The following is a 72089-nucleotide window of genomic DNA, read 5'->3' as shown; positions in this document are numbered from 1 at the left end:
GTGAAATTGATCGAGAACTTCATGAAAATGAATGAAAATTTCATTAAATTGACTGAGAACTTGAGCAATTTGATTGAGAAATTCATGAGGTTGCTTGAGTTCCGGTGAATCAAGCAAGTATTTCGCCAACTTCTCGATTAGCTTCATGAATTTCTAGGTAGAATTGCCCGAGATCTAGGTAAATTCTTCTTCATATTTTAAACATCCTTACCTCCCACAGCCGTCGTATCAGTAAAATCCATGTTGAAGAAGAAGAAGAAGAGTGCCTTGGAGTGAAACACGATTTATGAAGAAAAGCCTTCAAGATTCCACATTTATCGATGGATCCAATTTGAGGGAATGAATGTAACCCTTAGTGGGATGGAAGATGGCAGATGTACAATAATAGTATATGGAGATTCAACGGAGATTTAATGAAGAAAATGGATGAAAAGAATGAATATTTTGATACAAATGAGTTCTGACATTTCATTGGGTGTAAGTGAGTGAAATGAATGCAAATTATAAAGCAAGGGCATTTTCGTCCGGTAAAAATACACCCATGCAGCAGGGTAATAGTTTGGTATAGTAAAGGTTTGAGAGGCACATAAAGGACGGTGGGTTAAAAGTGAGGCATACAAATGGAAAAATCTCTTTTTCTTGAGACAATTCTCCTGATTTTCATCTCATTTACCAAAGTAAGGGCAGATAGGTCATTTGACATTCATTGCTAGGTTGGAAGCACGTTTCCGTAAATATGAAAGCCGAGAAAATCGATAATTGTAGGGAATTTTCGGGTAAAAATCCCTTATAAAAATCCTGGTTAATGTTTAGAACTTTCGTGCTGTGTGTGATTTAACCTCTATGGAAGTAAAGCTTAAATCATACATAGTAGAGCACTCCATATATGTCAACATATAGTAATCCAACAGCTAACCTGACGCTGGTTGATGGTTTCTTGGGTGTTTGTTTGATTATGGCAGATGCCTGCTTTATGAAGGTATGCTCATCGTGGTGGTCTAGTCTGTGGGGCCTTATTAGTTTGGAGGCTTTTGTAGAAAAGGATGCATTTGTGTGGGTTAGCTATACGTCACTCTCAGTCAATTGGCTAGGGGTAGCTTGGATGCTGGTTATTTTTTGGCTCGATGAATGGATTCAGGCTAGTTGGCTCCTCCAGGATACTGTCGGTTGGACACAATGTACAGGTTATTCTTTCGATGATTGTAGTTCCATTGTCTTCACTATAGTGGATTTTGTTGGACCAGGTCTTGGAATCTTTCAATTTGCGTGGTAGGGTTTTTCATGTAAAAATCTGGGTATCTTGCATCATACACGATTGATGATTTACTTGCTTATGTTGGAAGTGATTATCATCTATTAAATCTTTTATATTATTAATCCCATTGATTTGCAGGTAGAAAGGAAATGTGTGTGGTTTCCAACACTTTGAGTTTGTAAGAGTCTAGCTCACTAGCAATTAAGTTTCACAGTAACTCGGCTCAATTTACTACCTGAGTCCGGTTGAAAGTTTCAGTCCATAGTTCCACCTACTACTGGCCCCAAGCCAGATACAAAATGTTCCCATCATTTGGGGGTTCTCTTTCATGCCAGTTCGGTCAACATCTATCATTATGATTTTGGGCCACCAAACAGACACGGCGAGTCCTGCCCGCTGAATGACTTGGATCTTGCACTTTCTACAGTGCACCTGCCAATTTTCCATTTCCTACTATTATATAGAAAAGGAAAAGAAAAGAAGAAAGAAGAGCCCGAAGGCTCCTCGTGCTCTTCGTTTATACATATAAAGATACGTAAATCAAACCCAGATAAATGTCTCTACGGAGAAATAGTACACTCCCCTCTACATGTATATGTTTTACAACCCAGAACAACCTCAAATGAAGTCTCTAGTAATAATAATAATAATAATAAAGTACAATACAATTGTAGCACTCGTGTATATATATATATATATATATATATCAGCATAGTAATACAAAGGTCAATCCACTGTTCAATGCTCAGAAGCTGGTGAGAGTGGAGGCATATGATGCAATGAAGAGGGAGACGAAGAAGACAGAGAGGGACAATGTGATAGTGGAGCTTGCATCTGATGAATCCCCACCTGTTGATGGAATGGTTTTAGAACCACCTCCTGCACCCATCAAGAAACACTGAATAATTAATATTCCTTCCCTTAAAACAGTAGAAAAATGTAGATAGAAACGTTTCTTGTCAATGAATAGCCCATATCCCAAACAAAATGCTGATATGGCCATCGTATATCCCTGGTGATCTATTTCTTCAACCATCCATTTTCTTTGATCGAGGGTAGACAACCAATCAAGTGGTTACTATTATCCAATAATAGCGATTGTGGACTATGGCCCATCCAACAGAGGCTGCTGGATGATCAGTTAGGATGTCTTGCACATGGGCCATGAGTATGAAGATTGTAAGTGAATGTGACAGCATCCACATTTCTAGGATTAACAAATGCCTAAATACGCCGGACTAGTGTTTCAAGGCTTTCCATGTTAAAAGAAAACTGAAATATATAAGCAGATGTACCTGAGGCTGGTGTTCCCAGTGGAGAATCCACTGGAGAAGTGGTTGGTCCGCCGGCAGCTGCCCGAATACACAAGTCAGTGGAGAGAGAGAGAGAGAGAGAGAGAGAGAGAGAGAGAGAGAGCTATGGCCTATAATCCTAGATCTGCTGGGGTAAACCAGGCCTGACCTCAGAGCTATGGCCCATAATCCTAGATCTGCTGGGGTAAACCAGGCCTGACCTCAGAGCTAGGGCCTATAATCCTAGATCTGCTGGGGTAAACCAGGCCTGACCTCAGAGCTATGGCCTATAATCCTAGATCTGCTGGGGTAAACCAGGCCTGAACCTGTGAGGTCAGGCCTGGTAACTAGTAGGGCTGGGCTCCGAATGGACCATGGTTCAAAACGTGAAAAACTCATGTCTAGTCGACTCAAAGATTCAAATGAATCCTAAATTGACCCGACTCAACATTAGCATATATAACTAAGGAATACATGCAGTGTGAATAAATATATTTTTTAAATCATTCATAATTAAATTTTATGCATTGAAACATAGATTTGCTCATGGAGTGCTGGTAATTAAGATGGTTATGCTTCTTACGAATTGGAGTGGGTTTCATTTTGTTCACTGCATTTTTATTTATTTATTTCTTTCTTTCTTTCTTAAGGCCCCTTATTGGTCTTATTGAATCAGTAAACTTGTCAACCTAACTCGATAAGTCTTGTCAAGTATCGACAGAGTCAAGTACGCAACCGATCTTTCATAGAGTAAGTTCGAAATCTCCTCATCAAGTCCAGTTGATGAGGTCGAGTTTCAAGATGAGTAACTTGGCAAGTTTGGGACTATTGATGGTTCTAGAGATTTGCATATTCAACAAGCCTACCATAGTAAAAAGCTGCACGTTCGTAGGGCTGTCCACGGGTCTATTTCATCTGCAGACTTAAGAGTTACCGGACCTGGTCTAATCAGGTTTGGGTCTTACCAGGCCTTTTGGTGACCATGTATCGCTTTAAGAGGATCTGGACCCGGATCTGATTGAGTTTCAAGTCCTAGTGAGTTGGGTTTTGGTTGGCCCATCTAAAATGAGGGCATTGATATGGTTGGGCCATTTGAATGGATGGATTAGATCAGATGGACACGTGTGAAGTGTTGGGGCTTGGCAAACCTCTCCATCAGTAGAAAAATTAATATACATTTAGAATAATATAATATTACTATTAAAATAATGGGAATGAACTCGATCCACTTTTATTTGGGTCCATGATAGTGGATCTGGGATTGGACCTAGATAGACCCGTTTTGCAAAAGAGTCCAAAATGGTGGACCTAAACCCAACCCGATTTCCAAAACGGTTGTTTCGAGAAATTGAATCTGGATTAGAGTCCATCGGGCGCCCTACTAGTATGGTTGTGATTAGTTTTGATTGGGTTGGGCATTGAACCTAGAAAGCTTTAGGAGTCCATGGGGTGTAAAAGGGTCGAAAGGAAGCTTACATGGGCTTTTACCGTTGCATTGACTCACAGGCGGAGTTTGGACTTTGCAAGCGCCGGGGAGTGCCAATGCCTGCGTTTCGTTGATAGTGATCCCCAATGACGAGCCGCCTCCATTAAGGACCGTGCACAGACACTGCGGCTGAGACTTTACTACACTCGCAAGCTGGGTGCAGCACGAAGTTGATGGGGTCGATGAATTGCCTGTAACGTAGTTCAAACATGGGGACAAGCTAATGACTGTTGTCGTGCAACTCGACTGACCTGCGGCATGGGACCATAAGAAAATAGTCACAAGGACCATGGCTAGGCCTACCTCCATCCCCTTGAGAGCCATTTGGGTGTGGCTGAAAGTTAACCAAAAAAATGAGAAGATGGTAATGGTAGGGCTTGGATGTGTGCAAGATTGAGAGGATGTGTTATTGGGTTGTATGGTAAGGAGAATGGGATGCATGAAATGCTCTATTTATGTACACACATAGCAAAGAAGAATACCTGATAAAAATAAAAATAAAAAGTCAAGAGGGGTGTACGTTGGGTGGCCAACTTTTCCTACTCTGTAAATTGCAACGGGATTTTGGTCAGCGAAACCCTATTTTTTAAAAGTTGGTAAACTGAGAATGACCGAGAAACATTGAAAGAAGACCATGCATGCATGGTACCGTGTCAGACAGAGAAGCGGATTGCGTCCTGCCCGGTCCAGGTAGGGACTCCGTGGGGCCTACTGTGATGTATGGGCTTTATCCACGTTGTTCATCCATCTCTCTGGATCATGTTAGTTTACTAGCCAAAAAATGAGGCAGATATAAGGCTCAAGTGGTCCATACGGTGGGCGTTCAACGCCCACGGCTAAAAACTTCTTGGGTGCCACATAAGTTTTGGATGTTTTTTTTTTTTTTTTTTCACTTTCACTCAGGTCCTTATGACCTTGTGAAAAAGTTTGGATGGAAAATAAATATCGTGTTGGACATTATGAGGTTTCAATGATAAGAGTCATTATCACCGCTTGAGCCTTGGACTGCATGGTTTTTGGGCTCATAAACTAGAATAATCTATAAAAATGGATGGAGGGCGTGGTGGCCCCATAGAGCCCCTGCCTAGATTGATGTTCATCTAGGCAGGACAACACCTAATCGACTTCCGTCACATGGGATTGTTTGGGGGCGGATTGGCTACTACCCCCACAATGACCCAGTTAGAGATGGATGGGCCTGTCGGGGGCTTTATGGGGGCCACCGTGATGTATATGTTTTATCTACACCATCCATCCATCCATTTTCTGGTAGAATTTCTTCTAATTGCATAGTTAAATTCAATTTTCTCCAAATTCAAAATTGAAATCCTAGTCTCAATATCTCTCGAATACGATCATGTATAATTTTTATAATTAAATTACTAATTTGAGAAAGTTAGATTATACCTCAAATTTAATGATATTGTTGATCCAATGTCGATGATGGTCCTCCAGCTCAACAGGTTTCTCTTCAATGTATCCCAGTACCGGAGAGATGAGAGGATATAAATAACCCAAGAAATTTTCTCTAATACGCGTCAAGGAATCCCATAATCATCCACAAGGATAGATCACAGAGATAGAGAAGAGGATGAAAAATTTACTCTCTTTACACGCTTTTCTCTCTTTTCTCTAATTCACACAAGGGAAAATGTGTATAGGGCTTTTTATATTAACTCCTCCGTAATATGATCAAATAAATGATGAAGTTATGATTTTAGGGGAATACCAATATAGTACTCTATCACCCTATGTACAACTTTATAACCTACTGTGAGATAAGTATATTAATCTACCCCATCTATGCATATACTTATAATCTAATCACTCCACTACCATGGTCACTAATGATCATATCCCATGTCAATCAAAAGTGGACCATCAAGTAATCATCAGGTGCGATTAAAATAAAACTTCAATGGTTAAAAACCTTTAAAAAATCAATTAAAACAATCAAAGTGTTGAGCCCAATGGAAAATCCACTTGATGAGTTCCTAATTTATCTAGATCAAAGTCATAAATATGTTCCTAAGCAAACCAGTATAACCCTTGTTAGGCCATGCAAGAATTAACAACTCTCAATGAAAGTACCCAGCTATAAACACCCCGCCTCGGGCCGATAAGCTTGATTGAATAAGAACTTTGATCCATACCCTTAACCCTGATCCATACATTTAACCCTGATCCAAACCCAAAACCCCAATCCATACCCTCAACCCAAAATCCAAACCTTAGAAACTCTAAAACCCTAAGAATCAACCCTAAAACCCAGTTAACCCAGTCGTCACAACCCGGCGGAACCCTAACCTGGTCCCAAACCCCGACCCTAGGAAAAATCTATTCTAAAGAGTCAACTCACCTAGTCAGCGCACATAGCCTACTTAGTCAACTCACCTTGTCAAACCAAGCCCATTACCCATTTTGGCCCAAGCCCATTCCAAAGCCCAATTCAGAGACGAGGAGAGACAGAAAGGAAGCTTCGGAGAGCCAAACCTGTCCACATGTACAGGTGGAGCCTTCCTCCAAACTCAGGCAAAAAGAAAGGATAAGCGGCACCCAGGGTGTCGCTCGCGATGTGGCACTAGTCATACTTTGGCCATTTTCTACTCGCGTGTTGTTGTCCTCCTTGCTTATTCCATGCATGTGCAAAATCTAAAAATTACTCTAATGCCCCTCCCTTGAGCCAAAATTACACCTTATGTCATCCAAACTAACACACAAGATCTTGCCACGTGAAAATCTCAAATCTCAACCATCCAAACCATTTAAACCTCAAGGTTTACAGGAATTACCAAAAAATCGAGTTGAAAGGTTATAAATACCCCAATTCCTTTCACATTTGAAGCATCTCTTAATCCACATTCATACACACTAATCCCTACCCATCCATAATCAAGCATCTACCTCACAAAGAAGAGTGGGGGTGGGAAAAGAGAGCTTAGCCTAGGTCTAGCCTGATGCTAGCCTCTTGAGCCAACCTAAGTTCAATCCAAACCACTCGTTATGATCCTTGTGACATTACCATTAATCTAACTGTTTTTCAATCAAGCTTCATATGCCTATCGCATTTGCATAGCATAAATCTCACCACTCAACATACTTTGCACCAAATCGGCTCAGAAGTATGCTTTGAAGCTTGCCGATTAATCGGATCCTGCCCAATAGAAAACCTACGAATTATTTCACATTTTGTCACAAGCATTGTGTACATTCTTATAAGAGAATTGAATCATAACCCTCAAGAACAAGTAGATCATGTAAAATAAAGATCATACAATTGTACAAGCAGAGTGGGTGCCTGACACCTTCCCTCTTTATAACAATGGTCCCTTAGAATCTCTTATCGCAAAACTAATGAGTCATCTTATGACAAAATCCTTGGTTCCCTACCCTAACATTTTCCATAAGGTCTAGCCGATTCTAGAGATGAAAAAATTAACTAGTGGTGACTTTGGTCAAACATAATCAATGAACCACGGTGCAAAACCATCAAAAGAGGCAACCAGTGAAGAAAACGGCCTTGATTCGATTCCGGCCCGGGATCTCACCATCCACAAAATGGCAACTCTACTAGAGATGTACTAACCACAACAATTGAGATCCAACTCGAAAAATAAGATCTTTTTAATCCTTGAGGGTTAGCAATTCTCAAGCATTTGCATCTGCATAAAAAAATAAAAAATAAAAATCCAAAACCATTGGACCTTTGCAAGCTAAGCGCTCCTGAAAAATCCTCTCATTCCTTAATTTCATTCGAACCACATCATAAACTGTCATGGTCAACCATGAGGAAGAAGTCCAACCCTTCCAAGCACTTGATCTCAAAGAAGCTCAGCCTGCACAACCACAATAGGTAGAAGTCATACCAAATCATCCAAGAATTGGTGTAAGGAGTCAAAGCAATGCAGGAGATGTTCCTTCAATTCATGCAAGCACAAGCCACCGCAGTCAATGACCAAGCTAGCCCATCTCAACAACCACTAGCTTCAAGGTTCTTTCCAGCTTCCAATTAAAAACAGGCACAACCGTCGAAACCCACACAGGATCACCAAAACCAGTCAGCACAACCCTAGACCATATGGTACTTTTTCAATACACTTCCGCAATAAGGACTTAATCTCAAAACAATCTTGCAACAAGGATTCTCAGTCAATTTCCATCCAACCTTGTAGTTGGGGTTTCAAATCAATTCTCAGCAGATCCCGTAACCAGGATCCCCAGTCAATTTTCAGCACATCCCATAGCTGAGATTTAATTTCAAGCAGCAATGGTTTTCCCGACCGGAATCCTAGGACCAGCACTGGCAAATACCCACAATGGGGGTCAGTGTCAAGTCCTCTACAACCGACAAGCAGTGGTGAATAGTCATCAAGGAGGTCACTTTCCAGCTTCTCAGCCTCTCCCGATCAGGAGTGCTTTTCAATTCCAGCAATTTCCTACAACCGGGAATACAGTTACAGTCAAGAAAGTTCCCCCTAATGGGAATCATAGGTCGAAGAAATTGAACACTATGTCAAAGAAGCAGAATCAGCTCAGTCGCGAGAGACATCGGTTTTTTAAATAAGTCGAACTGAAATGGAGGAGTTGCGAGAGCATCTTCAAGCCATACAAAACCAGCTTCAACGACAACAGGGGGTTGACCTCCCCTTAACAAAGTTCAGGGACCTATGTCCCTTCCCATATACACAAGTACCTCAAAAATTTGAGGTTTCTAAGTTTAAGAGATACGATGGCAGTGGTTGTCCTACGGCCTATCTCAAAGCTTTCTATTGAGAGCTGAATGTCGTGGTAGGGAATGTCGGATCCTTATCCGCCTATTCCAAAAATCTTTGAATGGCGATGCTCTAGATTGGTATACATCATTGGATTTCCACCATATCAAGACGTGGGAACAACTTTCCCAGGCCTTCCTCGATCGATTCACGTACAATCTCAACATGGCACCAAGGAGGGTAGATTTGACAGTGTTGAGGCAGAGAAGCAACGAAACATTGTCAACCTATATCGGACGATGGTGAGTTTGGCTGCCCAAACCCCCATTGAGAAGGAGGAGAAAATCTCCATGATCGTCCACTCAGTAAACCCGAGTATTTCAGAGTACCTGATCTCATACATGTATGCAAACTTCACCCAGTTCATTCGTGCATGGGAGAAAATCGAGGTCGGAACAATTTCCCCCTAGCCATATCAAACTACTCTAGAAAAATAGAGCAAGCTTGAGGGAAAATATCCAAGATATGGGAATGGAAATGGGTTGATCTAACATCTGAAAGAGGTCAATAACATCGTCGCAACTGCTCAAGGCACTGAATACGCTCCCCAACAAGGATGCTAGTATCATCGTCAATACCAACCTCAACAATACCAATAAAGATATCAACCCCATCCATTGCAGCAAATTCTACAACCACCACCACAGCCACAACCTCAACACCAGCATCAGTTCAGGGGTAACGCCCAATACCCCTATCAAAATTGGCATATAGCAACGGAACCTAGGAAATTCACCATGCTCACACAAACATACAATTAGATCATGGTTACATTAGTGCAGAAGCAACACTTATCTCCCCTACAACCTAGGCCATCTCTAAATCCTCTACCATCCAATTACAATGATCACGAGTATTGTGCTTACCACTAAGGTCGAGGTCACACCACAGACCGATGCTTCTCATTAAGGCATGTGTTTTAAGATTTAATTAATAATAGGACAATTATAATCTTAACTCTTAGAACAAATCCTACAGATGCACCGACCAACATCCTCCAAAATCCTCTGCCACAGCATTAATTGAGCCCAGCACATCAAGTAGGGGGCAATTGTTATGGGGAACATTGAGCTAACTTAGCATATGAGACACATTGTAAAAGAACATTATAGTAGACTACGTGAACTAGCGAAACACTTACAGCAAGGGAAGTTGAGCTAAGTAAGGAAACTCAATGACTAAACTCATATAGTCAGCCCCACTATAAGATAAGGGTTCATCGACAGACCCCGACCTTAGATGCCGACCTCAACCTCAAATGCTGCCCTCAACATTAGATACCGACCTCGATCTCAAATACCGACCTCAAGCTCGGGATAAAAATATCTGAGAGAATCTCGCGCCGTATACGAGTAGAACTACCCAGCAAGATCCTAATAAAGATCACGTCAATCGAGGCATAAACAGAAAATACTCCATAATAGATTCCAACTCCAATATGTGTCACTCTGGCATATCTCACAGATCTACTCAGATACATAAAGTTGTTTGGGAAACCCATATATACATCACCATGCCTGAGGGAAAGGTATGCACAATGATTCCGACTCTAGCCACACCAACTTTGGGTTAATTTACCTGATTTAGGCATCAGACGGTCCCCTGCCACAACCGATGCTCCCGATGTCATTCCTCTTCCCATTGAAGTACAGGTACCCTTCAGAGGTGTTGCGGGATTGACTAGATTTGAGCGATAACAAGATGTATACTAATATAGTGTATAAGTAGCTACATGGGTACACTAGTGTAATCTTTACACAAAACACAAATCAGTCCTTATGTTAAAAAGGTCTAGTATCGTGTAATGACTTCTTGAAGAGGACTTAAGTATACGGATATGGATATTCATAAACTTTTGAATTATGATAGTGTGAATTGTGAGTGGACTTGTATCATAGACTCTGAATATATTATACCTTGACTTTCATAAATGTTAGTTTTAATACTATATGCAGACTTGCCATAAAATGAATGTATTTCAACCATTACATCATGATGACGCATAAACGTACATTATGTTGTTGTTAATGATGGTGGACTTAGAGTTAGACTTTTGGACCTTATGATAGATCATGGTTATTTTTGTCCCAGCACTTTGGAACTTTACCGGTGGGCTGAGTGCATAAGTATAAAGGTACCGAATTGACAAGTTCAGGTAGCAGTGAAATTGGTCAGTCGGGTGGGTGAGTACATAGGTACTCCACCAATGAGGTCAAGTAGTGGCAGTACTACCGAACTGAGTCGATGAGTACAAAAGCACACCACTACCGAGGTTGGGTAATATTAGTATCCTCGTGCTAAGTGGGTGAGTACAGAGGTACCCCATTATCGAGGTTGGCTAGTATCATATCGTCAGTCTGAGTGGATGAGTATAGAAGCATCCCACTATTAAGGTTGGGTAGTATCAGTACCAGCGGGCTGAGTGGGTGAGTATAGAGGCACCCCACTAACAAGGTTGGGTAGTATCAGTATTGGCAGGTTTGGTGGGTGATATATAGGTACCCTATTGATGGGGTTGAGTTGTATCAGTAACGGTGAGTTGGGTGGGTGAGTACAAAGGTACCCTACTAATAAAGTTGAGTATTATAAGTACTTTTAGACCGGGTGGGTGAGTACAGATATACCCCACTGACGAGGTCAGGTAGTATCAATCATGGTACCCCCCCTCCCGGTGAGGGTAGGTACTGTTGATGACTAAATCTGGATGGCTCTCCACTCCGATCCACGAACTCCGAACCGCTTCAGCATCTTGAACCTGCACACTCATAATGAGCAAAGGAGACCCTGGTCTAGGTAAGGGACCCTCCGATGCCTAAGTCAGGTTAAGCGAATCTAGGTCTAAGTTCGAGTGTAGTGAGAGAGTGCAAGATATTGCGTACCTGTGGCAATGGAGTCCCATTATATTTATACCTACCTATCAGATGATCTGGGTCTGTTAATCTCAGCACGATTCGCTCAATTAGTGGGATACTATGATTGTGGAGATATTATCCATAATCTAGGGATTGTGTAGTGTATCGTGCGAATCTGCAAGCAAGATAATCGGCCATGTTCGCTTAAGGTAGTTTCTTAGTTTAGCACATGGGACTGTTCGCATTCGGCTTTAGTATCGGCTTAGGATCTCTGACTAAAGAGGTCCTGACACTGAGCCTCTGACTTAAACTAATATGCAGAGGATAGCGTCCAGAGGTCGGGACGAGCCTCGGTCTGGGCTCGTGGCGGTCTGGGAATCACTCGTCTGTCAGGTACTCTCGAGGTCTCCCCTCCGAGCTCCAAGGTGGGTGGCGGACTTAACCTGTTGAGTTAGATTTCTTCATAACGGGTGACGCATAGACATGGGTAATCGAATATTCTGTCACTGGCCGAGCAGTGGTGGGGCGACCGAAGATCTCACGAGTAGGCTTCGATCTAAGCTTCGCATTGACTGCCCCGACCTCAGAATACTCCGAACTAAATGCCTTGGAGTAGGAGCATGACTAGGGTCGGGCCGAGAATCTTCCTTCCCTTCGGTTGTTTTCACCATTTGTAATTAACCTTAATGTGTCCGATTGGATTAAGATGGCATCAGACCTCAAAATTTAAGGGGCTTGGACCTTCCCATAACAGAAGCCCCCCTACTCTCCAAGTTTGGGCACTAATTACTTGGAGAGTAAACATATGCGGAAGATCAACAGCTTCCCGTCATATCTTCCATGCGTGCAGCTACAATTATGATTTCCTCATTCAAAATTTCATGTCTTTGGGGCTTTTTCATCCGCGAGTTAACTTCCAGCGGATGCGTGGCGACGGTTAAAATCTCGAATCGTCGTTAAACCTATGGCCGACCGCCACGTATGCCCTGGGAGACATTTGAGTGACGTTTCCCCTACCTGAGCGCCGCTTCTGCTACCCAGAGTTCGTCACCTAATGTCAGACGCACGCCGCCTAGCAGACCTTGAGCCAGTACCCTATGGCCACGTGTGCTCTAGAATCAGCTCACGATGATTTGGCTAAGGCCATCATGCCTTGTCATTAATACGAGGATCCCTCACAGGCTATATAAACCCTGGTGCTTCAGAAATGCTTCTTATTTTCGCGTTCAGAATTCTTGTGGTTGCTAGTTCCTTAAGAAGGCGATTTTCGGCGAAGGCGATTCCGACCGTCTTAAAGTTTTCGGCAAGGCGATTCCGACCAATCCGGGGCTTTCGACAAAGCGATTCCCGGCAACTGCCCTATGAGTCATCCCTTTCCTTTAGAACTTTTCTCTCTTATATCCTACAAGATGTCAGCCGATCTGAGTATGGTCCGAGAAGACTATGATTTGGATGATGACTCCGGGCCGGGGAACTCGAATGACAGGAGGGGGCATCCGAAGGTCCCTTAAAAGCAGTACTTCTCTTCCCTCCACTCCGAAGAAACAAAGAAGCGGGGGTTCGGACCCACCGGACCGGCGAGAAGAAAACCGCTCAAGCCCCCCAAGACTTGATGGTAGGCAGCGCCGAGATGCCTGCCAGCGGCCGAGCCTTGTAGATCATCCTGAGAGGCTCTGTACTGGTATAGTCTCAAATGGGATAGATTCGTTCGAAGTTTAAAATTCAAGACTCCATGCAGATAAGGGCGCAAGAGCCCCTTAACACCGTCGGTGCTCCTACTGAAGGGAAAGTCGCCATTTTCCTTTGCGCTCTATAATGTGGGCTCCAACTTCCTATGCACCCCTTCATCCGAGCCCTGACGGCCTTCGTGGGACTAGCTCCTGGCCAATTTACCCCTAATGCTTGGAGGGTTTTAATCTCTTCTTACATCATCTGGCTTCAAGTCAGGAACCCGAAGCTGACACCAGAGGAGTTGATAAGCTTGTATATAGTCAAGCATGACAGCCAAGAGCCGTGGTATTACTTTGCGACTCGCGATAGTAAGGGGTCGAGGTTGGTCATGAATCTTTCATCCTTTAAAAAGGACTAGAAGAACAAGTGGTTCTGGGCTTCGGGCAAATGGGAAGCATCGGCAACGGAGCTCGGGAACTTGAGGGCTCGAGTCCTCACCCGATTTGGCCACTCCAGGTCAAACCTCACACACTTCTTATTCTTTACATCCTTTCCTCATCTATTGTGATTTGACTAAAGTTTTCCTTTCGTTTTTGTAGACTTTTCGAGAGGTTCGCTACTCCTCTCCTCGGACCAGAAGAATAGGATTTCCAGGGCCAGGGCGCACTTAGGAGACCTCCGCTCTTAGTCAGACCTGATCACGGCCAACAATCTTCATTGGTCCAGACTCTGCAAGTCCAAACCACTCCCCACTTCCTTCAGTAAGTCTTTCTTTCGCTCCTTACTTTGGAAGGACTGAATCTCTTAACTTGGTTGCTGATTCGTTACTTTTTACACAAGCATGGCCAAGGCTTTTGGGTTCCAGAGGAGAAAGGCTGCCCCGACGATGGAGGAAATGTTGAGGGTCGAGCCCCAAACAAAGACAACTATTCGGAGGAGGTCAGCAGCTCCTCACGGCGAGGGCCCCTAGGCCCCAATTTCTATCGCTACAGCTTCAATTTCTGTTGCTGCAGCTCTGACTACAACGCCTGTTGCGACTGAGGTCGCTATTAACAATGCTCTTACTGCAGTGCCTCCCATAACCCCCGAGCCCTACATAGTCATCCCATCTTCATCTGAATGGGAGGAGGCCGTTCGGATGGCTGACACCATGCTCTCCCCTCCCAAAGTCAGGAATGATCTCAGGGCTGAGGCTTAGGCCTTAACAAGCAGAAAGACTAGGGTCGAGGAGGCGGCGGGGTTGGCTCAGGTGGGAACGAGTGGAGAGAGGTTCCAACCAGGCTATCATATGTCTTACTTAGTCTGCTGGGCTGCCAAGCACGCCTCGAAGGAGGAGATAGTCAGCCTTCTCGCCAATTCGGACGAGTCTTTCGTCAACAACATTGCTTTCGTCTTCTACCGGGTACTTTTATTTACTTTTCTTACCTTTAGTTTTTACTGCATTCGAATGCTCATTCTTTTATTTCTGTTAAGTCCGTCTCGAAGCTCCTTCTAACTCGGGAGAGATTGAGGGAACTTGCAAAGAAAGATACTGAGGTGGAAGCCCTCAGGGGCGAGGCTGGGATCCTACGAGATGAGGCTACCTTCTTCCAGATGGAGCAGGCGGAACTACGTCAGCAACTTGATGACGGGAGGGCTCATGAGCTCTAGCTAAAGGGGGTCGTGAGTGATCTCGAAGCCCGATGCGGTGTTGCTGCAGTCGAGCTGTCTCGAGCTAGGGCCCATGCAGACTCACACGCTAAGGAGAACGCTCGATTGGGGGATGTGTTGGAGCAAACCAGAGCCGAGGAGGCGGAAGAGCTGCACAGAGCAGTCTCCCAGGCGTAGGAGGCCCAACGAGCTGAAGACGAGGCCTCCCTTGCCTCGGCGATGGCTGCTGCAATAGATGCCTTTAAGGCTTCAGAGGAGAGGGCAGCCGAAGCTACTAAGTTTTATAACTGTGGCTTCGATGCTTACATTAATGTGGTCCAGGGGACCTCAACCTTGAGCCTCTTCTACCCAAAGACATAGGAGAAAAACCCTCTAGAGACACTCGCCCAGATCAGGCTCCTGCCTCCCAAGCTCCTCCACCTCCAACTCTAACTGAATAGCTTCCAGCATCCCTTTTTTATAACTTTTTAAACTTTTAATGAGTGGTATGATGGATAATACATTTTTTTACCCTCTGGAGAGGGCGTGTGGATGATGATTTTTTTTATATGTTAACCCGTAGTTAACTTTTTGGATGTTGATTGTTAATTGTTGATTGCCGATCCGATTTATTGACTAGTCAGCTCCTTTTAAGGCATTGATGAGCTGACTCCTTAACAGGTCTGCTCATCTCAATGTCGTTTTGTAGGACTTTATGGGGTTACATTTGTTAGGACTGGGCCTCTGGGGGATTGGCTCCTCCCACGATTGGCAAGCAACCTTTAATAGACTCGTCAGTCGAACGATGAACCAACTCCTCGAGTCGTTGTATGGGCTTTTTCCCTGATCATGATGGGATGCCTTGGAGAATTTTCATGGGATAACCTACTAACCCCTTCTTTAAGGAATCAGTTCGTTAAGTCTGCCCCTGCTTATGAGAGGTAACTTTTTATTAGTAGATAATCCACTCGTGTAGATATAAAGAGGTGTGAATTTTATTGAGAACCTTAAAGGCTAGTCGTTCAGAGGCGTGCATTTATTGGGGGCCCGCAACGGCCATTACATCAAGGGTGGTAGACTTTCAGGTGCTCGGTGTTCCAGGGGTGGGGGAGCTGACGGCCCTCGAGATCTTCTAAGTGGTAAGAGTCAGGTTTGGTGGATCGGACCACACGGTACGGCCCTTCCTAATTAGGCCCAAGTGTCCCAACCCCCAACTCTGTGGTGTTCTGGAAGACTCGACGAAGAACTAGGTCCCTTGGACGGAACCGCCTGGTCCTGACTTTAGAATTGTAGAATCGTGCTACCTGTTGATGTCGAGCAGCGACCCGTAGCCTAAAGATGTCTCTGGCTTCTTCAAGTAAATCCTGGTTGGCTGCGATCTACTCATCATTTTGGTTCTCCTGATAATTTCTAACCCAAGCTATAAGAAGGCCAATTTCAACTGGCACCATTGCTTTTAAACCGTAGGAAAGTGAGAACGGGGTCTCCCCAGTAGATGACTAAGCCGTAGTCCTATAAGCCCAGAGGATGAATGGGAGCTCATCGGCCCAGTTACCTTTTTCTTTCTCTAATTTTATTTTGAGATGGTGCTTGATTACCTTGTTAACTGCTTCCACCTGTCCATTGGATTGCAGGTGCCGAGGTGAAGAATATGCGTTTGTGATGCCGAGCCCTTGACACATGCCTCGGAACTTGTCATTATCAAACTATCCGTCATTATCAGACACAATGGTGCGTAGAATCCCAAACAGGCAGATAATATTTTTTCAGACAAAATTGATCACCTTCTGTTCTGTGATCTTTGTGACGGGTTCAGCCTCAGCCCACTTAGTGAAGTAGTCAACTACGACAATGGCAAACTTGACTTGTCCTTTCTCCATGGGCAGAGGTCCGATGATGTCGATCCCCCACTAAGCGAACGGCCACGGACCGCTCATGGGAGGCATTTCTTCCGCAAGTTGCCTCGGCACAACTGTGTATCATTGACACTTATCACATCTTTAAATATAGTTCTTCGAGTCCTCCCTAATGATCGGCCAAAAATATCCTTAGCAGAGTATTTTCAAAGCCAGGGCTCGACCACCAGAGTGATTTCCGTAGATGCCTTCATGAATTTTTCGAATCACATAATCTACCTCATCGGGTCAGAGACACCTAAGTTAGGGCTATAAATGTCCTTTCTTGGGTAGGATCCCATCCAGGATTACATACTGTGCTGCTCTGACTCTCAGGTGCCTAGTTTCCAACCTATCCAGGGGGACCTCACCAGATGTGAGGTAGCTATAAATCGGGTCCATCCAGCTCGGAGTATCATTTACTAGATTGACCATTTTCTTCTCCATCTGATCAATGCTTGGATGTTCTATGAATTCCATGGGAATGATTCATGAGATCTTTCCTTCCGAGGCCGAGGCTAACCTCGCTAGGGCGTCAGCCCAAGAAATTTCTGTTCTAGGAATCTGATGGATAGTACAGCTCCAAAATCTTTCTATCAGTTTCCTCGCTTCGGCTAGGTAAGCAATCATTCTGGTTTCCATGGCTTCGTATTCGGTAGAGATAAGATTCACTACTAGCTAAGAATCACATCGTACCTGAAGAGACTGGAGCCCCAGACTAGCTGCCAGCCTGAGTCCGGCCAAAAGAGCCTCGTACTCCGCCTCATTGTTAGAGGCCTTGAAACTGAGTCTAATCGCATACTGGATGGATGTGGAATCCGGTGCGACCAGGACAATTCCTGCTCTGGCATGCTTGGCATTGGATGATCCATCTATATAAAGAATCCATCCTCGTTCTGATACCATGTCTTGATCACTTGGAAGAACAGGCGGAGGAGTCGTCTCGACTTTGGCACTGATCCCTTCTTCGTTCGGGGTGGTGAATTCTACAATGAAGTCGGCCACAACTTGGCCCTTAATTAATGTTCTTAGTCGGAGCTGGATGTTGAACTCCCCGAGTTCAATAGCCCACTTGGTTAGCCGGCCCGACACTTCAAGCCTCTGAAGGACTTGTTTAAGGGGAGAGTCGGTTAAGACGACGATGGAATGAGCTTGGAAGTACGGACGTAACCTCCGAGCCGAGACAATGAGGCAGAGCGCTAACTTCTCCATAGCCGGATATCTCATCTTGGCAGGTATACCGGATGTTGTTTTTCCCATACTTCTCTAATCAGGGCTGAGCTGACAGCTGAGGCTGAGACCGCAAGATACAAGAACAGGGGCTCACCTTCTTCAGGCTTAGACAATAGGGGTGGTAAACCTAAATACTGTTTCAGCTGCTAAAAATCTTATATACATTCTGACGTCCATTCTACCTTCTTATGACCCTTCAACTGCTGAAAGAAGGTGAGGAAATTGTCCGTGGCTCTGGATATGAATCGTCCAAGTGCTATCACTTGTCCAGTGAGGCATTGTATCTCCTTGATAGTCTGAAGCGAGCTCATATCAAGGAGTGCTTTGATATTTTTGAGGTTCGCTTCAATACCCCTTTGGCTAACTTGAAACCCGAGAAATTTACCAGAGCCGACTCCTAAGGCACACTTCGCGGGATTTAACTTCATTTGGTACTCTCGGAGGATGGAGAAAGTTTCTCTGAGATTTTCTAAGTGATCGAACGCCTTGATGATCTTCACAAGCATGTCGTCGACATACACTTCCATAGTATGTCCGATCTGTTTGGCGAACATTTGATCTACCAGCCTCTGATATGTGGCCCCAGCATTCTTCAAGCCAAACGACATGACCCAGTAACAGTAGAGCCCCTTTTCAGTAACGAAGGTAGTCTTCTACCTATCCAGGGGATGCATCGCAATCTGATTATACTCAGAATAAGCGTCTAGGAATGAGAGCAGTTCGTGCCCCACTATGTTGTCCACCAGCTGATCAATCCGAGGCAATGGGAAGCTATCCTTCGGACACGCCTTGTTCAAATTCGAGTAATCCATACAGACCCAACATTTTCCATTGGCTTTCTTGACGAGGACCACGTTTATGATCCAATCGGGATAGTATACCTCCTTTATGAAGCCAGCGTCAAACAGAATGGAGACTTCGTCAGCTATAGCCTCATACCGCTCGACATCGAATGGTCTCCTCTTCTGTTTCACGGGTTTGTGATCCGGGTCCACATTCAACCTATGGACCATGACATCTGAGAGATCCCGGGCAAGTCCTCATGCGACTATGCAAAGACATCCCTATGCTGTCGTAGGAAAGTCATCATTTCAAACTGTTGCTCGGAACTTAACGACGTTAGGAGCTGAACAGTCTTGCTCGGGTCTGCTTCATCGAGCGATACTTTCTCCAGGTCTTCCACAGATAAGTCCTCTGTAGGTCCTCTGGGATCTAGGATGTTGACAATGAGTGCTTGCTTTACAGACCCTTTCTTTACTACTATCACGTAACATCTCCTAGCTTCGCGTTGATCGCCTCAGAGGTAACTTACCCCACCCTCGGCTGGGAACTTCATCATCAGATGATCGGTGGAGATGACTGCCCTCATTACACTGAGAGAAGGTCTGCCTAGAATGACGTTGTGCACTGAAGGCACGTTGACAACGAGGAAGTCTACCATGAGGGTGACTTGATGTTATCCTTCTCTCGCGGTCACAGGGAGGGAGATGGCTCCCTCAGAGATCACCCGCTCTCCAGCAAACCGTGTAGGGGGTCTTCACAGGTTTGAGGCGCAACCTTGGAATCCTCATTCTTTCAAAAGCCTCAGAGTAGATCACATCTGTTGAGCTTCCAGTGTCAACCAGAATGCGGTATACCTTGTGGTTGGTTGTGGTCATCGCAACCACTAGGGCGTCATCATGTGGATGTTGAATTCTGCCGCATCATCTTCCGTGAAGGTCATACTGCACAGGCTGACCTGGAGTTCCTTGCTCAGGCCACTTGGTCATGTGGATGTAGTACTCTGGATTAGACTTTCGAGAATGGGCTTTTCGTGCCCTGTTTGAATCCCCTCCACTGGATGAGCCACCGAAGATGGTGTAGATCTCGGCTAGCTCTTATGTGGTGTTATTTGGCTGCCTTCTCTTTTCTTTTCAAGCTATTCTCTCTTCCTTAGTATATCGGCACAGATGACCCTTACGAATAAGGGTCTCAATCTCATCTTTAAGATCTACGCAGTCGGCTGTGTTATGGCCATGATCTCGATGAAAACGGTAATACTTGCGTTTGTCTCGATGATCCGGATCGGCCTTCATACAAATAGTCCAATTCAGAAGCTTTTGCCCTCGGATGTCCAGTAGAATCTACTCGGTAAATGTGTTAAGGGGGGTGTAAGAACGGAATTTACCCTCTGGTTTTCTGCTCGGACAATGATCGCGAGGAGCACAGTCATCTAGTCCTTTGCTGGACGGCTGAGGTTTCTCGTTCCTTGGTCTCTTTCCTTTGCCAATCGGCTCTATCACCTGAACATTCTTGCGGGCATTGGAGAATTCCTTGGCATTAGTGTATTTTTGAGCTCTGGTGACGAGCTCAGCTAGCGTCTTCAGTGGATTCTTCCTAATGGAGAAGGTAAACTTTCCCTCTTTTAGACCACTAAACACTGCAGAGAGTGTCATCTTATCGTCATAATTTTCCACTTGTAATGCTTCCTCATTGAAACGAGCGATATAGTCTTTTAATGACTCCTTGGGCCCTTGCTTGATGGTGAACAGATGGGTATTCGGTTTTCGACTCTTGTTACCACTTATGAATTGGGAAAGGAATAATCGGCTGAGCTCCGTGAATGATCTGATGGAGTTGCGTTTGAGCTGACGGTACCAACTCCGAGTGGATCCTGTGAGTGTTATCAAGAATCTTCTGCACATCATTGCATCCGTTGTTGTCTAAATTTGCATCCACGAGCGATAAGCCTCCACATGCTCGGATGGGTCACCAGACCCAGAGTATTGGATGACGGGAGGTATCCGGAACCTCTAAGGTATCACCTCGCTCATGATCGCAGAGGTGAAGGGAGGCTCGGTCTCTTCCATCATCGCTTGAACAATGGCGGGAACTAACAACGATTGCTGATTCTTATCAAGTGTCAGAATCTTGTTGTTGAGTTCCGCAAACCGTGTTTCCCATAGATCTTTGTTTTCAGTCATCATCTCTTGTATGTCTTCTACTTCGGGAGTTCTTCTCCCCCTCCTCCTCTCTAACTCATGACGGAGATCCATTGGTGCTAGGGCCGAGGTGACCGAGGCATTCTTTAGAACCCGAGTTGCTGTATTCCGGGCTAGAATTCGATTTTGAGTCGTAGGAGGGTTCTGAACTGAAGCTGGTGCCCGAGCAGATAGACGTTGGGACCCTTCGGGTCTCATACTCCTTGGCACGGAATGTGCTTTTACTACTGGACCAATCGTTTCCTGAACGGGATGCGGTTGTGGTTCCTATTGCTGCTTCATCTGATTAATTTCATCGCGCAGAGCTTGTATCTCGCTTTGCATAGCTCGATACTTGCTTGCCTGATTGCGAGAATGCTGGGAAGGCCCTGGGGCCGATTCGGCATGAAGCAGCGAAGATGAATGGGTTTGATCGTGTTGCTCCGGTTCCACAGCTACCGATTACTTCTTTCCTCTCGCCATAATGCTTAAGAATAGGAACCTGACCTTTCGTATCAGATTTCCACAGACGGTGCCAAAAATGTTAATGACTAAATTTGGATGGCTTTCTACTCCGATCCATGAACTCCGAACCGCTTCAGCGTCTTAAACCTGCACACTTACAATGAGCAAAGGAAATCCTGGTCTAGGCACGGGACCCTCTGATGCCTAAGTTAGGTCAAGGGAATCTGGGTCTAAGTTCAAGTGTAGTAAGAGAGTGCAAGATGTTGCGTACCTATAGCAGTGGAGTCCCATTATATTTATACCTGCTTATCGAACGGTCTGAGTCCGTTAATCTCGGCACGATTTTCTCAATTAGTGGGATACTATGATCGTGGAGATATTGTCCGTAATCCAGGGATCGTATCCCGTATCGTGCGTATCTGTGAGCAAGATAATCGGCCGTGTTCGCTTAAGGTAGTTTCTTAGTTTAACACACGGGACTGTTCACATCCGGCTTCAGTCTCGACTTAGGATCTCTGACTAAAGAGGTCCTGACTTTGAGCCTCGGACCTGAACTAGTATGTAGAGGATAGCGTCCAGAGGTAGGGATGAGCCTCGGTCTGGGCTCGTGGCGGTCTCGGAATCACTCGTCTATCAGGTACTCTCGAGGTCTCCCCTCCGAGCTCCAAGGTGGGTGGCGGACTTAACCCGTTGAGTTGGATTTCTTCATAATGGGTGACGCGTAGACGTGTGTAATCAAATATTCCGTCATTGGCTGAGCAGTGGTGGGGCAACCTGAGATCTCATGAGTAGGCTTCCATCTGAGCTTCACATTGACTGCCCCAGCCTCAGAATACTCCAAACTGAATGCCTCGGAGCAGGAGCAGGACTGGGGCCGGGCCAAGAATCTTCCTTCCCTTCGATTGTTTTCACAATTTCCAATTAACCCTAACATGTCCAATCTAATTAAGATGGCGTCAGACCTCAGAATTTAAGGGTCTCGGATCTTCCCATAACATGTACTATCATGACTGGTGGGTCCAGGTGAGTGAGTACGTGATACCTCACTAACGAGGTTGATTATTGGCATAGGAAATAGGCCACTTGAGCAGGTGTAGTCGATTGTTGATTCTGATTGATAGTATTGGGAGGTGGTGGAGATGATTAATACACATTACATTCATACTTGCATTGCATTCATGATCTCATCTCATTGATGAGTAGTATTTGTGGACATTGGTTCTAGGAATAGGACCAACTCATGGCTTCCATGGGTGCCTCTATCGAGGGCTTTTGTTCTAGTATGTGTTTGGATTCATTTGTTTAGTTTCCATTACTTAGTTAATTTTGCATTTAATTTTCTCATTCTCATAGATCATCTCCATGTGGGATCATCCTTGTATTCATAGGATATTACTTACGAACCTCTGCACTTGGAGGCAAGCAATCATCAGGCAACATGAATTTCTGGTGGGCAAGCTCTGATTAAATCAACAAGCCACAGAACATACGTTTGTACTAACAGAGTGCTCGGGTGATGCGTATTTAATGCATATCGACTAGAGTTTCTGATGGGTGGTATTCGATTTATTCGTCAAGCCACAAAGCATATGCCCATGTCATGTTAATGCAGATTGTCATACGATGTGGATGGATAAGATGAGAAGGGAATGGATGTTGCACAAGGCAATTACAGGATTAGACAAAGTTGATTAAGGACTAGATGGTTGGATGGACGAGAGTGTCACAAACACTAGATCAAATGGCTTGGATTAGGACTTACGTGGCTCAGGAGTCTTGGACTTTGGCTATGCTAGACTAGACCAAGGTTGGACTCTCTCTTTCACTCTCACTCTCCTTGGTGGAGGGATGAAAGGGATTGGTTGATGGAATCTCTGATGTCTACTAGATAATTCGAGGATGATTGAATGATCAAAATGGGAAGGGGAAGGGGATATTTATAGCTCCCAAGCCAGGTTTTCTGGTAATTCTAGACAAGTTCATGGGTAAAAAGTGACTGGAGGGCTAGGATTTGAAATTGTCACGTGGCAATATCGCATACCTTAGATTGGATAGTAAAAGGGTAAATGTGGGTTAAGAGAAGGGTATTAGAGTCAATACCTATTTTCGCGTACTTGCAAGTTGTAAAAGGGGAGTCCACATGTGTTGAGAGCTACTACCAAGAGAGGAGGGGTGCCACGTGGCTAGCAACACCTTGGGTGCAGCCACCCACTCGTGGGACCTCTAGTATTGACAGGAGATCTCCCACAAGCGTGTGGGGGGTTTGCCTCCTGGTTTGCTCAGTTGTTACTCCACCTCTAATTCTGTTTAGGCTTGGTTTTTGGCATCGATTCAGGCCTAGTTTTAGGTTGGGCTTGACAAGGTGCGTCAATTGGGTTATCGGACTGGGTAGGCAAACCGGGTGAGTTGACTCGGTGAATCGACTCGCCGTGTTAACTCAAGGCTCTAGGGTTTAGGGTATTATGGTTTAAGACTAGATAATTGGGTTGATTTGGTTGAGCTGGGTTGAGTTTAGGGTTTAGGATTAGGGTTAGGGTTTAGGTTAGCCATTAAGTCGGGTTGAGTTGGTCCAATCCTAATCAGCTTGTCGGCCCGAGGTGGGGTGTCTACAGATGCCCCTCTTTGGCAGAGGTTGCATGCAACCGAATGCCAAAGCGAGTGAACACCCCACCTTTGCTAGTCAATTATGAATTGTGGTCTAGATTTACTATCTGCTTTTGTGTCTGTGTCAGCTGGTTGTCTGGAAATAAACAACTTGCATATATCATGAGGGTTTGAGGAAAACGTTACAATTGTCTCTGTACTTTATGCGGCATTACAGGCAACCAATCACAACCATTTCACTCTTGATCAGCACTAACATCGAAGAATATAATACAGTAGAGTCCCACGCTTTCTATAACCTTACAAGGGTACTAACTGGAAATGAAATGTTTATTACTTCCCAAATCACCTCAAAAGTACTTGTTTTGCTTGATCGTCAAAATTGTTTAGCTACCATGTGCTTTTTGCGACCTTACGAGAACTCATTATGCCTTTCGGCTCTAAAAATTAATTTAAGGCTGAAAACTTAAAGTACTAAAGCATAATTAATTTAAGGTTGAAAACCTAAAGTACTGAAGCATAATTACTTTAAGGCTGAAAACTTAAAGTACTCATTTAGAATATATATATATATATATATATAGTTAAAAGTGAGAAGAAATTCTAATGCACTACTACTTCATCACCCTTTAGTGTTAAGTAAAGAGAGGGAAGCTAAAGGAAAAAATAATAATAATAATTTTTCGGCAGAAATTAATTTAAAAACTTGATAAGTTGGATTTGACAAATGATTTAAATAAGTAAAAATTACTAAAAATATCAAATTTCAAGGATGAGTGCTCAAAATAAGTTAATGCTAAATGTAAAATGTTGAAAGTGGTAGTGCATTAAGTTTTTTTTTCAATTTTAAAATAAAATATCCATAAAATAATTTCAAAATTACAATTCAACACTTTTTAAGTTTTTAGCACTTAAATTTAATTTCCGGAGCTTAATTTTAAGTTTATTAAATGGCACCTAAGGCTGCTTATGGCGCTTGATACACAGGTGATCAGAAATTGTAGATGTGACACATGTTGACTCAATAATTTCAAATTTGTAATCCAGACTATTCATACCCTTTATTTATAATGGATGAAGGGTCAGTCTAAAAAACAGGCCGTTTGGTAACTCAGGTGGGCCCTAGTGCAAATCAAGATTTGTGGTTCCCTCCATATTGTTCCTTGTTTTGTGGCCCACATGTGCGTTGGATCAGGCTGAATTTTTATATATGGAATTAACATGAGCTCAGGCATCTGATGGGCGGGTTGGATGTCCTACAGACATCACATAGGTCCTTCATCCTCCTAGTACCACAGTAAGCTTAGGGTGGAACCAGTACCACTGGAGTGCACCTCTTTCATTTGGGTGGGGATCCTGTTGTTGTATTTCTTTTGTTAACTAACTGTAGCCCAAAAATCAAAAGGTTAAGATGGTTCTATCAAGGATGTTTTTGGCATGGTAGGGACACAAGGTTCAAACGATGAGCCCCACTTGTTAGAATTTAAAACAAACTGAGTACTGTGCATAAATAAAGGCCACATATCCAATACATAACTTCTCTTCAAACAAAAAATTGGTTGTATGTTTTCTGATGAGAAACTTGAAATTTCATTTCTTTCATAAATAATAGTTGTACAATACGGACACATTATTTGTAACGGCAGCATTTCGGAATTGAGTCTGTCTTACTGATGCCAAAGAATCACTTTACAGTTGAGAAATCAATTTACACGTATTCAGGCTTCCGCCGTGTATTTGAAAAGAAAAGAAAAACAACTCAATGCTGAGGTCGCTTTCATACACATATATACATACTAATATAGCTGGAGCTTCAAATTTTGGATTCACTGATGTGAGCCGCTGTACAATGTTTCCACAAATGCTGCGATTCCCATCCATTTTTATCTTCGTGATGGACGGTTTAGATGTTGATCTCCTTTAATGCTAGACGGACCAGGCGTATGAATCCATCCATGTCATTGAAGTGAAAATCAAGTGCTGTTTTTACAGCTGCAATTCGTTGCACGCCATATTTCCACCGAGCAGCTTTCAATGCTGATGGTGATCTCTGAGAAGCATCCATCCAGAACTCACATATTCAGCCTGTAAAAAAAAGAGCACAGTTAATAAGTGCACAGAGATAAAGGAGAAAAACTTTGATACACTGGCATAGTGTGATAGATAATACACAGGCACTTAGAAATTGCTTAGAACTTGCACACATGGCATACAAGTCAATTAAACCATACAATAATGTATCCAGTGTAGATGTATCGCTAACAAAATTTAATCTTATTTGACGTATCCGACTACCAGATTGATGGACATTTATGGATGGGACGCAGAAGTGAAAGATATCTAACGGTGCTATTTCCACACACAAAAATTCCCACAAATCAAAGGTTAGGATTGTTTAACCAATCTGATAGTGGGATTGTGACTTTGTGACAGTGGGCTGTAAAATTTAGTCAGTTTACTTGAGTTAATATATGGCACGCCTGTTTATCAAGCATCACATGCAGCCTGAGTATCATATAACACCTCAAGATAAATCTTGCAAGATGAACAGGTTTAAGTACAATGGAATTATACTTAAGAAATGTTCCAGTGCTCTTAGACCACCATAAGTGACAGTGCACCTAGTTGCATCGTATTTGGACACTTAGACATTCCCGTTCATCATGTCCAACTCATATTTCATGGGCTACCATGAAAACATGAAACTGATCTGACAGATATTAACCATTTGAACAGTGGCCTTAAATATGGACCGTTGAAATCATTTACCCAAAAATGGGTCCAATTCCATCTACTTGCTAGGGGCCATCATGGATTCTAAAGAATCACTTTTGTTAGGCAATCATAACCATCCCATCCATGGATTAGAAAAAGTATGGCTATAGAAAATAAAGCCAAGGATGGATTAGATCATCCAATCAGTGTGATTTTTGCATGATAGCCCATGAAATGTGTTCATAACTTACCTAATGGATAGTTCATATCTATTGATTGGACTGTGAAAGTGAACTAATGCAACTAGGAACACTGGAACTTATAGTGCTCTCATGCTCTCAGAGCACTAGAGCAGGGGTATGTATATATATATCCATGGTTTTTCAGTTTGTACAAGTGGAGATCATGATTTAGTGATCTAAAAACCTTGATGTTGTGGAACCCACCCTTGATGGACCGACGCCCTGGATTTCTTGGGGAGGACCCCATCAAACTCATGCTTCCAACAGCTATGAGTGTTTGCTATTCTTGAGGTAAAACAGAATAGAGAAGCCCAATTGACAATAGCAAAGGTTGTTCCATCGATGGAGACAACAATTATTCAAGAGGGCAGATCCAATACAAACTTCTCTCGGATAAGCTTAATCTGCAAATTGATGTGTGGAGCCCACCATATGTGTTAACGATATCCAATCCATCCATAATGTGAGCCCCACCTATCTCCTTGGATCCCTAAACTCAGTTGTGCCTAAAACCACTAAAAATCACTGGTTGCAGCCCACGTCAGTTTTGGAATGGCCTGATGTTTTGGATGTCCATTCATCCTAGCTGGATACATTTTCTGAATGGATTAAAAGGAATATACAGAACACAGTGGAATTCAATGTTATTAAAACATCGTGGTGGGCCCCACACCTTGATTTGTATGTAAAGCTTAAGTGCTTACTGTAGAAACTTTTTTAGTGGATCCAGCCATATTATTCAAAATCCCCTCATTCCTTTCCTCACAAGCACCCAACAATCCCTCAATGCACAGATCACTGAGTCATTGACCCCATTCGTACAAATCAAGCTCTATAATCCTGTAATTCCTCTAATTACAAAACATATTTGAGAAATCCTATTATCAGTTTCTGATTTAGAAAGAAATAGAGAAAATCTAACATCAGTGCATCTTGAGTAGCCAGACATTATCCAAGTTAATTTTTTCCGCATTTCAGTAGTAGCTTGCTAGGATTTTACTCAGAGACAAGGAATGGCAGACGATTTAAGATTCAGCTTAAATAATTAAGGAGGTGTGGACCGCTACAGGTAGCTCTGCTAGCAAGCGGCTTGACTCCCTTCGCTTCAGACTCAGGGGGTGCGACATCCTCACGGACATTGGTTACATCAATAGCAGACAATGACGATGATTCTTGGCCTGAAAGAATAAAACAACATAGAATGTTTCTCAAAATAACTTCATTGAATCTGCATTGAATATTTGAGAAAGAAATTTCACACTAAGTGAAACTTATCATCGGGAAGTGGGCTGACTCGGCCCAATCATCTCCTAACAAGTCAAAGCAGGTGGGTCCCACTTCGCATTCATTGGACGATAATGAGATTAACCCATAGGAAAGTTCACATTGGGTGTTTCAAAATTGTTCATGATGGCGACATCACGCGCACGCACGCCGGCCCTACGCACGGACGGAAGGAGAGGGAGGGCCCCACCATCGATCTGTCTCGATGACGATGTCCAATGAGGGCCTCTTACTTAGAAGACGAAGTTTTGATTTTAAAGAGTGGGCCCGATAGTCAAGAAAAGCCCATCATGGGATCTCATGATCGTGGCCCACTAGTCGGATTGATTTCATATTTTAGGTTTTGCTTATTTATATTATTTAGAACATCATGAACGCTTTAGATTTCTTTGATTGGTTTTTATTTTAGTTTACTTCATCACAAGTAATAGGTTGCGTACATGGCGCGAGTTTTGGGTTACAGGATTTTCCTTATAAATATGCACCTCTTGTAGTTCTTTTGATTCATTGAAGCTTAATAATAAAAAAAATTTGCTTTATTTTTCTGCTCTCTTAGTGAGTTGTTGTCACGCCCCAGACTCGGTAATCGGACTCAAAAGGAACCCGATGGGCGGTTCTGGCTGCGACAGCCTCCGTAGTACCCCATTCTCGGCTCCTAAGGCAGGTTCAGATCCTGCGATCATACAAGGAGAATTCTCATAACAGTATAATCATTTCAATACGAGCATACCTAAGATCACAGCAAGTATATCTGAGAATAACAAAGAGCATACATCACAAAATCCACTAAGAATTTCAACTTTTACAAGTTTACATTAGGCCCAAAAGGACATACATCAGATAATAGGAAAAGAGAGAGATATCAGCAACACTGGAGTCCTCAAGCTCAACTCCACTCCACGCTTTGCCTCTACGACGCCTGTTTAGGATCACCTACACGCATCAATCGTGCATAAGCTTATAGAAGCTTAAAAGGTGGTGAAAGTGTGTGTCAATGGTGCACAAACGAATAGCAGGAGGTATAAGGAAAGAACATGCTCAATGAGAATATCACTAGCCTTACCAAGGCTTATCATGAATACCATGCAATGAGTACTGGACGTCATACCAAAGCAATGCATGAAGGGGCTTACACAGCCAATGCTAATGCGATGCAAGTAATGCCAGTGCTCATATCCAAATCACATATCAAGTATATTTCCAATTATAAGGGAATCACCGGGTCCATTACACTACTGAACGATTGCCGCTCTTGAAAAGGCCAAGTTATATATCCTGGGGGGGTGAATAGGACTGTCAAATTTAGACTATAACAGCGGAAAAATGATAACCAAATAAAATAAATCAATTTACAATACTTAAAATTAAAAGCAGCTTCAATAATCAAGTATTGAGAGATTGAAACAAATGCAGTTCTAAGGACAACCTTACACCATAAAAACTAAGGGTTTATCTCAGGACAACCTTATTTCTAGAACGTCCTTTGTATCAAAAACTCAAACTGAAGAAGAATAAATAAATAGCAAAGAATTGAAAATTTGTAAAAATTTAAATCTAAATTATCACAACATTCCCCACTGTGCTTGAAATGTAAATATTACAACATTCATATCCACACATACATTCCACAACTTGAATGATAAAAGATAGGAAATTAAGCAAACATTCAAACTACAATACACAAGGAGTTATAGTGGTTCGCCTGTGTGTTCACCAACTGTTAAACAACAGCCACACAGAATGCTACTCCACTCCTAATATCCTCACACAGAGGATATTAGCGTTCACTATCAAAATAGGTTTCACAGGTTCACCTAAAACATTCACAGTTGTGTCTTTTTAACTTGGGCTTACACAATCCAAAAACCCACACTTTCTGAGTTTTCTGACTCTCCTTAGATAACCAAACACAATGAGATTTTTCTGGCTTAATCTCAAAAAAAACCAAAAACAGAATATAAATTACAATAATGTAAAATACTTGAATTTCTCCTTTATAGCAGCCCGGAAGAACCAAGTCGGAGTAGAGGTTCGAATGTCAAAGTTCAATGTCCAATACTCACTTTATAATAGTTCTAGGTTCTAATACATTTCAAATTAAACCAAAATGAGCTAGCTTTAATTGATTTTGATTCCAGAAAAAGGAAAATAACACTTCCTCTTTTCAGATCAGATTGGAATACAAGAAATAAAATCAATTTAAAAAGCTAAAGAAAGAGAATATTAAATATGCACACTTAGCTTAAAATGGAGCACAAACTTATCTCTCAGAAGGCCGGATTACAATTACTTCAGATGTCCTCAATATTCAGAGATTCATACTCTATTTATAGGTGAGCAAATTGCATCTTCGACTGGTCCAGAGATTTCTATGACTGGTCTTAGAACCAACGGATATTTGAAAATTTGAGCGCGATAAGATAAGGCAGTTTCACGACTGGTCGTAGGTAGTCTACGACTGGTCGAAGGACACCTTCGACTGGTCTTAGGTTGATCACGACTAGTCGAAGCCAAGCAAAATACATCATTGTAGTTTGAGTCGTAGGTTCACGACTGGTCGAAGGAACAGTCGACACTGTTCATACGACTGGTCGAACAGACCCCAGGACTGGTCGAAGCTTAACAAAAAATTCTGAATTTTTGCAACAAACTTACGACTGGTTCAAGAAAATCTTAGACAGGTCGAAGCAGTGCTAGGACTAGTCAAGAAAGATCCATGACTAGTCTTAGAACAGACCAGATTTCTAAATATAAAACATTTGCATTATATATCCAAAATGACCTACTCTAAAGGTCAACCTAAGGTCAAACATACCTTAATAGTGAAGTAAGGACATTGAACCTTTAAAATATGTAACCTTTAAAGAAAGTGAAGCTTGAAATCTTGATGTAGCTTTTCCTTAAAAGCTTCAATTACGCAATCTTGAATCTTAACTTGTAACTTGTAAATTCAGTTGAACATTCTCGAGTCTTGACTTGTAAACATGTCTTGTCTTTCGAAGTCGATCTTGTGAGACAATGTCGTGGCTTGACATATCTTGAGTTGAGCATTGTACTTCACTAATGTAGTCAACATCCATACATTGAGACTCGCTTCACCATACATGCTTCATCCATACGGTGTCTCAAACATTTGCATTTATGTAATTTCACAAAGTACAAGCAGTATTTTTGGCACTACAAATTTGACAACATAAAGGGGCTTTCAACCATAGCACTTATAGCTCTACAGACCCCGCACAGTCAAACGAGCGTAAGAGACCTCACTAACCACCTATGGACAGCCAATCACCAGCAAGGCCCAATGGTAGCGGATCCATTTATGAGCTAGTCAGACTCAGCCTAGCAATACCTCCTCACACCAGGCAGGTAAGGCCACACCCCTATCCAACCGACTACAGGACAGTGGGAGTCGTAGTCTAACGGTATAAGGCCCTCGTGCGCTCATATATTCCACCCGGTCATGGCGTTAGAGTGGATCCTTGGTACCATGGAAGTTTTGAGAATTTCACCCATGAGCATCCTATGCACCTGGTATGCTCAAATAATATTTTCGATGTCCACACATACAGACATCCACGAACGTCCCTGTGGAGGTAAGGCCCCTGATGAAGCAAGAGCGGTATCATCATGAAATATGATGGCAATGCATGAGTTACACACACAAATCATGCACTAGCTGTAGGCACACAATGTGCACGAGGGGAGAAACTCCATCCCTCAATGACCACCACACAATACAATCAATTCATACAGATGAGCATATGGGTCACGAAATGTAAGTGGGCTACCTGTGGAAATTATGGAATCCTCCATCCTAAGGAGGGTCAAGGTCTAGGCACATAGACAAGTATTATAAGAAGAAGAGAAATCTTCTAGTGGGGGCCTAGTAATTTGGGATGGCCCACATGCTAAGAGAGAGCCATGGCCCCTAAAGAGGGACGGTCCTAGCCAACCCAAGGTGGGCCTTTAACTACCTATAAAGGCCTCTATGGGCCTACCTTAGGGCCACCAAGGAGGACATCCAACCTCAACTGGGTCCTAAAAAGGTAGCTCGCTACGCATATGATAAGAGATCTAAAGTCTAAGCAATGTATAGTCTAGTGGGCCATACCCCAAGCCCAAATCATAAGCCATGAAGTGGGCCCTCAAGTGAAGTTTGGGCCCAACCATAAGGATCATGGGTTCATCCATTGTGGTGGGCCCAATGGACAGCCCATTTTCCTAATATATGGGAAATTCTTATATTTAACACAAGTAAGTTGGGCCTCACATCTCAGCCCAAGTATGGATTTATTATAATGGGCAAGCAAGGGCCCAACTACTTAAGTATTTGGCCCATAAGACCCATCACAATGACGAGGTAAATATAGGACCCAAGGGCCCAATGGGCCTATCAAAAGTTCCAGCCCAACCAAGGCTATAAGGCCCATTAACTAAAAGACTAGCCCGAGAAGAATCCAATTGGAATGGGCTTCTAATCATGCACTAATTAAGCCCAAAAATAAAATTAAAATTCTAAGATAACTGACTTAAATCTTCCCCAAATCTAGTGGGCCATACTGCCCCAAAACAGACATTTATGAGGCGGCAACATTGAGCCCATTACTGAATTTCCAGCCCACCCGCTTTCTGGGTTTGTTGGAGTCTAGCAAATAAATTGATTTATAGCATTTATTTTCTGATGACCCACACACATCACTGTGGGTCCCACCGGATGAGAGGGGAATGCATAACGCACACTAGAAGTGGGTCATACTGCTGGAATACAGGCCTAGCAATAGCCCAAGTTAGGGGCGTCCCATGGTGATTAGTCCTACGGGCATAGGTATTTGGCCCAAAACTGGCCTAAATTGCAGGCCGTACCACGGTCAGTACAAGGGCCCGTTGGCTTTAAATATTTATAGAGTTGTCCTTCCATGGGCGGGCCACAATTTTACAAAATTTCATGATTTTTGGATAAATAAAAGTATTTTAATTAATTTAAATAAGACAGTTTGTCCAGAAAATCAGACAAACCTAGATGTCCCAACGTGGTGGGCCAGTCCGGACCTTACCAGGGTGTGCATAGGAATTCATTAGCCCCAAAAATTGGTAGCTGGGTCCCACCATGTGTTTACCACCTCCTTGAAAATTTTTATAATTTTAGGATACCCAAACGTATTTTAATTAATTTGAAGAATACAATCTATCTAGGGTAGAATATTGCTGGAATATAACTATGCTGAATTTGGGCCATTCAATGGGTGGATTCTGGGCTTCCAAAATTCCTGAAATTTGGACCCAAGGTCCCTCATCAAGCCTAAAACAATTTAAGACTAAGAAATATGACCCAAATTCTTAGAAAGTATTTTAGAACTTTGTTTTTCATGGGACTATGCTGCTGGACTGCACAGTAGAAATTTCTAGCAGTCTAGTATGTTGGCCCACCCTTTTAGATGCCCAAATGGGGTCCATTGGCTTTAAAAATTTTCAGGTAGGTCCTAACATGGGTGAGAAACTCCCCTGAAAAATTTTAGAATTTTTGGGATATTAAAAATATTTTATTTAACTCCTTCAATTTATGGACAGATAGGTATTCGTGAAGAAATCTACTGCTAAAAAAATGTTGCTGGAAATGTGATCGTCCCTATGTTTGGGACCACATGGGGTGAGCCTGGACCCACCCAAACCCTAGGAAAATTGGGGACAAGGTGTCCCTAGATCTGAACAACAAGTGGGGTCTACTGGGGTGGCCCACTTATTCCAGAAACTCAAGTAAAAATGCTCATTTCCAACTTATAGTGTTGCTGAACTGTCCAGAAATTTCTAGACAGTTAGCCCACTTTGGCCCATCCCATGGGTCTCAATCATGGGGGAAATGGTGTGGGCCCCATTCCACATCAAAGTGGGGTCCATGCACTGCAAAATCTCTAAGAAAATTGGGAGAAAAGGGCATGCAAACAGATCCAAATATTAGCTCAAAAGTCATGTTCCAACTAGGTCTGAATTACGGATAGCAACATATGTTGTCCATATTTCGGCCCATATAAATAAATCCAAGGGTTTAATACCCTGATCCATCAAGTAGGGTCCACCTTGATGGGTTAGCAAAATTTCAGATCCATTAGCGCATTAAAATCTCCATGAAAAATCAAGTTTGGAGGCCACACAACCCATGCATGCATGGTGGACCTGGACGTCCAACAAGGTGGGCTTGGACGTCCCATCTCCCTGATGAATCTGAGATGTTGTTGACCTTCTTAGTGGGCCACACCACTTCAAAAATAAATAGAAGAAAAAGAAGAGAAGGGGAGAGAGAATGAGAAAGATCCGGCCATTGGTAGAAGGTCCCACCACTAATGGACCTTCCATACTATAATCCATACCATCTACATGTACATATATTACATGCAAGCTATTATTTATCAAGAAAAGTTGTTGGAGGGTGGGGACACCTTTCCCTACTATGCATGTAAAGACCTGAATGGCCTATGAGATAATAGAATGAAGAAAAAGTATATCATGGTGGGTCCATGGAGAACGGCCCACCATAGAAGGAATGAGTAAGATCTAGGCCCATGGCCTCCATCCTAGGAGCCATGTAAGACCTCCACCATGGATTGGTAGGTCCTACATGCTTCCACGCATGTAGCAAAAGAAAATGGAGAAAGGGAAGAAGAAGAAGCACCCACCTTAATGGATCCTACTCCAAAGTTACATCAATCTACTCTTCATGCTCCAAGGGACATATTTCAATGGGTGAGATGGATTGTTGAAGGTTAGATGGGAGGAGATTAGAGGGAGAAGGGGCTAGATAGAAGGAGAAGGTGGGGACATGTGGAGGTGTTGTTAGGAGAAGAGAGAGAAGAGAGTAAAGAGAAATGATAGGGCGAGAAGAGAAATTGTTAGAAAAGAGATAGAGAGAGAGAGAGTCATCATGAGTTCTCTCTCCTAGGATAGGCAAATCCATCATGAAACTAGGGTGATATAAACAATGCCCATAGACTTATAAGCTTAGGGTAGGGATGGATAGTGTGTGAGTAGTGGGTGGTGTAGAGGATGGGGTTTAGGTGGTGTGCGTTAGAATTTACATAAAAGTGGGTGGCCATCTTGAAAAACATGCCCTCCACACTAGGCGGGCCACATGATCATGATCAAGGGCTAGAAATGAAAAGCCTACATATTATGATCTACACGTCGGATGGACACATAAGTCATGGCGTTGGAACCGCAACGACGAAGCGGACAAGATGGCATAGGTCTCGGCTCGATCCGAGTTGGGTCTATGTGACCGGACTCAAGGATGACCGCAAACATAATCTGAGGGTCGCGGGTCACCTGAATTCGACCGATAGGACCCCGGGACCACAAGAAATGAAATGCATACTCACACACACACATGCACATATGCAAACTCGGGTCAGGTCTTACAATTCTTCCCTCCAACAAAGAAATTTTGTTCTCGAAATTAACAAAATCGGAGTAATCAATAATACATAAACATCATCATATATATATATATATCTCAATCATCATTAATCACAAGAGAAGGTAATACAATCTGCATATATCAATCAACAAACAAATGGGGATAACGCTCTCTAATCTCGGCCTCGCGTTCCCAAGATGCCTCGACCTCCGAATGATGACCCCATTGAACCTTCACCAAGGGAATGACCTTGGTCCTGAGGACCTGCTCCTTCTGATCAAGAATACGAATCGGCTGCTTAATGTAGGAAGCATCCCCACGGACCTCAAGTGGCTGCCAATCAATCACAAGAATAGTGTCCGACCCACAGTTCCGCAACATAGAAATATAGAACACGTCGTGGATAGTGGACATCTCAAAAGGTAAGGCAAGCTTATAGGCCACAGCGCCTACGCGCTCGGTAATCTCAAAAGGTCCAATAAATCTTGGGGCGAGTTTGCCCTTCACACCAAAAGGAACCACGCCGTTCATAGGCGAGACCTTGAGATATACATGTCCCCGACTACGAACTCGAGGGGTCGATGCCAATGATCAGCAAAACTCTTCTTCCGGCTCTAAGCTGTGCGCATCCTCTACCTGATAACATTAATAGCCTCTGACGTCTGCTACACAAGCTCGGGACCTAAGAGATGACGCTCTCCTACCTCGGTCCAACAACTAGGAGATCTGCATGGTCTACCATAAAGTGCCTCAAAAGGAGTCATGCCGATAGTCGCCTGATAGCTATTGTTGTACGTGAACTCGGCGAGGTGCATATGATCATCCCACCTACCCACAAAGTCGATCACATAAGCCCTGAGCATATCCTTAAGGATCTGATTGACCCTTTCGGTCAGCCCATCCGTCTGCGGATGATAAGCGATGCTGAGACGCAAGGTGACCCCCAGCACTTGCTGGAAACTCCTCTAAAACTGAGATGTAAATCTGGAGTCTCGGTCTGAAACGATCGAAACTGGAACGCCGTGCAATCTCACAATCTCCTTAATGAACACCTTTGCAAGCCGGTCCATCGACCAGGAAGCACACACTGGAAATAAATGAGCCGACTTCATCAGACGATCAACGATAACCCAGATGGTATCGTGACCGCGCCGAGTCCTCGGCAAACCTGCAATGAAGTCCATCGATACCGTGCTCCCACTTCCACTCTGGAACGCTTAACGGTTGCAAGGGACTAGGGGGTCTCTGATGATCGGCTTGACATGCTGGCATGTGTCACACTTGGCTACAAAACTCATAATCTGATGCTTCATCCCCTGCCAGAAGTACTGCCTCATCATATCACGATACATCTTCGTGGAGCCCAGGTGAATAGTAAGTCTCGATCGGTGTGTCTCGGTCATCAGATCACAACACAACTCTGGCACGTCTGGGAAACGCAATCGGCCTCTAAAGTGCAACCCACCATCGGAACCAATCTGCCAATATGAATGCTCCATAAATGCGGCCTCTGCTCAGTACTCCTGAAGTGACTCGTCCGTCTACTGAGCTTCGATCACCCTAGCCACCAAAGAGCGTTGAATCGACAAGCTCGAAAGCTGTGCAATGGAAGACTGCAGGCCGAACTCAAAGTCATACTCTAAAACATCCTCGAGCATCTGCCACACATGCACCATCATCTGTGCCACCAGGCCTCGTGGCTGATGGCTGAGCGCATCCACCACCACATTCGCCTTACCCGGGTGGCACTGAAGGTCAAAATCATAGTCTTTCAGCAGCTCCATCCATCGTCTCTATCGCAGGTTCAACTCAGACTGCGAAAATAGATACTTCAAGCTCTTATGATCCGAGAATAGCTCGAACCTGACCCCATATAGATAATGCCTCCACACCTTCAGTGCGAAGACGACTGCTGCGAGCTCCAAATCATGGGTGAGGTAGTTCAGCACATGGACCTTGAGCTGGCACAAGGCATACCCCACTAGCTTCCCGTGCTGCATCAGTACAGTACCCAAGCCAACTCTGGAGGTATCAGTAAAAACAACAAAACCCTCACTCCCGTCAGAAAGAGTGAGAACAGGAGCGGACGTGAGGCGGTCCTTCAACTCTTTAAATACCGTCTTGCAGGCGTCACTTCAGACGAACTCGACGCCCTTCTGCGTCAACCGGGTCAGCGGTGCCGCAATACGGGAGAAACCTTGATAAACCGCCGATAATATCCTGCTAGAACAAGGAAGATGTGAATTTCGGACACGTTCGTAGGCTAGCCCCACTGATGCACTGCATCAACCTTCGAGGGGTCTACAGCGATACCCTCCCTTGTCACCACGTGACCGAGGAACTTCATCTCCTCTTGCCAAAACTCGCACTTCTCCAGCTTCGCATACAGCTGGTGGGCACAGAGGGTCTCAAGCACAATCCACAGGTGCTCAGCATGGTCCTCTCGAGTCCTCGAATATACAAGAATATCATCAATAAATACCACCACGAACTGATCGAGGAATAGCCGAAAAACCTCGTTCATTAGCTGCATGAATATGGCGGGCGCATTGGTCAGTCCGAATGACATGACCAGAAACTCAAAGTGAACATAGTGTGTCCGAAAAGCCGTCTTTGGAATGTCCTCCTCTCAGACCTGAATCTGATGGTAACCGGAACACAAGTCTATCTTGGAAAAATACTTTACACCCTTTAACTGATCAAACAGATCATCAATACGAGGAAGCGGGTATCGGTTCTTGATGGTGACTATGTTGAGCTTGCAATAGTCCACACAGAGCCGCAACGAACCATCCTTCTTCTTCATAAACAATACAAGGGCTCCCCAAGGCGAACTACTGGGACAAATAAAACCTAACTCCCGGAGCTCATCCAACTGCTCCTACAGTTCCCTCAACTCCAACGGTGCCATCTGATAGGGGGCCTTCGAGATGGGCGTAGTACCGGGCACCAAATCAATTTGGAACTCTACCTGCCGACGTGGCGGAAAACCCGAGATCTCCTGAAACACATCCAGGTACTCATAAACAACCGGCAGCTGCTCGATACTCTCTGCCACAGAATCTTCAACGACCAAAGCCAAGAGACTAGATAACGACTCCACTCTAGGCTCGGCGACGAACTGGAATACTGGCAAGCCTGGAATATGAAATGTAACTGTCCTCGCAACATAGTCTAAGACGGCACCATTGTCACGCCCCAAACTCGGAGACCGGGCTCACAAAATTCCCGATCGCCGAATCCGGCGCCGACAGCCTCCGTAGAACCCCATTCTCGGCTCCCAGCGCCCATTCGCCAGGTTCCGATCCTGGGATGCTACAAGGAGGATTTGTACATCAGTTTGATTCGTAATAAGCATAACCAAAGGCATAACCCACAAACAACAACCAAAAACTCCATCACATTTCCACTATAATCAAAAACTTTATAGGTACAATGAGCATAAGGGAAATACAATGAATATAGACCAAAACTCCAAAAGAAGATCAGCCACGCGTCCAAGCCTCAGCGCTGCTGCGATCCAACGTCACCTGCACGCAACGGTCGTGCATAAGCTTATAGAAAGTTTAGAGGGTGGTGAAAGTGTATGCTCAAGGTGATAATGTAGTCATGCAGTATCAGAGTAATGCGGAACATGCTGATGAATGCGAAGAATCCCATTAGCCATACCAAGGCCATGCGGTGCAAAGAATGATGTCGGCCATACCAAGGCCATGCAATGCAAAATGCAAGTCAAGCATACAAATCCTCATCTAAGTCCACATGTCAATACGGCTCAAATCTGGAATATCACCGGGGTCTAGTACACTCCAAGCCAGATTGCCGCCCCATCGCGCGCAATAAGGTGAGTGGAAAAGACCTCACTATCCGCCTGCCAATATCGGGCTCGGCTCGTCAATAGCGGACCCATTCCTCGAGCTGGTCAGACTCAGCCTAGCATTGCCCCCTACTCTCGGGCGGGTAAGGCCGCACCCCCTTCCAACCGACCACGACACAGTGGAAAGCGCAACCGTCTGGTAATCGGCACTCAGCGCTCATGCACCCACTCGGTCTAGACGTTGGAGCAACCTCCTGGTACCATAAGGGTTTAGGGACTTTCACCCAGGGATATCTATCGCACCCCATGTAGAACAGTATTTCCGGTATCCAATCCTGCCAACCACGATGCGTCTGTGGAGGCTATGGCCCTGATGTCGCTAGGGCGTACAGTGACAATATCACACAATGCAAATGCATGAATCACACTATCCAGTCATACAGCAATCCTGCGCGTATCGTGCGCTCATGTAGGGCAACACCCCCTGTACGGGAGCCCCTAAACAATCTGCCCAAAGGCATATACTATGATCAGTCATTTCTCATATCAAGCATACGTATGATGCATATGATCATGAATCATGAAATTAAACATGCTATATAGGATGGATGATGTACATAACGAAGGTGGGCCTAGACGGCCTACACATAACATGCACGAGCCTAACAATGGGCCTTAGGGAATGTCATAATGCGGACATTTAACCACACTATACTTGCAATGTGGACGTCAAACCACCATTGCTCCCAAGGCATAGCCCTGACGTAAACATCATTACATAAATCATGCTGGGATCGTACATTGCAATGGACCTTAGGCACGTCCCATTGGGCCTTAAATACGTCAAATGGGCCATATCATATGGGCCTTGTATTCATCAAGTGGGCCACATCACTGGGCCGCACCAATGGGCCTTATGTGCATTGCAATGGACTATAAACTGTGGGCTTTAGAACGTATCAAATGGGCCTAATCTTATGGGCCTTATGTGTATCAAATGGGCCACACCAATGGGCCCCAAATGCACATCAAATGGGCCTTAACCAATGAGCCTAATCTTATGGGCCTTATGTGTATCAAATGGGCCACACCAATGGGCCCCAAATGCACATCAAATGGGCCTTGACCCATGGGCCCATAATACATCAAAGTGGGCCTCAATCATGGGCCATAAGTAATTGAAATGGGCCTCACCTAAATAAGTACAATATTTATATACATATATATATATATATATATAATATAGTATATAATATACATATAATATTACATGAACTATAATATTATATATATCTATATATATATATATATATATATATATATATATATATACATATATCTATATATATATATACACATACACACACGCACGCAGCACAGTGGGCCCACACACTCATCACAGTGGGCCCACACACTTATCACAGTGGGCTACGTCCACCGTCCAGGCGGACGGTGGTGGTCAAACATATACATCAATGTGGGCTCCATGTGGGGCCCACCATAATGTTTATAATTCATCCAGACCATTGATAAGGTCACATGGACCAAGATGAACGGTGAAAACAAATTTCATCCCGATCCAAAACTTCTGTGGGCCCCAAAAGGATCTCAAAGGTAGGAGTCCGGTCCCACTGTTTCTTATGGTATGGGCCATCTGAGTTTTGGATCGAGCTGATTTTGAGATGGGCCCACTTCGAGAGTGGCCCATCCGATGAATGGATTAGATGACATATAAACATCAACGTGGGCCCTGCAGTAAGGGCCGCAACGTCTTGGGTGAGGGCCTGACGCTGGAGCAGCTGCTGCGTTCCTTATTATTTTTTTTTTTTTTTTGGGTTTCTTAAGGAATTTGCAGTGGGGTCCACCTCTTGCAGATCTGCTCCGTCCAATGGCTCTCCATGCTTCTTGCGACAATCAAAACAAGCCCAATATTGGGCCTGTTTGTGGGTAGAAGTGTTAGAGGATGTTTCAATGGTATGCCCACCGCTTGCCGCGTCTGGCCCGCCTGGGAGTCTGATTGGTCTCATCTTCTGGCTCAACGCCTAAAATCATCTTGGGAAGGGAATGAACGGCATGGATTTAATACATACATCAAGGTGGGGCCTACACAAGTGGACCACTCCAAGGCTTTAAAAAAAGATATTTATGTTTTCCCATTTAAACGTCCAGCGTCCAGGGACGCTGGACGGTCTTTGCAATTTGAGGTGGGCCTGTTCAGGTGGGCCACCACTGATGAACGGCGTGGGTATTATACTTATAAGGTGGGCCCCACTCAAATAAAATGCTTACTACATGGTGGGGTCCATTCAAGTAGCCATACAACCTTACCATCATACAACAAAATAAAAAAAAAATAAAAATAAAATATAATAAAAATAAAATAAAAAGGGAGAGGGATAGAGAGTGGGACCGTGTGATGGAGGGACCCCGGCACTATGGGCCCTCCCTTGCACTAAATCATACATCAAGTGGGTCCCATTACACATGGGTCTATAAAAATTAGATCCAATGGTGGAGATCCCTTCTCCACTAAATTAAGTGGTCTAGATGACCCTAAACATACAAGAAAATAAACATCATGATGGGGTCCATGGAGAATGGCCCCATCATGGAATGATCATGATGATCCAAGTGGGCCATCGGCCACACCTTAGGGTCCAAAGCGAGATCCAAACCATTGATCGGTTGGCCTCACTTGGCCCATCTTAAAAACATCAAAAACTATCCTATCCAAACACCCACCACTTGATCTTCTTGCTCCCTTGGCTTCCTTAGCTCCTTGAACTACCCTTTGATGGAGGAAGATGGGAAATGGATGGTTGAGATGAGAGATGAAGGGGTGGGAAAGGTGGACCTCACAAATGAAGTTTTCTCACCATGGGGAACTCATGGTGCTCTCTCTTGGATTTGGATTTTTTTTTTTTTGAAAAAAAGAATAAGAGAGATAGTTGTAAAGGGAGGGAGAGAGAGAGAAAGAGATGGGTGATGGAGTGATGGGGGATGGTTTGGGTTGAAAATGGTAAAAAGAGGTATGGTTGTTGTTGAAATTTGGAAAAGAGGAGTGGTGAGGTGGAAAGAATGGTGGACTTTTGTAAAAGGTGGAGATGGGTTGATGTACTTGAGGTATGGGATGCTTTAATGTTGATTGATGGGACTAATAGTAGAGATTCCCTCGAAATCCGCAACGTGCGGTGTTTCTTCGGAATAAACGCTGATCGGCATCTTCTTGCCTGGGTATCGGTTCAGTGCGCAAGTCACGGCGTTGGAACCGCGGCGACGACGCGGTCGCTATGATATAACTTTCGGACCAAGCCGACGTCGGTGCGCGGGACCTGGCTTAGGATCGTGCGCAAATACCGAATACGGTGCGAAGGTTGCCGGAATTTGACCGGAAGGATCGCGGAAGCCTACGGAACGGTACGGTCTAGGATACGGGACTTACAACCATACTCTGCAAGCCAGTCCATACCCAGAATAACCTCGAATCATGTCATCTGCATCACGAACAGATCGGCAGGAAGGAACATCTCGCCCACCAACACCGGGCAAGAAGGGCAGCTACGGGTCAATACCACAGACTTCCCCATAGAAGTCGAAACGGCCAAGGCCTCAGACATGGATTCTGATGGAATACCGGTCGATCGGCAAAACTGCGGCCACAAAAGAATGAGAAGCGCCAAAATTAAACAAAACATGAGCAACGCAAGCAGAAACAAGAAGAATACCCTCAATGACTCCACTGGTCGATGACTGCGGGTCCTGGCCTGGTGCCTACTGGGCAAAATAAAAACGGCCCTGAGCTGGTAGGGGAAGCAAACCGGAAGACTGAAGGTCCTGAGTCTGTGCCTGCTGGGCTGCGATACATATTGGACCCAGGGACCGAACATACGGATATCCTTTCTGCTGGTGCTACGGCTGCTACTGTCTCTGCTGAGGAGTCTGCCTAGCTGCCTCTTTTATTGAGGAGGAGCCCTAGGAGCGGCAGGTGGAAGCTGCGCTCTCTGCTAGTGCTAAAAAGGACGAGGAAGGGAAAACTGCAGTAGCCTCTGCTGCTGAATGGGGAGGGGGCACTCACGCCTCCGATGCCCGGCCTGTCCACAGCAGAAGCATACACCAGAAAAGGGGCCGAAAGATGAAGCAGTTAGTGGTGCTGATGATGAGGAAGAAACTACTGTCTGAACTACGGGGTGCTAAAACCCTGATCTGCCCCTCCGTCTCTGCTGACGGAGCTGCTTGGAACTGCCGGCTGGTGCTCTTCTCTTCCGGTCTCCACCGAAACTCTACTCTCTCGATCTCTGGGTCATAGTCGAGTCCTCCTCATAAACTAGTGCCTGATGAACGACCTGGTCGAACGTCTCCAAGCAATGCCCTACCACAAGGCTACAAAGGGCAAGGCGCAAACCAGTTACAAAACGACAGGCCCTCATCTTCTCATTACTGGTGAGATGAGGAGCAAATCTAGACAAAGACAAGAAACGGGCCTCATACTGAGATACAGTCATATCACCCTGCACTAGGGTCTTAAACTCGATAGCCCGCTGGATCTGAAAGTGCTCAGGGAAGAACTTCTGGTTGAAACGGATCACAAACTCCTCCCATGTCCAAACGAACTGAAGCCCAACCATCCTGGATACAGATGACTACCAATGACGGGCCTCACCCTGAAGGAGATAGGTCACAAAGGATACTCTCTGGCCCAAGGGATACTGTATAATATCAAAAATCCTCACAACCTCAGTGCGCTAAGCCTTGGTGGCAGAAGCGTCAGGGTCATCACTAAACCTCGGAGGATCATGCTGCAGGAACTCTCGGGCTTTCGCACTAGCACGTGGTAAGTCAGACTGCCCAGAAACCTTGGCGGTAGCAGGCTGACGGGTCTGCAATGCAGTGGCAACAAGCTGCATCAACTGCTAGAAATGCATAACTCCTATAGGTACTATCGGAAAGGCAAGGGCAGCACTCGCCTTGGGAGGAGGCACGGGTGCGGCCGGCGGAGCAAGAGCCTCAGTAACTGGAACAGCAGGCTGAGGAGGGGGAATAGATAGGGGAACCAGAGCAACTGGAGTCTCTGTAACCAGAACAGCAAGCTGAGGCGGAGGAATAGGTGGGGAAACCGGAGCAACTGGAGGAACAGGTTGGATCAGAACCTCTGGAATCGGATCTTCAACAATGGGAACAGGATGTACTCGAGTAGGATGGGTCTCGGGCGCCTTGTCCACGGGCACCACGACCATGGGTGCCACGTCCACACGTCATCGTCTATAAAATAATGACGACGCAAGGAATCAGGACAATTATAGGCTCAATACGGAGCGAAGGGAAGAATTTCAGAACACTACTTGTCTTATGTTCTTGGCAGACATGCGATGTTATCCTGAGTCATTTCAGAATTAATTATTATGCTCTGATACCAACTCCTATCACACCCCAGACTCAGTAACCGGACTCAAGGAACCCGATAGCCAGTTTTGGCCGCAACAACCTCTGTAGTACCCTATTCTTAGCTCCTGAGGCAGGTTCCGATCCTGGGATCCTACAAGGAGGATTTTCATAACAATATAATCATTCCAATACGAGCATACCCAAGATCACAGTAAGTATATCTGAGAATAACAAAAGGCACACATCACAAAATCCACTAAGAATTTGAACGTTTACAAGTTTACATCAGGCCCAAAAGGACATACATCAGATAATAGGAAAAGAGAGAGATATCAACAACACTAGAGTCCTCAAGCTCAACTCTACTCCATGCTCTACCTCTACGACACCTGTCTAGGCTCACCTGCATGTATCAATCATGGATAAGCTTATAAAAGCTTAGAGGGTGGTGAAAGTGTGTGTCAATGGTGCACAGAAGAATAGCAGGAGGTACAAGGAAAGAACATGCTCAATGAGAATATCACTAGCCTTACCAAGGCTTATCATGAATACCATGCAATGAGTACGGGACGTCATACCAAGGCAATGCATGAAGGGGCTTACACAGCCAATGCTAATGCGATGCAAGTAATGTCAGTGCTCATATCCAAACCACATACCAAGTACATTTTCAATCATAAGGAAATCACCGGGGTCTAATACACTACTGAAAGACTGCCGCTCTATAGACCCCTCACAGTCAAATGAGTGTAAGAGACCTCATTATCCGCTTGTGGACAGCCAATCACCAGCAAGGCCCGACGGTAGCGGACCCATTTACGAGCTGGTCGGACTCAGCCTAGCAATGCCTCCTCATACCAGGCAAGTAAGGCCACACCCCTATCTAACCGACAACATGATAGTGGGAGTCGGGGCCTAACGGTATAAGGCCCTCGTGCGCTCATATATTCCACCCGGTCACAGCGTTGGAGCAGATCTTTGGTACCATGGAAGTTTTAAAAATTTCACCCATGGGCATCCTATACACTCGGTATGCTCAAATAATATTTCTGGTGTCCACACATACGGCCATCCATGAACGTCCCTGTGGAGGCAAGGCCCTGATGAAGCAAGGGCGGTATTATCATGAAATGCGATGGCAATGTATGAGTCACACACACAAATCATGTACTAGCTGCAGGCACACAATATCTATGAGGGGAGAAACTCCATCCCTCAATGACCACCACACAATGTAATCAATTCATACAGATGATGCATATGGGTCACGAAATGTAAGTGGGCTACCTGTGAAAATTATGGAATCCTCCATCCTAAGGAGGGTCAAGGTCTACGCATGTAGACAAGTATTCTAAGAAGAAGAGAAATCCTCTAGTAGGGGCCCAGTAATTTGGGATGGTCCACATGCTAAGAGAGAGTCATGCCCCTAAAGAGGGACGGTCCTAGCCAACACAAGGTGGGCATTTAACCACCTATAAAGGTCTCTATGGGCCTACCTTAGGGCTACCAAGGAGGACATCCAACCTCAACTGGGTCCCAAAAAGGTAGCCCACTACGCATATAATCAGAGATCTAAAGTCTAAGTAATGTATAGTCTAGTGGGCCATACCCCAAGCCCAAATTATAGGCCATGAAGTGGGCCCTCAAGTGAAGTTTGGGTGCAACCATAAGGATCATGGGTTCACTCATTGTGGTGGGCCCAATGGACAGCCCATTTTCCTAACATATGGGAAATCCTTATATTTAACACAAGTAAGTTGGGCCTCACATCTCGGCCCAAGTAAGGATTTATTATAATGGGCAAGCAAAGGCCTAACTACTTGAGTATTTGGCCCATAAGACCCATCACAATGGCAAGGTAAATATAGGACCCAAGGGCCCAATAGGCCTATCAAAAGTTCCAGCTCAACCAAGGCTATAAGGCCCATTAACTAGAAGCCTAGCTCGAGAAGAATCCAATTGGAATGGGCCTTTAATCATGCACTAATTAAGCCCAAAATTAAAATTAAAATTATAAGATAACTAACTTAAATCTTATCCAAATCTAGTGGGCCATATTGCCCCAAAATAGACATTTATGGGGCGGCAGCATTGGGCCTATTGCTGAATTTTCAGCTCACCCGCTTTCTGGGTTTGTTGGAGTCCAGCAAATAAATTGATTTATAGTATTTATTTTCTGATGACCCACACACATCACTATGGGTCCCACTAGATGAGAGGGGAATACATAACACACACTAGAAGTGGGCCATGCTGCTGGAATACAGGCCTAGCAACAGCTCAAGGTAGGGGCGTCCCATGGTGGTTAGTCCTACGGGCCTAGGTAATTGGCTCAAAACTGACTTAAATTGCAGGCCGTACCACGGTCAGTACAGGGGCCCGTTGGCCCTAAAAATTTTCACGGTAGTCCTTCCATGGGTGGAACACACTTTCACAAAATTTTATAATTGTTGGATAACAAAAAGTATTTTAATTAATTTAAATAAGACAGTCTATCCAGAAAATCGGATAGACCTGGACGTCCCAACGTGGTGGGCCATTCCGGCCCTTGCCACGGTATACATAGGAATCTATTAGCTCCAAAAATTTGTATATGCGTCCCACCATTGGTGTACCACCTTTCTGTAAATTTTCATGATTTTAGGATACCCAAAAGTATTTTAATTAATTTGAAGAATATAATCTATCCAGGGTCGAATATTGCTAGAATATAATTGTGCTGAATTTGGACCATCCAATGGGTGGGTTCTGGGCCTCCAAAATTTCTGAAATTTGGACCCAAGGTCCCTCATCAAGCATAAAATAAGGTAGGACATAGAAATATAGCCCACCTTCTTAGAAATTATTTTTAAAACTTTATTTTTCATGGGACTATTCTGCTGGACTGCACAGCAGAAATTTTTGGCAGTCCAGTATGTTGGCCCACCCTTTTGGATGCCCAAATGGAGTCCATTAGCTTTAAAATTTTGCAGGTAGATCCTAACATGGGTGGGACACACTCCTGTAAAATTTTAGAATTTTTAGGAAAGTAAAAGTATTTTATTTAACTCCTGCAATTTATGGACAGATAGGTATTCGTGAAGAAATCTACTGCCAAAAAAAAATTTGTTGCTAGAAATGTGACAGTCCCTATGTTAGAGACCACATTGAGTGGGCTTGGACCCACCCAAACCCTTGGAAATTTGGGAAAAAGGTGGCCCTACATCTGGAGAACAAGTGGGGTCTACTGAGGTGGCCCACTTATTCCAAAAACTCAGGTAAAAATGCTCATTTCCAACTTATAGTTTTGCTGAACTGCACAGAAATTTCTACACAGTTAGCCCACTTTAGCCCCTCCAATGGGTCTCAATCATGGAGAAAATGGTGTGGGCCTCATTCCACATTAAAGTGGGGTCCATGCACTGCAAAATCCCCAAGAAAATTTGGGAGAAAAGGGCATGCAAATAGATCCAAACATTAGCTCAAAAGTCATGTTCCACCTGAGTCTGAATTATGGACAGCAACATATGTGTCCATATTTTGGCCCATATAAATAAATCCAAGGGTTTAATACCCTGATCCATCGAGTGGGGTCCACCTTGATGGGTTAGCAAAATTTCAGATCCATTAGTGCATTAAAATCTCCATGAAAAATCAAGTTTGGAGGCCACACAACCCATGCATGCATGGTGGGCCTGGACGTCCAACAAGGTGGGCTTGGACGTCCCATCTCCCTGATGGATCTGAGATGTTGCTGACCTTCTTAGTGGGCCACACCACATCAGAAATAAATAGAAGAAAAAGGAGAGAAGGGGAGAGAGAAGAAGAAAGATCCGGCCATTGGTGGAAGGTCCCGCCACTAATAGACATTCCATACTACAATCCATATCATCCACATGAACATATGTTACATGCAAGCTATTATTCATCAAGAAAAGTTGCTGGAGGGTGGGGACACATTTCCCTACTATACATGCAAAGACGTAAATGGCCTATGAGATACTTAAATGAAGAGAAAGTATATCATGGTGGGTCCATGGAGAACGACCCACCATGGAAGGAATGAGTAAGATCTAGGCCCATGGCCTCCATCCTAGGAACCATGTAGGACCTCCACCATGGATTGGTGGGTCCTACATGCTTCCATGCATGTAGCAAAAGGAAAGGGAAAAAGGGAAGAAGAAGAAGCACCCACCTTAATGGATCCTACTCCAAAGTTACATTAATCTACTCTTCTTACTCCAAGGGACATGTTTCAATGGGTGAGATGAATTGTTGAAGGTTAGATGGGAGGGGATTAGAGGGAGAAGGGGCTGGATAAAAGGAGAAGGTGGGGACATGTGGAGGTGTTGCTAGGAGAAGAGAGAGAAGAGAGTAGAGAGAAATGAGAGGGAGAGAAGAGAAATTGCTAGAAAAGAGATAGAGAGAGAGTCATCATGAGTTCGCTCTCCTAGGATAGGCAAATCCATCATGAAACTAGGGTGATATAAACAATGCTCATAGACTCATAGGCTTGGGGTAGGGTGGGTAATGTGTGGGTAGTGGGTAGTATAGAGGATGGGGTTTAGGTAGTGTGTGGGTGGTGTATTGGAATTTGCATAAAAGTGGGTGGCCATCTTGAAAAATGTGCCATCCACACTAGGTGGGCCACATGATCATGATCAAGGGCTAGAAATGAAAAGCCTACATATTATGATCTACACGTCGGATGGACACACAAGACGTGGCGTTGGAACTGCAAAGACGAAGGGGACAAGATGGCATAGGTCTCGGCTCGATCCAAGTCGGGTCTACGTGACCGGACTCGTGGATGACTGCAAACACAATCTGAGGGTCGCGGGTCGCCGGAATTCGACCAGTAGGACAGCAGGACCAAAAGAAATGAAATGCATACTCACACACACACATGCACATATGCGAACTCAGGTCGGGTCTTACAGTTGTGGAAGAATTCAAAAGTGGGTGCGAAGCCCTTCCTTTTCAAAAGGCTAACTACGTGGTGTGAAGCCACATCTATCCCCATTCGTCCCTACCCTCTCTCATCCATATATCTCATCTTTTATCATCATTATTACTTTGAATTTCTCAGCTTTTACAGTTATTCATTCCCCTACAGCCAGTTTTCAGAATCTAGACCTTTAGGAGGGCTGAAACTTCGAAGAAGCACTACGCCTCGACCTTACATTGGATCGTCATCAAACTTGGAGGGATTGGAGTCTCCCCTAGTCGATCAAATCCTACGTGTCACTTTGAGGAGGCGGGCTTCCATCACACGTACGACCAGCCCACTCGCACATATACGTCAGCCCCGGGTCACCATCTACGTGCAGGAGCTTTCTCCGAGTCAGGTTTTCCTCTGATTTTCCTCTTTTCATTCTTATTTCCTAAACCCTAGCCTTAGTTTACATTAGCACTAATTTATTTGCCCTATTTTTCACCTTAGGGTTCCTTAAATTGAAATTGAGGAATCCCTTGGATTAGGGACTGATTTTTATGCATGTGTGGTTGATTTCTATTTCCCTTTGACATCGTTTGGTTTATAATTTTTATTGGTCCAGTCCTAGCCTGTGTCGGCCTAGACCCGCATAAATTCCCCTTTTAATTGAATGATTTGGACTGTTATATGGGATGTGGAATTTGTGTAACTGTTTCTGTATTGGTATGATCTAAGCCTAAATTCTTGCATCTCATACTTAAATTTCATGTCCTACATCAAATTTGGTATCAAAGCCTAGGGTTTCTGTAGGGGAATTCACCACATATTTAGGGTTTAGTTTGTTCGAGTCCTTCATGCATCCAGTCCATCATATATAGTTGCTAGAAAACCGTAGTCCCTGATATATGTAACTGAATTTTAGTAACAATGTGCAGTCTCCGTCATATAAAGTCTCATAAGATCATTTAGTCCCATATAGTCGTCGTAGAAAGTCCTTAGGTGGAGTTAGCAAGTTGTATGCCCACATGTATGGGTCATGGTTTTGGCTAACACCCTACACTAAACATGAAACAACTACTAGATCCACTAAACAAGTTATCCCAGCAGATCGAGTCTTGGGGTAAGTGCTTAGAACAAAGCATAGATCAATACCTTGACCAAATAGAGGCCTCCCTCAGGACAAACCCCACCATTAGGGAAGATGGTCAATCTCAGGCAGGTGGCCAAGAGGATATACCAATGAATGGAGGTGGCCAAGGAATCAGTCGTGGTCGTGCACCAGTACCCCCACCCCATGAGGGACATCAAGACTATTATTTTGAGGGATACAACATGTGCGGCCTCGTGGCTAAAGAGAGTGCACCAGAGGCTAGTGTAGAGTTACCTACTGAGGCCATTTCGATAGTGGATGGGTTCCATGATGTCGTTCCTGATGATCTACCTGATGAGTCTCCCCCTATGAGGGATATAAAGCACACCAGAACATGGGACACCGTAATACCTATAGCGAGTTTACGTTTAATAGTTCTATCGATAGGTCTACAAGTCTCAGTCTTTATGAAGTCGTTACTGGTTATAAACTTGGAAAACCTATTGATCCTGTCCCTATGTCACTGTCCCATAGGCCGTCAGAGCTTGCAGAGTCTTTTGCGCATCACATTCATTCATGGCATCAAGAAATCAAGCAGAAGATCATGACTAATAATGAACATTACTCACTTTCTGCAGACCAACATAAATGTTTCAATGAATTCAATGTAAGGGATTCTTTCATGATCCGCATTAAGCTAGAGCGGTACGCTCAGGAAGCAATTTGAAGATTATACGTGTATAGCGCTGGACTATTCAAAATTATAAAATAAAACAGTCTCAATGCGTATGTGACAAATCTTCCACCCTCCATAAGAATTAGTTCCACATTCAATGTGGAGGATCTAATTGCATTTCAAGGGGCCATTGATGCATTGTAAAGCCTTTTGCCTAACCATCCTGATTTTTCAGACTTTTCCCTTGATTCATGGCCCCCTCCAAACCCATTTTCCCAGCCTCTATATCTCATTTCTACCCGTCCCGACCCTTTTTTTCAGCCTCTACATCCCATACCTACTCGTCCCGACCATTCTTCCCAGCCTCTACTTACCATACATAACCTTCACACACCTAGAGATGAAATAGAGGATATCTTGGACCATCAGACAGTTTTAACATCGGACAGCGAGTTTCATAAGTACCTGGTTAAAGGGAAATCACGCCCAGCTTCAGACAGCACGTGGCTCACTGAGGAAGAGTTTCAAAGACTTGATCCTGACATCCTGGAGCCATTTAAGAATTTTATTTCGTCAGTGGCAAAATCTTCACAGCCGGAGAGAATTGATGGGGACATCACGCGCATGCACGCCGCCCCGCCCCTACGTACGGGAGGAGAGGGGGGGCCCTACCGTCGATCTGGCTCGATGACGACGTCTAAGGAGGGTCTCCTAGTTATAAGACGAAGTTTTGATTCAAAAGAATGGGTCCAATAGTCAAGAAAAGCCCATTATGGGATCTCAAGATCGTGGCCCACTAGTCGGATTGATTTCATATTTTAAGTTTTGCTGATTAATGTTATTTAGAACATCATGAACACTTTAGATTTCTTTGATTGGTTTTTATTTTAGTTTACTTCATCGCCAAGTAATAGGTTGCGCACATGGCGCGAGTTTTGGGGTACAGGGTTTTCCCTATAAATAGGCACCTCTTATAGTTCTTTTGATTCATTGAATCTTAATAAAAAAATTTCTGCTTTATTTTTCTGCTCTCTTAGTGAGTTGTGGAAGAATCCAAAAGTGGGTGTGAAGCCCTCCCTTTTTTAAGGGCTAACTACGTAGTGTGAAGCCGCATCTATCCCCATCTGTCCCTACCTTCTCCCTTCCATATATCTCATCTTCTATCATTATTATTGCTTTAAATTTTTTAGTTTTTGCAGCTATTCATTCACCTACAGCCAGTTTTCAGAATCTGGATCTATAGGAGGGCTGAAACTTCGGAGGAGCACTACGCCTCGACCTTATATCGGATTGTCGTCAAACTTGGAGGGATGGGAGGTCTCCCCTAGCCGACCAATGCCTAGGTGTTGGGGAGGCGGGCTTCCATCACACGTTCGGCCAGCTCACCCGCGCATGTGCATTAGCCCCGGGTCATTATCTGCGCACAGAAGCTTTCTCCGGGTCAGGTTTTCCTCTGATTTTTCTCTTTTCATTCCTATTTCCTAAACTCTAACCTTAGTTTGCATTAGCACTAATTTATTTGCCCTTTTTTTCACCCTAGGGTTCCTTAAATTGAAATTGGGGAATCCCCTTAGATTAGGGACTGATTTTTATGCATGTGTAGTTGATTTCTATTTCCCTTTAAATCATTTGGTTTATAATTTTTATTAGTCCAGTCCTAGCCTGTGTCGGCCTGGACCCGCATAGATTCCCCTTTTAATTGAATAATTTGGACTGTTATGTGGGATGTGAAATTTGGGTAACTGTTTCTGAATTGGTATGATCTAAGCATGAATTCTTGCATCTCATACTTAATTTTATGTCCTGCATCAAATTTGGTATCAAAGCCTAGTGTTCTTGTAGGGGAATTCACCACATATTTAGGGTTTAGTTTGTTTGAGTCCTTCATGCATCCAGTCCATCATATATAACTGCTAGAAAACGGTAGTCCCTGATATATGTAGTTAAATTTTAGTAACGGTGTATAGTCTCCCTCATATAGAATCTCATAGGATCATTTAGTCGCATATAGTCGTCATAGAAAGTCTTTAGGTGGAGTTAGCAAGTTGTACGCCGACATGTACGGGTCATGGTTTTGGCTAACACCCTACACTAAATATGGAATAACTGCTAGAGCCACTAAATAAGTTGTCCCAGCAGATCGAGTCTTGGGGTAAGTGCTTAGAACGAAGCATAAATCAACACATTGACCAAATAGAGGCCTCCCTCAAGAAAAACTCCACCATTAGGAAAGATAACCAATCTCAGGCAGGTGGCCAAGAGGATAGACCAATGAATGAAGGTGGCCAAGGAATCAGTCATGGTCGTGCACCAGTACCCCTACTCCATGAGGGATATCAAGACCATTATTTTGAGGGATACAACATGTGCGGCCTCATGGCTAGAGACAGTGCACCAGAGGCTAGTGTAGAGTTACCCATTAAGGTCATTCCGATAGTGGATGAGTTTCGTGATTACCGAATGGATGACCACGAAGAAATGCTTGTAATTTGTGACTATCTCTATGTATATGCAAGCTCATAGAGAATATTACTCTCATATATGCTACCTCCATGCATTTGTACGCAAGAGCGGCGGCAGCAATCTCCCCATTATGCTCAAATGAAATGGCACATGTCCTGTGTATGGAACGGTAAACTGTAAATATGAAATTCAATCACGTACATCCTTTTTTGATGCTCCATTCAGTGCATGACACAAATGTCCAAAAACTCTAGATATTTGGTAGTGGGCATAACACATTAAAAAAATTTGCACATGGGAAATTATATCGATATGCTCTAGAAGACTGGTGAATCATACTCTTTTGTTTTGTCTTTTTTAAAGATAATGAAATTTTATTAAGCTGAGCATAGTTTTAAAACTTGCTGACTCAACTTGAAACTCAGCCGAGTCAACTCAACTCAGTCAGACTATGAGACAAGACGATTCGACTCGGATAGATTTCAAGCAAAGTCCCTAACTCAGTCGACTCAATGCAACTCACTCTAACTCAAGCCAAGTCACTTGTGTTGTCAGACCTCTTGTTAATTAAATGTGAAGGGGAAAAAAACATTGGCAGGATTCAAACCCAAGACATTTTATATAGAGCTAAAGCAATCAACAACCAAGCTAAGCGTGAATTGTTTGCTTATTTTCATTGAGAAATGATCCAGTGCTCTCATGACACTATAAGTTATAGTGGCCCTAGTTGCATTGTGACATTTACACGGTCCAATTCATTGATCCAGACTGTTCATTATGTCAACACACATTTCATGGACTACATGCAAACATCGATCCAACCCAACAAACATTAACCATTGGTCAATGGCCTTTAATTTGGACGATCAAGATTGTTTACACAAAGTAAGTCCAATCAAACATTTGATCCATTTATTTGTTAGGACCCATCATGGACTGCTTATGATTCTAAAGAATCACAGATTGTTAGACAATCCCATCAATAGCATGGAAAAAGGATGGCTAAAGAAAATAAGGCCCAATCAAGGATGAAGCAGATCATCAGTTCAGTATGATTTTTGCATGATGCCTTTCAAGGGGGGAAAAACGAAGGTTTTTGCATGGTAATCCGTAAAATTATGTCCGAACCTAATATACAGTTCAGATGGATCAGCTGGACTGTCTAAGTGTACCAATGCAACTAGGAGCACTAATAGTGCGGTTTGAAAGCACTAAAGCATTTCTCATTTTCTTATTTTTAATCATAAAATAGACTAAGTAATTTTAATAATTCCTACTGTTTTCAATTTATAGTTATTAACTATCAAGTCAAGTCAAGTCGAGTCTTCGAGCTGACTTAACCCGAATGAACATTCGAATCAAGTCGGGTCTTCAAAATTTTAAACTACGAAGCTGATAAGACTGAGCTAAGGGAAGAGAATTCCAGATAACAAATGTTTTGTCAAGATGTAATTTTGTGAACAACATATCACAACTCCCATTGCTCAGACCCTGGTTTTTTTGTTAACAACAAAACATAACTCATGAATGGGTAGGCCTAATCTGGCAAACTTTGCAATCTGAAACCTTGAATCGGCATGGTCATAGAGAATTGGGCATAAATAGAGACCGACTTTGGACCTCTTGATCATTTTGGCTTGAATGCATTACATGCCGATTATGGGGACGAGTTGAAATAAGTTAGCTGCTGATGTCTATTACTTGGGTGAAGTATTCGTTGAACACAAAGTGGAAAGTTGGACGACCAAGGCCCAGAGTATGTTCCACCATGTGCTGAATTTTCGGATTGTTGTAGTTGATTTTGGGGCTAAAATTCTAGAACTACTTATACCTGTTAATTTTGTTGATTCTCTAATGATTTGGGATTCTAAAAAGAGTAGGATTAGGAGGTGGAAGACAGTATAGTTTTCCGAGTTCTTGTTTAATTGCCCGTAGTGCAGAGATTTCAAGTTCAGTAAGTTTGCTTATCTCTCTCTATTCCAATATTCTTGTGTGGTGCATTTACTTCACTTTTTCCTTTGGGAAACGAAATTCTCATTAATCCAAAAACCAGATTACATCAGGAAACTAGCCTATTGGATTTCAAATGTGTGCGCAAAATGCTAGGTCGTGATGCCCATTCTAGAATGAATCTACTTTTTTAACATCTCAAATGGTAAAATCGGAGCATACATTAAAACATCATTGGAAATTGCATTTCATATTTCTGCATGATTTTGCAATTGTATTTTTTTAAAAAAAGTACGGGATTTTATGCATTCAGCCTTTCCACGACAAATGTGAATATGAATTTCTTTTGAATGTAACGACTGTTATATGAATTTTCCTTCATTTTTAAAATGGTCCACCATTAACTTCAGATCCATGCACGTCAGTCCAAACTACTCAAATTGTAGACCGCTGCCGATGTACATTTATTTCATCTGTATGGTTGATGAGTCAACATTGTTTAAGAAATGGTAGAAAGTAGGGTTGTCAATGGGATGGGCTTGGGTCGAGCAAAATCAAATTTTTGAATAGCCTAGCCCAACTATTTCAAAATCTGGGCCAGAGCTAGTGGAAAATGCACATAGCAGTAGCCTAGCTATCTTTATGAATGATGAATCGACCATCTCAAAATGGCATAGAACTTACTTCAAGATTTTTGATGTGGCAATATAGATCTTAGTTGACTGAGTTTTTTCTCTGAATGCTGCGCTTCCCAAGTCGCAAGCCTCGAACATCGATGCAACAAGTAAAAATTTTAAAGTTGTACGAAGATATATGCCACTAACTTCAACTTCCGATTCTCCATTCTGCTCATTCAGACCAAAAAGTTAAGAAGGCAAGAACTCTCTCGAGGCGTAAAACGACTTGAAATCCAAACATACTCAATAGAAATTTTATGATTCTTGACACAAGGATGATGTGTGAAAATGCCCCCGCATTAATCACCCCCGGTGAAGAGTCTCGAACACGAGACCTCCCGCTCTGATACCAATTTGATGCAAGACAATTAACCACTTGCTCTAAAAGCTCGAACTATTAGGGTATGGCGAATTAATCCATTTATCTCATAGCACAGGCCCCACATCTCATGGCTTAGGACCTCGGCCGAACCCTCCTCGTAGGCTCATGGGCCCCAAATCATATGGGCCGCCCACCCCGAGTGTGTCCCTACATCTCACAGGCTACGCCACTTGAGCTCGGTGTGAAATGCGCATTTATCACCCCCAGTGAGGAGTCTCGAACACGAGACCTCTCCCGTGGGCCCCGTCCACCCCAAGTGTGCCCCTGCATCCCACAGGCTACCCCACTTAAGCCCGTGTGAAAATGCCCCTGCATTACATATCCTTAAGTTGAAGATCATATAAATCCTCTTTACTGTGGCTACCTTTAAACGGTTAGTTGAATGTTTCAAATCAAAGCTTCTTTCAAGGTATTCTCAGCAAGCTAAATTGGGTGTCTTAGATTTCCTGAAAAATGTGAAATGTTCATTAATTCATGTTCAATTCAAATCTTAATTTACCTAAAAACACTTTTACACCCTATCTATACTCAACTCACCAAACAACTTAGTTGATGAATGAGCACTTGATGAGACACTGCCATTTTCTGTTGGATTCTCATTCGAACCACTTTCACCTGGACGTGCAAAGCATTCCTTCCTCTTTTTTGTAATGTTGGACTTGCCTTGCATCTCACCAAATAACTTTGTTGATGATCCGGCACTTGAGAAGACACCATTATTTCCTCTTGTACTCATTCAAATTGTGTTCACCTACACTTGCAGAGCATTCCTTCCTCTTTTTTGTAATGTTGGAGCAATCTTGCAAGTTACACTTCTTATTCCATGTTTTCATATGTGCAATCATTAATTCAACATTATTAACAAAAAGAGAGAGAAGAGTATAAAACTATCATGAACAGCAGTGTGAATTGTAGCAAAAGACCACTTCCACAAAAAAAAAAAAAAAAAAAAAAGAATCCAAATCTAAAAAAATAACTAAAAATGGATGGAAAACAAGACATAAGGAAAATATATTCCAATAAGAACACAGCAAATTAAATATATTCAGAAAAAAGCTAACCTTTACAACAACATTTTGACAATTTTAGCTTCACATACTACTTGTGTACTTTTTTTTCTAGAATAAATGAGTCACCTTCAAATGCAAGTGATGGCCCAATTCTCTTCGAATCTTGAGTAGGCTGCATCACATCATCAAAATCGTACTCTTATAGAATGCCAATTTATTTATGGAGTGAAATTTTGTATTTCTACTTTCATTCCATTCATTAAGCATATATTTACCTTCTGTAATTTTGTTTCACCATAATCAATCCTTATCTTACTACTCCTTGTGGAAGGATTGTCTTTTTCTTTTAAGCAAAGAAAATCAGAAGCGGGAGAAAGTGAAGTATTCTGAAAATCATGAAAGCATTAGATACAGTCAATATTATAATAAAATTTTATACATTAACAATCCACCCCCTTTACGGTAAAAACATATTAGCACATTTATAAAAATAAAATTACCTCAAATTTCTTAAGCAATTTGGGGATATTGCTACTCTGTACACTCGCAAGACTCTTTGGTTGTGATTGTGTAAGAGGATTCCTTAGAAGCATTGGTAAAAATGATCTATACTGACCAAATTTTGGCCCTGGTATCAAAGAAATCAAATGAGTCAACAAATGGATGGGCAATTACATATAAACAGCTAAAAAATATTGTGAAACCTCAGCCTGATGGAAGGGATGGGACATAAACTTTACGCATTGTTATCATAAATGTAATCAAGTGGTCAAAAGGGTAGTGAATATGAAAATCTGAAGGCAGCCCTGATAAAAGATTCCAATATATTCTTATCTTAAAGTTTTCTTTTTAGAAACATAAATACATGCACACAAAAATAATAACATACATTCATTATAAATATATATATATATATATATATATATATATATATATATATATATATATATATATATATATATATATATATAGTTTATCAATATGTCTAATATTTCACAAGTAAATCTCAAGCTTTAATAACAAACAAAAGAAAGCTTAATATAACATAATACTATGTAGTATATACACGAAGATTCAAGAATCAAGACATCAGGGACATCAATAAGAGCAACAAAAAATCATGATAGTTCAACAATTCCTACTTAAATTGAAGATTTGGCAACCATCTTTGATTGCAGCCCTATTTCTACAATAATTTCATCAATAAATACTTTATTGTAATAAGCCCATCGATCAACAATTCCAATCAACATTCTATTGACTTGGTCCTCCATGACTGCACAATGATTCCGCTTGAAATATTTCTGTACTGAGGCCTTGGTGGGCTTCAGCTTAGGCCTAAAATTTTTAACTTGGGCCAAGCCTAGGTCCGTTGTTTTACCAAGATTCAGGCTCAGGCTAGGCTTGGACCTTTGTTTCATTCCCAAATAGGGTTGGCCAGAGCTTGTCCTAGCCCGATCCCAACCTGTCGACAGCCCTATAACAAAGGAGCTACAAACCAAGACCACTCTCCTTGAATACCAATCTACTGTAAATCAAATCACAAAAAGTGCTTTAAGGCATCTATGAAGGATCAAAGACAAAAAAGAGAAATACATGGTTTATTCACTGTGAGTTTGGAATGCTTTAGTTTTTGTTTAAGCATTAACTACTCTTCCTTGAGTTGCGTAAGTTTAGAGAAGTTGTAGCCCGAATCCCAAATTTCCACCTAAAATGCCCTCTTAGTTAGGTTTGATAATTAGTCGCCTAAAAGCCTCTACTACCATAATGTACAAGAAAGATGACAAGGGCAAAGCCCTCAAAATCTTTTAAAAAAGCCTTTTAGAGAACAATTTATGAGCACAGATAAAAAAGCATATCCTATAAACTTGCATTCACTTCCTCCACTTCACTCCTAAAACAAACCTCATTAACATATAGTTTCATTTTACACTTTTACCATGTTAATCTCAAAGATAATAACCGATCATTCTTCCTTATTTATGGAACCAAAACATCAGTGTGCTATAAGCACACCCATTCAGAATATGTATCTGCCATGAACTTATGCTCCTTGGGATAGCAAGATCGTCAACCCCAAAACTGTTCTTACCCCTTGTCACGTGAACCTTGGCTAATAATTTATGATTTCAAATGAGACTAATGGGGAACCTTTTTCCTTAAGGTTAATTCAATGAAAGAGGCACCAAATATTTAGGTTATTTAGCGATCTTGTAAGATTCTAAAATGAAGCTTGTGAAAAATCAATAGATTTATAATGTAAGAACACCAAATTACTTTTGGAAGTTCTTGTCATTGTCCGTATTATGATTCTATTGCCTTGTTAAACTTGTTTCTTAACATGCCATATTTCCAACAGACAATCCAATTTTTTAATGATATGATTTTTCTAAGGTATCAATTTAAATTTTATAGCATAAGTTAGAGGTAACATTACCATTGTTCAAGAACTCAAAAACTGGACTCAAACCCACGTCTAGCTAGGTCAGGTAAACTCAAAGACTCAATCAATTCTTTAATTGACTCAGCTAGGTATTAATAATTAAATTAAATATATTTATTGGTGTAATAAATATTGACATAGTGAAATTTTAAAGGTTATGAAAAATAGCTATTGAGATCAAAAGCCTTCGGTGTTTTCTATTGGTTAGAGACGGATACTCTACTAGTAGAGGTCACAAGTTCGAATCTTCTCTATTTTAAATTATAACTTCTCACTAAGAAAGCCAACTTAACGATTCTGATTAAGTCAAGACTGAGTCACCTAAAGGAGATTGTTTCATTGTGACTCAACTTGAAATATTACAAGTAAAGTTGACTCGGCTGAGTTTTGAGTTGAGTCACCAAATTTATTTATTTTTTGAAAGATAAGTCACCGACTTTTAAAATGATGAACATAACAGCGTATGACACATTGTCTGATCTATTCCTAGGCTGTGTTTACATGATCGAATTGTGACATTCTAAAATTTTACTACTTTGCAGTTAATAATTTACTTCTTTTTTATTCTTTGATTATGTAAACAAGCAAATTACATTCCTAATGTAGCATTTCAGTTGTTTACCACAAATTACATGGCAATTTGTATGGCTTATCAGTGCATTCTAATGGTGTCAGACTTATATAAGATTTCATGTCAACATCAAATAAACTAAGGTCCTAGAGAGACCAAAACCAGGCTGCGTTTGGATGCACATGGCAAACTGCATTGTGCAATTCCACTTTAGTCAAGAGGAAAGCACAGAAGCTAATGATGTTTCCTAGCATTTGAAATGAGGAAGTAGGCCACAAATTGTAGTAACATTTCTATCAAGTACAACTTGAAAATAACATAACTGCAATTTGGAGCCCGTTTCCTTGATTCTAATGTTAAGGAAATTCAATTGTTGGACCATAGTGAGTGACAAATCTCATTCTCAGAAATTTCACAAGAGATTTCCAAAATTAGAAGTTTATCTTGGGACAATATCGTAAAAATCTCACAAATATATATATAGTTAGTAAATAATTTTAATTTTTTAATATATAATTATATAATGAACAGTTAAATTTACAAATAATTTTAATTTTTTAATATATAATTATATAATGAACAGTTAAATTTACAAATAATTTTCATGTTAATATTGGGTTAATTTTTTGAAATTTTAATAATTTTGAAACTTGGAAAATCTCATAATATCATGGCAATGATATCATTAAAATTTTCGTGTGCACAAATGGCAATGGATTTACAAAATCTCAACAGTATTTGTCATGGGGTGCTAGACTAATACCTGCAATTCAATTCAATTGTAATACAAACATAGCCACAACAAATATATTCATTGATACAATCTAAATTGTAAAATCTGAGTTCTTAGAGCTGCCGAAAGAAACCCATCAAAATACATAGTTAAGCAACTTCTTCTAAAAAGTAATTAAAGAAAACCAAGAAATTTCAAGTGCCGATGTAATGCACCTTCTGTTTCAAACATTATGGAACATAATGTTTATAAAATTCTACTACATAATGGACAAAAGACAACATTAAGACAAATGCACATGGAAATGGAATTTTCTGAAAACAAATAAAGCGCATTGGAGATTGTCTTGTTGAATTGGATTAGATCAATTGCCATTTACAACCACACAAATGGCTGTACATTCAGTGAATCTAGACCTTCTATTTGGTGGGTGCTACGTTGGATGGTTGGAAGTATAAAAACCACACTGATTTCAAAATCCCTGCATTCTAGTCAATGTCGTTTTACTTCACTATCAGTTTAAACACCATAAACAGAACATTTGCGTTTCCTTATCAATGATTTTTTTTGTACAACTTTGGGCCACATCCCACAAGATGGATACAACCATGAGTTCGGTGATGAGTGGCAATTTACCAATCCTAGCTCAGCTTGGATTTACTATATATTTTGAGGTGGAATTCTCATACATACCCAGATTATCTGCAGAAATCTCTCTCTCGAAATCCTTCTGGAAATGGCCCGAAACATCTTGAAGCCTTTAATCCTGTGGAAAAGAGAATTAAGGACCCAGGAATGCCGATGAATAGGCCATGATTTCCAACAAGCAGGGCCCACATTTTAGTGATCAGACCCTTGATCCTTTTGGGACACCACCATGACAGACCATGCCACAGATGTTTCTAAATTGGAATTTGGACCTTTGTTGTATCATCTTTCATTAACCATCCATTTGCAAGCTACCAATTAATGGCATAAGATCTTCTGGGACACATAGGACACCATTTGATATCTGTAGCATGGCCCATCCTGCTAGCCTTCCCATTCGAGCCGTCTATCAGAAACTTGTAATGATACTGATACTTCAAACACTGACTAGCAAATAGGGAAAAAAGGGAATTCGGATATCCCATTCCCAACGTGCACAGGGATTCAAGCCAAAGAGAGAAACCCAAAAACAATAAAGAAGAAGAAGAAGCTTACAATGTAAGAAAAGGCAACGCCCGGATTGAAGCCGAAGGCCACAGACGAAAGCATTGTCACCATGGCTTATGCCTGTGGATTCCCACTTCGAAACGGGTCTTCAGAAATTCTGAAATCACTTTTCCACGAAGCCGACGAAGAAAATCGTAGAGAAGAATGCTCGAATTTCGAATGCTGGTTCGAGTTTTCGGAGATTGCAGAAGACTTCTTATAAGAGAAGCTGAGAGGTTTTTGGAAGGTTCTTGAGAGGGTTTTTAGAAGATTTATGAGACAGTTACTGGAAGTTTTAGGTCTTCGTCGTTGTTAATTCCACGCGCGTGGGATGTCGTACCCATTCACACGCGACTCACGTGCAAATATGAAACACGTGTATGAGATCCGAACTTTCCATTTGATTTTAAATATCAGATAATTTTACTAATCAAGTCCATTTAATTTTAAATATCAGATAATTTTACTATTCAGGTAAGCTACTGCTTACCAGGTAAATTGATGGTTTTTCCTAACCATTGATTTGTTTTGATATATTGTGACCAACCTAAGGGTTAAAATGGACTGCGTTTTACGTAGGAAAACCTGGGTAGAGTATATCACATTATAGAGAGGTCAGATCTCACACATGTGACATACTAGTTACAATCACTTGTGTGTGGATGGGTACATATTTCACAGGCGCATGGACTTAGCCAACCTCATTTTGGAAGTTCTATTTTTGGAAGAGATTTTTCTACCTCACCTATTAACCACCTAATTTTCCAAACCACTCAAACTTTACTTTCCAAACCACTGCCTTTTTTCTCGAATGAGAATACCCCGTGATACAAACACATTTTCTAAAATCTATTTTCCTCTTTTTACGAGAATATCCTACCACCAAAAACTCATTTTCTGACATCTATTATCCTCCTTATAAGAGAATACCCTAACACTAAAAACTCATTTCCCGATATCTTCTCCCATCTTCATACAAGAATACCCTACCATCAAAAGCCCATTTTCTGAAATCTCTTATCCTTTTCATATGAGAATACCCTAACACTAAAAAACAATTTCTTAAAATCTTCTCTCATCTTCATACGAGAATACCCTATCACCAAAAACCTATTTCCTAAAATCTTTTCATTTCTTTTTATTTCTTCTTTTGAACGAGAATACACTTGCTATTTCGAACTGTTACTTCATTTTCTTTTCACAAGAAATGAAGAAAATAGTGCATCCATCGAAGAAGCAACAAATTACAAAAATTAAGTTAATGACAGAGGGACTCCCAATTATCTTCCATGCCACGGGAGACACATCTGCGCTTGACGGGAAGGTTTGTACCACCAAAGAAGAGAGTTCAGTACTGAAGCAAACGAAGATTATAATTGCGGCATATTTGTAATGAAATTTATCGACATATTGTGCAGCGGTCAAACTTTGGCGAGAACGGAGATGTAAAAATACACTCCAATTTTGATGAATTCAATAACGTATGATTGTTTGAGTGTTGAATATAAATGATATTTGGCTTAGGCATGGGAGGAAGAGGGAAATTTTGTGAAACGTTGTATTCTGTTGTGTAAATGAGATTTTGTATAAAATTCATGGTGAATAAAGATTTATTTGTGAATTGTTCATTAATTTAATTATGAATAATGATTTCTTTGTGTTTGGCGATTTGTTGGTGAAATGTTATGACTTTCCCGAGTTCTCGATCAATTTCATAAAGTGCTCGGTCAATTTCATAAAATAGTTAGCCAATTTAATGAAGTACTCGGTCAAATTTAAGAAGAACTCAGTAAATTTCAGGAATTACTCGGTCGATTTCAAGAAATACTTGATCCATGTTATGAAGTATTCATTCAATTCTGCGAAGCATTCGGTCAATTTCATGAAGTACTCGGTCAATTTCAAGAAGTACTTGTTCAATTTCACAAAGTACTTGTTCAATTTCACGAAGTACTTGGTCAATTTCAAGAAGTACTCGTTCAATTTCATGAATTACTCGGTCAATTTCACGAAGTACTCGATTAATTTCATGAAGTACTCAGTCAATTTAAAGAAGTACTCGGCCAATTTCAATGAAGTGCTCGGTGAATTTCAAGAAGTACTCGTTCAATTTCATGAAGTGCTCGGTCAATTTCATAAAGTATTCGCTCAATTGCATGAAATACTCGGTCAATTTTATGAAATACTCACTCAATTTGGTGAAGTTTTCAATCAATTTCATAATTAATAGATTAAATTTAGGAAGTGCTCGGTCAATTTCATGAAGTGCCGGTCAATTTCATGTAGTACTCGGTATATTTCATAAAGTGCTCAGTTAATTTCATGAACTGCTCGGTCAAATTCAAGAAGTGCTCGGTCAACTTCAAGAAGTACTCGGTCAATTTCATGAAGTACTCAGTCAATTTCATAATGTACTCGATCAATTTCGAGAAGTACTTGGTTAATTTCATGAAATACTCGATCAATTTTAAGAAGTTGTCAGTCATTTTCATGAAGTTCGTCAGCATCAAATGATCGCACGGTTGTGTTTGCACGTAAATCTTTAAGTGAGGCATATATCTCTTAGTGTAGATGAACTAGTAAGCCTGCATCGGTTCTAAACATACTCTTAAGGTTGGTATGTTAGACAAAGAGTCCTTAGGGATGGAAAATTTTGCAAAAAACTGAACAATTATATAGTATATACCTTATGTAACACATTGAATCCCATTTTTTTGGAACGAGTTGAATTAGGGTTTATCAGGACCAATGCTACGAGCTTCTAGAATGCAATGAGATCTTCTTAAAGTTGATCATTATGAGTGTTATGATGAATTCGATTGAGAAGTTCAATAGCAAAAAGAATGAGACTCATTAACTCGTTATTTAGTACGAATCAGTGAAGTGGCTGAATCCAGAAAAATTATTCAACGGGCTTTAGAAGGAATTTCGGGGGGCCCAATGAGAATTTAGTCACAAACGGATAGTGGCAGCACCACTGCCGATCCTAGGCAGACAACGGCAGTGAAATGGACTGAAAACCCGTTGAAATTGACCGAGAACTCGCTAAAAATAGACTATGAAATGCTTGAAAATAGACGGAGAACTGGGTGAAGTTTTCGTTACTAAATTATTTTTAAATTTTTTATGAAAATTTATCATTAATTTTAGTCTCATCTCACAAAATTTCATTCCATTTCGGTTTCTAGAAAAAATATTAAAATTCCATAAGTAACGGCTGTCTGAAACTAATATTTCTATACAGTTTTGAAATCTTCCAAAAATTAACTATATTTTAATTTTTCTTTTATTTTTTATTTATTTTTCTGTAAAACTAAACTCATTAAGCTTCAATCTATATTTTGAATCATATAAATCAAAGTTATATTGAAGAAGATATGAATTTTTGAAGTTAGCACAAAAAAGTGAAATTTGCTGAAAATAGGTGGCGGTGGCATCGCCGCTACCCATTTTCATCAATTTTTTACTGACTTTAAAAATTCATATCTCTTTCAATATAAATATGATTTACGTGATTCAAAAGCCGAATTAAAGCTTAATGAGTCTAGTTTTATGAAAAAATTAAAATTAAAATTAAAACATAATTAATTTTAGGAAGATATAAAAACTATGTAGAAGACATTAGTTTCAGACAACTTTTATTTATGGAATTTTAATATTTTTTTTAGAAATCAAAATGGAATGAAATTTTGTGGGATAAGACTAAACATAATTTATTAATAAATTACCATAAAAATTTTAAAAATAATTCAGTAACTAAAAGTGCAAAAAAGTTACATGTAATAGAGGCATTTTGGAATTTTAATGCTGAAATTTATTAAGTACTTAAAGAATGGAGAAAAACTCTATGATGAATTTTTAAGAACTTTGAGTAACCCAGAATGGATGAAGAGCTCTTTTACAAATTACAAACCTTCCTTTCATCGAGTTATACTGTTGAGCTCAAGTTGTTGAGAGTTGTGATGGATATGGAAGAGGCATATAAATTGTCTGTGAGTTAATTTCGGATGCTCTACTATTGCAAAGCTGAAATTCATTGACGACTCGGCAAATTGACCGAAAACTTAATGAAATTGATCAAGTACTTCTTAAAATTGACCAAGTTCTTAATTAAATTGAATGAGCACTTCATCAAATTGACTAAGTACTTCATGAAATTGATAGAGTACTTTAACACAAGTCTGTCAAATCATCGTTCGCACAAGTTATAACCAAAGTATAGACCAGTAAACTCTTTAATTTCAAAGACTTCAATGTCCAATTCATGAGAGTCGGTGCCTCATTGCAAATGAACAAATTGCTTAGTATGAGTGAATGGTCAATAGGACACCTAGGGTAAACTCATAGAAATTCGAGAATAATGAACTAAGTCAATTCAAGGCCGATCTAGCCCCCTATTGGATCAACTGGCTTGAGTAGCTCAAAAACATAACATAATTGGCATTTGTCAGTTGGATCGACCAATCGTCGATTCATGTTAGTCCAACGAAAGCTTACAAATTTCAAAAACACTTGTGATTTTCAAGTGGGGTTATAAAAGGGTGTTTGCCAATTTCTTTCATTTTCCGGGTTTGGGAGATAGGGAGAGAGCTTGAGAGAGAGTGGGAGAGTGAGTGAGATTGATCGAGTACTTCATGAAATTGACTGAGTACTTCATGAAGTTGATCGAATAATTCATGAAATTGACCGAGTAATTCTTGAAATTAACCGAGTACTTCTTGAAATTAACTGAGTACTTCATGAAATTGACCGAGTACTTCTTGAAATTGACCGAATACTTCTTGAAATTTACTGAGTACTTCATGAAATTGATCGAGTACTTTATGAAATTTACCAAGTACATCTTGAAATTCACCAAGTACTTCATTAAATTGACCGAGTACTTCATGAAATTAACTGAGTACTTTTTGAAATTGACCGAGCACTTGTTGAAATTGATCGAGTATTTCATGAAATTGACCGAGTACTTGTTGAAATTGACCGAGTACTTCATGAAATTGATTGAGTACTTCTTGAAATTGACTGAGTACTTTATGAAATTGACCGAGTACTTCTTAAAATTGAACGAGTACTTCATGAAATTGACTGAGTACTTTGTGAAATTGACCGAGTATTTCTTGAAATTCAGTGAGTACTCAGTGAGTACTTCAAGAAATTGACCGAGTACTTCTTGAAATTGACTGAGTACTTATTGAAATTAACCATCAACTCAATGAAATTGACCAAGTACTTCTTGAAATTGACCATCAACTCAATGAAATTGACCGATAACCTGCAATGAGTGGCTTCTTGAAAGAATCATTCAATCTTCAGGGTCAGTATCCACATTCAATCTTTTAAAGTCCCAATTGTAGTAGTAAATCCGTAATTTAAAAAAAAATTACAACATTTTCGAATTAAATCATTTACCATCATATTACATTAAAGCATAAAATACATTACAAAATAGATCATTCAAACACAAAATAAATTACAAAATACATTATTCCTTAGGTATTGAAAACTTACACCTTCGACGATTATGCCTCGTTTATTTACATCTTCTATACTTTACTATTCTTAGTTCCTCTCCACATGAAAGAATTCTCATCTTTTTCGATCTTCTAGTTGACCTCTTTTGTCATGGGGGTTTGATTCTCGCACAATACTCGCTAAATTCGGGCGATATTTTCCATTGGCTCTTATCACATATTGGGTATGCGGATTCGTTATACATGATCTAGTAATTTTGCAACATGTAGAATGGGGAGCAACAATACTCATGTATCGATTGTTTTCACATAGTAACTCCCCATCATAAGAGTATACAATGATTCTCACAGCCATTATCTGAAAACAAATACAATGATATATTCTCAACAATCGTTAAACAATAGGAGCATACCACAAGATAGAACTCGGTTAATATTCACATGTACTAGGTGAAATTGACCTAGTATTAGGTGATATTGACCAGTGTACTAGGTGAAATTGACCGAGTACTAAGTGAATTTTACCAATTACTCAGTGAATTACCAAATCTCAGTGAATTTTCAGGGAGTTCTCGGTAAGTATGCCCGAGTTCTCAGTCATTTACAGTGACTAATCTGTCAATATTCAACAAATTGATCGAGAACTCCCTGAAAAGACCGAGAACTTGATGAAATTGATCGAGAACTTCGTGGAATTGACCGAGAACTCAATGAAATAATAGATGAGGATGGTGTAAAGCTAAAGGAACTAAAGAATTAGTTGGGAGTTAAAGTTTTCAAGCGTCACGCCCCAAACTCAAAAATCGGGCTCATAAAATTCCCGATCGCCGAATCCGGTGCCGAAAGCCTCCATAGAACCCCATTCTCGGCTCCCGGCACCCATTTACCAGGTTCCGATCCTGGGATCCTATAAGGAGGATTTCTAATATCAATTTGATTCATAATGAGCATAACCATAAGCATAACCCACGAACAATAACCACAAGAATACCATCACCAAATCTACTATAATAAAAAACTTTTGAATACAGTGCATATAAAGTGAAATACAAGATAATGATAATAACAGAAACTCCAAAAGCTCGGATGCACACTGCAACTGCGATAAGGCTACGGCTGCGTCCTGGCGTCACTTGCACGCATCAATCATGCATAAGCTTATAGAAAGCTTAGAGGGTGGTGTAAGTGTGTGCGCAATATAAGCGTGCTCAGAATGCAAGGTCATAGAAATGCGGAATCATGCTAATGAGTACATGAATGCAATCAGTCGTACCAAGGCTATGCGGTGTAAGATATGAATGCTATCGGCCATGTCAAGACCATGCGATGCGAGATGCAACTTAAGCATGCCAATCCTCATCCAAATATCAGTACAGTTCTCATTTTGGATAATCACTGGGGTTCAGTACACTCCAAATGGCACTACCTATCTCCTAGCCGTAATGTCCAAGTGAGCGTAAGAAACCTTACTATCCGCCTGGCCAATAGTCTACCAATACCTATCCGGCATGTCGACAGCGGACCCATTCACAAGTTGGTCAAACTCAGCCTAGTGTTGCCTCCTACTCTCAGGCGAGTAAGGCCACATCCATTTCCAACCGACCACGACATAGTGGGAGACACGGCCTCCTAGTATTCAGTCCTCGTGCGCTCATATATCCATTTGGTCTCGATGTTGGAGTCATCCTCTAGTACCATCGGGTTTAGGGATTTCACCCAGGGATATCTATGGCGCCTCGATTCTTAGTAACAATATTTTTGGTATCCAATCTAGCCACCCACGATGTGTCTGTGGAGACTATAGCCCTGATGTCGTTAGGGCATACAATAATCACAATCACACAAATGCAAGTGCAGAATCATACTATCAGACATGCAACAATCTTGCGCATACCGAGCGCTCATGTGGGACAACTCCGCCTATCAGGGAGCCCATAAATAATCTGCCCGGAGGCATATACTATAATCAGTCATTCCTCATATTAGGCATACATATGATGCGTATGATCATGAATCATGGATCTATACTAAACAAGTTATATGGTGATGGGCTCTGTCATAATGAAGACGGGCCTAGACGGCCTACATGCTACAAGTATGGGCCTATCAATGGGCCCTAGGGAGAGTGACGATGCAGACATTTAATCAACATCATCCTTACAATGTGGACATCAAACCAACATTGCTCCTAAGACACGACCTGCCATGAACATCATTACATAAACCATGGTGGAATCACACATTGCAATGGACCTTATGTACATCCTATTGGGCCTCGAACCATGGGCCTCCAATACATCAAATGGGCCTCAGACCATGGGTCTCATATATCAAAGTGGGCCTCAGTTGGCGGGCCACAAATACATCAAGTTGGGCCTAATCACATGGGCCTTGCATACATCACAATGGGCCCCATAACATGGGCATCATATCTATTAAGGCGACCTCAACCACGGGCCTCATACAAATCAAGGTAAGCCTCATCAATGGGGCATAAATATGGTAAGTGGGCCACACCACATGGGCCACACTCAAATATAAGTGATGATAACGACTTCCACCATTAAAATTCCCAAGGCCCGCCATAACATTTATTTCCCATCCAATCTAAGTATAAGGTCCTAAAGGATTTCAATGGTAGTCGTTCGATCCTCACCGTGTAGTGTGGTCCACTTAATAAATAAATCTATCTTATTTTTGCCTCAAGCCTTAAAATGTTATTTCAAAAATGGTTGGACGGTTTGGGTGCAACACATGCATTATGGTGGATCCCATAGGGATGGAAAGGATAGACGGCATAGATGAAGTACATACCTCATGATGGGCCCCAAACTAATGGAAGGTGTGGATTACAATGCATACATTAGTGGGTCCCATGTGGGGCCCACCATAATGTTTATTTTCCACCCAGCCTGTTGACAAGGTCACATAGACATGGGGCCCACCGTAATTATTTATTTTCCACCCAATCTATTGATAAGGTCACACGTACCTGGGGCCCACCATAATGTTTATTTGCACCCAACCTATTGGTAAGGTCACATGGACCTGGATTGAGGAGAAAAAAAAGAAAAAACAAATTTCATATTATCCAAAACTTCTGACCCCAAAAAGGGTTTCAATGGCAGACGTTCAATCCATTATTTCTAGTGACGTAGGCCGCCTGAGTATTGTATACAGCTGATTTTTTGGGGGGCCCATTGTCCCGAAGGGGACCTATCAAATGCACGGTGTTGATGATTGACACTCATCATGGTGGGGCCCACGGCTGGGACCGTAGGTCCCTGCCAGGCCGTCTGTCCTTCAGGCGCAGGCGCTGCCTGCCTGCGTTCTACAACAGCAGCATCAGCTGCTGCACCCTCTTTTTTTTTTGGAAAACTTGAATTTTTGAAGAATTCCCTAGGTAGGGCCCGCATCAGGAAAATCAGACCCGGTAATTGGTATCCATGGCTCCATATAAACCTATCAAGCCCAATATTGGGTATATTTCGGTGTACAGAAGTATCCAAGTGTATTTCAACAGTAAAATATTATTCTCAATGCTATGGA

The 72089-nt window shown here is 42.1% G+C and overlaps 2 protein-coding genes and 1 long non-coding RNA gene across 3 annotated transcripts; all 3 read right to left on the bottom strand.

The window, feature by feature from the left end:
- Positions 1-1711: 1711 nt before the first annotated feature.
- On the bottom strand, positions 1712-4442 carry LOC131232952 (non-specific lipid transfer protein GPI-anchored 5-like). The gene is made up of 3 exons (XM_058229495.1): positions 4024-4442; positions 2551-2607; positions 1712-2134 (listed from the first exon to the last, which is right to left on the bottom strand). The coding sequence occupies exons 1-3, from the start codon at positions 4355-4357 to the stop codon at positions 2001-2003; spliced, it is 525 nt and encodes a 174-aa protein (XP_058085478.1). The 5' UTR covers positions 4358-4442; the 3' UTR covers positions 1712-2000.
- Positions 4443-27890: 23448 nt separating this feature from the next.
- Positions 27891-58044, bottom strand: LOC131233848 (cysteine-tryptophan domain-containing zinc finger protein 3-like). The gene is made up of 5 exons (XM_058230661.1): positions 57656-58044; positions 57483-57564; positions 56744-56904; positions 54104-54264; positions 27891-28249 (listed from the first exon to the last, which is right to left on the bottom strand). The coding sequence occupies exons 3-5, from the start codon at positions 56830-56832 to the stop codon at positions 28104-28106; spliced, it is 396 nt and encodes a 131-aa protein (XP_058086644.1). The 5' UTR covers positions 56833-56904; positions 57483-57564; positions 57656-58044; the 3' UTR covers positions 27891-28103.
- Positions 58045-58080: 36 nt separating this feature from the next.
- On the bottom strand, positions 58081-63340 carry LOC131233054 (uncharacterized). Its single transcript, XR_009165070.1, has 5 exons — positions 63079-63340; positions 62569-62641; positions 58629-58756; positions 58404-58514; positions 58081-58300 (listed from the first exon to the last, which is right to left on the bottom strand). It is a non-coding gene; the product is annotated as an uncharacterized LOC131233054 (long non-coding RNA).
- Positions 63341-72089: the final 8749 nt, after the last annotated feature.

Source organism: Magnolia sinica, chromosome 18, assembly GCF_029962835.1.
Source record: "Magnolia sinica isolate HGM2019 chromosome 18, MsV1, whole genome shotgun sequence".
Classification (NCBI taxonomy): Eukaryota; Viridiplantae; Streptophyta; class Magnoliopsida; order Magnoliales; family Magnoliaceae; genus Magnolia; species Magnolia sinica.
Note: the sequence above shows the minus strand (reverse complement) of the source record. Positions and strands in the feature narration are given on the sequence as shown.

Excerpts from the sequence above, each read along its gene's own strand:
- LOC131232952 (XM_058229495.1), bottom strand. The coding sequence starts at position 4,357 with ATGGCTCTCAAGGGGATGGAGGTAGGCCTAGCCATGGTCCTTGTGACT. Across the intron at positions 2,608-4,023 it reads ATGCAACGGTAAAAGCCCAT|CTGCCGGCGGACCAACCACT; the intron begins GTAAGCTTCCTT and ends GTATTCGGGCAG. Across the intron at positions 2,135-2,550 it reads ACTGGGAACACCAGCCTCAG|GAGGTGGTTCTAAAACCATT; the intron begins GTACATCTGCTT and ends TGATGGGTGCAG.
- LOC131233848 (XM_058230661.1), bottom strand. The coding sequence starts at position 56,832 with ATGTTCGAGGCTTGCGACTTGGGAAGCGCAGCATTCAGAGAAAAAACT. Across the intron at positions 54,265-56,743 it reads GCCACATCAAAAATCTTGAA|GACATGTGCCATTTCATTTG; the intron begins GTAAGTTCTATG and ends TTCCATACACAG. Across the intron at positions 28,250-54,103 it reads TCTTCGTGGTCATCCATTCG|GCCAAGAATCATCGTCATTG; the intron begins GTAATCACGAAA and ends TTATTCTTTCAG.